The sequence below is a fragment of the Cheilinus undulatus genome, linkage group 19, assembly GCF_018320785.1.
Source record: "Cheilinus undulatus linkage group 19, ASM1832078v1, whole genome shotgun sequence".
Classification (NCBI taxonomy): domain Eukaryota; kingdom Metazoa; phylum Chordata; class Actinopteri; order Labriformes; family Labridae; genus Cheilinus; species Cheilinus undulatus.
In genome coordinates this window covers 13,581,861-13,653,949 of record NC_054883.1, presented here as the reverse complement: position 1 = coordinate 13,653,949, position 72,089 = coordinate 13,581,861, and the positions used below count along the sequence as shown (strand labels likewise).

Here is a 72,089-nt window from a genome sequence, read left to right as displayed (position 1 = left end):
TGTGAGGGGGAGCTGCAGGAGTGAGGCCCTGGGCAAAGACCAATATGGGGACCCTTCCCCTTTAGCTAAAAGTGATAATAATGAGAGGAAAAAAATAGAAAGCATAACTTTAAGTTAACAGAGTCACAGAACTACAGTAAATGTCCAAATATTAAATATAAATACCCAATCAGACACCCATGATTCATCAGCTCTTTTTTTTTTTGTTTTTTTTTTTTTGTTTTTTTTTTTTTGTTTATTCACTAGGAGGCAGTCATTGTGTTCACATAACTTGAAATCTTATAACTTAACACATAACTTGAGGTTCAGAACTGGTTATAACACCTTAAACCTAATGCTGACCAGTCAGACATGTTCACTTACAAACACACACAAACCCTATATATCCACTCACACACCTATATACACACTCACTCACATTAGATGAGTTAAAATGACTGTACAACATCATCAGAAGTTGTTGCACCGCTTAGCACTGATTATATCCTGAATGCTGTGTCAGCACTCTTTCTGTATGATTAAGTTCTGTCACACTGGTCTTATTTTATAAAACAATTCAAAATGCATTCATTGTATCTGTCAAATTTAATAGATTGTTACATTGTTAAAATGGCATTTTATTTGGTAAACAGTGCTTGTGACTTGTAAGGACTCGAAAATTTCAAGCCTATGACTTCGGACTTGACTTGTCTTGTCTTTACTTGAGACATGACTTGGACTTGCACATCTTTGCTTGAGACTTGACTCGAGACTTGGGATTAAAGACTTGAGACTTACTTGAGACTTGCAAAACAATGACTTTTTCCCACCTCTGTTCAATACACATTTTCATAAATGTATCCATCCATATGGGTGTTTCTAGCCATGATCTCCCTGACAGTCAAGCATGCTGCTTGACAAACCAAGTGAGCCTTCTCCACCAAGTTAAACTGTATATCCTTTTTGCAATAAGATGGTTAAATGTATGACGAGTGTGTTCCTGACTGAACTAAAACCAATAAAAACTAAAATAAAAGAGAGCATTTTTACAAAAATAAAAGCTAAAATAACTACAGACTAATTAAAGCTAAACTTAAATGGAAGACTAAAAAGTAAAAATGAAATAAAAAACAAGAACTAATGAAAATGAGTTAGTTTTAGCCTTGGTTTATGAGATTGTTGTGTATTTAAGTGTGTTTTTTTACTCTGCGGTTTCCTGTTTTGTTCTAAAGTTTGGCCGATTTGATTTCTCTGCTCTCAGCTTTTTTTATCCAGGACTTCTCATACACCCAAATGTCATCATGAAGGTACAGAGTGGACACAACCACATTCACATACACTCCCAGTTCATTAAATCAAGGGGTTTCTGATCCTCTCCCCTTCCTGTATTCTTTGAGCTCAAGAGCAAAGGAAATTTTCCTTTCTCTTTTCTTCCCTCTCCAAACTTTCTCTTCTCTTTTCTTCCCTCCTCTGCTGTTTCTTTTCAGCGAGGTTTGCTGCTCTCGTCCTTGCTTTGATCTCCCCCCTTTTCTCGTCCCCTATCCACCCCTCCGCCTCACTCGGGGCCTCCAGCCAGCTCGCTGGAGCGGTTTCCTGAGTCTGCCCAGATTAATGAGTGTAAGTTAGTGTGTGTGTGTGTGAGAGAGAGAGAGAAAGAAGGAGAAAGAATGCCTTAGTGCACCACAAATTGTGAGTCTGTGAGTTTGCATACTGTACAAGCCCTTGTGTGTGTGTGTGTTTGATCTGCGGTTTCCAAACCAAACTTTATTTTGCAGATTTTCTTTTTTTTCTGAGATCATCAAAGTAAGTGATTCCACAGAAGGCTGGCTTCGTATCTGGGTCATTTTGAAGAATTCCCCAATTACAACAAGACTGCTGGGATGTGATTGCAATCAAGCATTAGGCGTTTGCAAAAAAAAAAAAGGGGACAAAATGACTCAAATGATCCTGAATTTGCTTCCGTGATGCTCTACAGTTAAGTAGAGCTGCAGTAATAGCTCCATGTATCTGGACTTCTTTCCTTGTCCAAGCAGGCTAAACAAGCACCGGGGAAGACTCGATTAACTGACTGAAGTCTGTGCGACTCTGCTTCCTTAAGTGGTAATACACCCAGGCCGGCCCACAGAATTGGCTGGGCCCCCGAAAAAACCCAGTGAATGGGCCCTTCCCAGATGTGATTTATTGATGATGTCAATGTATGTGTGCTGGATCAGTAGCATTGGTAGCCTTCGTCCAGATTAGCAGTCCTGTCATTTTGGAGCCGAAAAGTATACCAAGCTATTATTGGGTCCGATGTTGAAATTGTCTCATCCTGGCACTTTTTAAAACGCCCCTTTCCCATTTTTCCGTGGATTTTTGCCATTCTTAACCATTTCCCCTTGTTGTTGGAATTTTCAACATCTTTCTGTCACTTTTAACCCATTTTCACCTCTTTTTTGTCACTTCTAACCACATTTTTCCACTTTCTGTCACCTTAAACCCTTTTTTGCCATGTTTTTGCAACTTTTAACCCCTTTTTTGCACTTTGAACCTCTTTTCATCACTTCTTACAACTTTTAACCGATTTTTCATCACTATTTTTGCCATTTTAACAAATTGTTTCTATTACTAACCCATTTCTGCCACTTTTAGCCAGTTTAACCTGTTTTTTTGCCATATTATACCACTTTCAACCTCTTTTCACCACTGTTTTTGCTGTTTTTAACAACATTTTTGCCACTTTAACTACCTTTTTGCTATACTTAACCCATCCTTACCACTTTTCTGCCACTTTGAAGTTTTTTCCACTTCCTGCCACCTTCACACAACTACCACAACTTAATTTTACGATGGACCATTTTATTTTCTCACATTCCCCTTTGGCAGGGCCCCAGAAAGCTCTCCCCTTTATACCCCTTTATGGACAGCCTTGAATATGCCTCTTTGCAGCTAGCTCCCATTGAAACTGCCCATGCCATAGGAACTAATGCAACCCCATACCATGAGAGATGCAGGCTTTTGAAGTGTGCACTGACAACAAACTGGATGGTCTCTCTCCCTATTAGTCTGCAGGACACAGTGTCGTGATTTCTGAAAGTATATAAAATTTTGATTCATCTGACCACAGAACAGTTTTCCATTTTGCCTCATCCCATTTTGAATGAGCTTTGGCTGTTCACATTTGGCTTCTTCTTTACATGATAACTTGTATTTTATGAATGACTCAGACAACTGTGTTGACAGATGATGATTTCTGGACGTGTTCCTGAGCCTATGCAGAGATTTCCAGAACATGCCTTTTTGTAATGCATTGCTGCCTAAGGGCCAGAAGATCACAAGCATCCAACATTGACCTTTGACCTTGTCCCTTGCAAACAGAGATTTTTCCAGGTTCTTTGAATATTTTGACGATATTATAGACTGTAGATGGTGGAATATTCAAAAGTTGTTCCACACTTTTTGGATACAGTTTTTCACAGATTGTCCAGCTTTACTCCTGAGAGACTCTGCCTCTCTTAAACGCTCCTTTTATACCCAGTCATGTTACTGACCTATCGCCAAATAAACTAATGAGTTGCAAAATTCTCCTCCATGTGCTCTGTCTGTACTATTTTGAGATGTGTTGCTGCCATCAAATTTAAAATGAGCTAATATTTTTTTAACATCTAATGTGTTGTTTATGTTGTATTGTGAACAAAATATTGTTTTATGAGATTTGCAGAACATTGCATTCTGTTTTTTCTTGACGCCTGAACTTTTTTGGAATTGTGTTGTATTTTAAAAGTCCAGTTTTCCTCAGATTAACTCCATAAATCATCTTCTTTCAGCAGTATGTAAATGCACCAGCTCCGTTGAGGTCAGTTTGTGGAGCTGGAGTTGCAAACTTGATTCACACATTCAGGCTGAGAGTTTAAACTGCAAAGAATCACAATACAACTGATTAGAATTCCTAAGTGCTAAAAATAATCCCCTGATTGGAGCCATGTGTTGAATTTGGGTGGTGGGTGGGGGTAAGGTGCTGTGTATGTGTACTGCGGTGGGTCGCAGAGAGAGAGGCAGCAGGCAGCGGAGGGTGGAGATGAATCAAACCGGAGAGAAAAAACAGTTTGTCTTTTCTCTGAGCTCTGATAATAACGCCACGTGAGTCCCCGCTGCTCTGCGTTTATTTACTCTCACAACTCAGAGCGTACACACTTTCCCTCTCTCACTCACACGCATGCATGCACACACACTCTGTCGTCAGCACTCCAGACACACACTCACTAACGCCTTCCAGCAGACTTACAAATATGGACATAAACATGTAATCACAACCATACACAGCCCAGCTTCTCACTCCTCTCCTCTTCTCTCTGACACAAAGACGGGGGGCGCTTATAATGGCCAGGTGGTTTCAGTTAGGACGTATTCTACCTGAAGAAAAGAAAGAAAAAAAAAAACAAGATGGACTGAATTAGTTTTCTTGGCCAGGTAAGTTTCCAAGAAATTCAACTTGGGTGGTTCTCATCTGTTACAGTACAGTGACATTACACACAAAAGTGCTGCACAGCAAAGTTTAGGAAAGAAATTCAAGCAAAGGATCTGTTCCTGTAAGTTGAAAGTTTAAGATGTTGGTGCATAAGACCAGATCTTCAGACTACTAACACTAGAAAGACCATGGCAGACAATTTGACAGTTTCCCCTTTAACTTTACATGCAGAGAACTTTGCTTGATTAAAAACGACTATGCTGCTGGACCCTGACTTTTCCTAAAAGTGTCTGAAGTGTCTAAAAGTGTCTTTGATTTCAAAGTTTTTCTTTTTCCAAATTGTACTAAAGACAAAGAAAAGCAGTCATTTTGGCCACATATTAAGCTGTGGTTAAATTGATATACTTCTGTATTGGCAGCTGCATCTCAGTTTCTTGGCAACATTCATTATACGAGTGGTTCTCAACATGGGGGTCAGGACCCCCTTGGGGGTCACAAGAAACAGAGAGAGGCTCCAGATACCTTAAAAAAAACTAAGATTTTTCTTTTTTAACACACATTTGCCACTTTGCACCAATTTTGCCAAATTTTAACCCATTTTCATCACTTTTCTCCAACAATTTTGCCAATTTCAAGACATTTTTGCCACTTGAAACCCTTTCCACCCACTTTTTCCTGCCTGTTTTCTTCACTTCTAAAAACCAATTCTTGCCACTTTCCACATATTGTTGCCTCTGGTGGCCCATCATTGCCTCTATTATGCAGTTTTTACACCCATTTTTGCCCAGTTTACTATTTGTTAAGGCCATTTCTGCCAGTTTAAACCAATTTTTCATCCCATTTCTATCCCGTTTTTGCCACTTTACCACTTGCTACTTTGATCAAATTTTTGCCACTTCTCACCCATTTCTGCTACTTTTAAAACCCCATTTCACCAACTTTTCTACTATCATCTTTTGCCATTTTTAACCTATTTAAGCCATTTTTAGCCCATTTTAAAGGAACAGTGTGTAGAATTTGACTGCATTTCGCCAAACGGAAACGGTGTATATGGGATATAATGTATATATATCTATGTGAAGTATGTTAAAATAGGTGCACAATCATCCCCTTTAAACTTTCGTTTTCTTTTTACAAGCTTAGAAAAAAGCTTTTTAAATTTACATTACTGCAGGTCACCCTCACGGAGGCTGACATAATGAACCGCCATGTTGTCTACAGCAACGTTTTGGGGACAGAAAGAGCGAAACGCGATTTTTAAATACGAACCTGCCCACCGGTCCTGAAAGCTACCTGGAAGGCAGGTAGAGAAGAAGACTGACCTATAATCTATAAAAATATTGGTTACAAAAATGAATGAATAAACCCTAACCTCGTCACTGCTGTAAATGATGTCTGGTGCACAGTCCTTTTTGGTCTTCACAGGCTCTCGTCGCTTAGTGATGTGATGTTTTGGTAACAGATCGGCTCATTCTAAAATCTGAACGCTAGATGTCGCTAAAATGCCAAATTCTACACATTGTACCTCTAATTCTATTTTTAAGAAAAGTGATTTACATTTATAAGAATGGTATTTACTACGGTACAAAAGAAGGCAACAATATATTTTATTAAATAAGAGTGGTTATTATTCAGGTTGAATATAAGATATGGATATTAAAGCTGAACTTTACAATGAACCATGATTTTGCTGACCTCCATGGTACCCCAGTTTGGCTGGGCCCCAGAAAGCTCTCCCCTTTATCCCCCCTCATGGGCAGCCTTGTCTGCACATGACTGTTCTTGATCTTGTATGGCTGTGTTCAACCACCTTCAGGTACAGTGGGTGTCCCTGGCATCTGGCACCTTTATTTTGGGGGTCATGGGCTGAAAAGGTTGAGAACCACTGCACTATACAGGTGCATCTCAAAGAGGATTGTCTAACAAAGCAGATTCAAGAACTTAGGGGAGCTTCACAAGGAGCGGACTGAGGCTGGAGTCAGATCAAGTGCCACCACACAGACATGTCTAGGAAATGGGCCACAAGTGGGGTGTTCTTAGTGTCAAGCCGATCAACGTCTTACCTGGACTAAGGAGAAAAAGAACTGGGCTGTTGATCAGTGGTTCAAAGTCCTGTTTTCAGATGAAGATAAAGTTTGCATTTCACTTGAAATCAACGTCCCAGAGTCCCAGATAGGTGCAGAATCCAAGGTGCTTAAAGTCCAGTGTTTTCACTTTCCACAGTCAGTGATGGTTTGGGGTGCCATGTGATCTGCTGCTGTTGGTCCACTGAGCTTTATCAAGTTTAGAGTCAATGCTGTCAGCGTCTACCAGGAGATTTTAGGCACATCGTGCTTCCATTTGCTGAGAAGCTTTATGGAGATACAGATTTGCTTTTCCAGCAGGACTTGGCACCTGTCCACAGTGAAGCCCAAACTACCAGAAACTGGTTGGCTGACCATGGTACTACTGGGTTTGATTGGCCAGTCAGCTGGTCTGACCTGAACCCCATAGAGACTCTCTGAGGTATTGTAAAGTGGAAGATGAGAGACAACAGACTCACCAATACAGATGAGCTAAAAGGCTGCTATCAGACCAAGCTGGGCTTCACAACAGCCCAGCAGTGCCACAGGCTGATTGGCTCCATGCCATGTCACATAGATGCAGTGCTTTGTGCAAGAGGAGCTCAAACCAAGTACTGAGTTCATAAATGAACATAATTTTCCAGAGCTCTTTCACTTTGTAAGAGATTAATCTGGAATAAATGGATGCTTAACTTCTTGAACTAAATCAGAGGGATATTACAAATGTTTTCATGATATTCTAATTATTTGAGACGCACCTGTGTCTCACTGTGTAAGCTCTTAATGGGATCAAATTCAGATGTTATAGCTGAATTAAACCAGGCTTTGGTTTTAGGTTAGTAGCCAGGATTAATGTTCTGCTCTGTGGTGCTGATCAATGACTGTTTTAAATGACAGTTTCTGCCGTGGCCACACTGAGACATCACTTCTATCCAGCTCTTATGGAGAGGAATCATAAAACTCTGTTTGTATGGCATTATTACATTTACATTGGTATGGCAACCCAGATTAATTGACAAATTAAAGCTCACTCAATAAAGAACAGTCCAGCTAAACATGCAACATTAGCACTGCTGCCCAGGTTAAACTAACAACAATGAGGCAGAATCTACCTGCTGATGAAGATCATGTAACAGGACGAAAAGCTCCAGGAGAGCTGCAAATATGTATCCCCATCAGAGGTTTTTGAAGAAATGTATGCATTTGTATCAAGAATGCCATTTTAACCTTTTTAGAAAATGTTGTACACTAATGGCACACTTAAAATTTAAAAGCACCTTATGGATTTGATTTATTCTTTCAAGTTTCTGGAGTGATGCCGCCATATTGCAGCTGCTATTGGCTCTTATCTCTGTGTCATCATTGAGATGGTTGTTATGGCAACGGAAAGAAACACTGTGTCATCTGTTACATCTGCTTCATGTTAGCAAACACTGTAACTCAAGCTCTCCTCGCTGACTCATTAAAGAAGTTGAGACATTAGGCAGAGATTATTGTCGGCGGTGTGATTTGTTCTTTTAGCTGTCAGTGAAGGCCGGAGTGGGCGGGACATCCTGTGGGAGCGTGTGGTTGGACAGTGGGCGAGGAGGCAGTGTCTGCTTATTTGATAAGAAGTCGTCCGTCAGGAAGGAAAATAAACAGCTGCAGCTACTGCAGAGCAGAGGAAGAGCTGTTACTGGAGCACAACACAATATTTACACTGCCGGACCAACAGACACAGACGCACAGACACAGACTCACACTCTTCAGATCTAAAACCTGCTCACAATCAGAGCCTCACATCCAGACATTCATATTTACAATGCACAGGTGTGAGGGGGAAAACACATACAATCATCAGAGATTACAGTAAAAGGAGACGTGCTTTATTGTGCACGTACAACTGAGTACATGTAAAGTTCTCCTATTAAAATAGAACTCTTCTTTTGACAAGATCTAAGTACAAAGGAATATTGTTTGGTTCTCATTTTGACCCTTCATTTTAGGACTTTTGAAAAGTTTAGTACAGGATGTTTTCAGGTTTCAGGCTTATTTATTTCTAATTATATCAAATCCATGCCAAGGAGGCCTCATATTTAGGTCTCTGCTGCCAAAAAATGTTGGAACCCTATGGGTTTGTTAATTCAGATTAGGAAAATGCAAACAGAGTTTAAACTCTGAATCACTGCTGAGGATCTTCTGAGTGTTTATTGCAGTCTGTTGTTATGATGTCAAGGTTTGAAGCTAAACTCATGACATCACCTCTGGACTTCACCTGTGAAAATTAACTGGAGATTGTAATTGGGTAAATTTGTTTAAAGATACAGGGATTAACACTAATCATGACTGTTTTTGTAAATAAGATTTTATGGTGATTTCAGCTGAAAAACATTCTCTTAATCATGTGCTACAGCGTGCATAATCTTTTAGTGTCATCATATAATGCAATTGTTTTAATGTAAATGTTTTTGTATATTGAAATAAACTACATGAGAAAAAAAATCTTATATCTAAATCCATAATTATTGGCCACAGAGGCAAGTCTAATTCACCAGAGTAGAACTGATTGTGAAATCAATCTTAATAAGAGGCTATGCTTTTTTTCAGACACTTGTCAGTACCGATAAAAGATTTCAGGTCTCCTTGGACCACAGATTGAATAAAAGCATGGATGTAGTCTCGGTAACGTGGCCTTTGCTTTCTAAAGAGGTGTTATGAAGCCCAAGGATAGCAGTTGTCATCCTGCAAACTCCTGCTAACTTTGATAAATAAAGCAGCAGGCAAAGAGATGAGCTGAGGCTCCCCTTAAGCCTTGTGACAAACAGCTGCAGCATGCCAACCATCATTTATATCAGCCACACCCCAAATTGTGCTACTGCTTGTCTTTGAGCAGTAAAAGTGTTGAAACTGTTGAATTATAAACATGTTTTTACCTGAAAAAAAAGTTGTAAACTTGTGAATTTCTGCTGTAAAATTTGATATTTAAAAATGAGAACTAATGGGGATGAACTCACTTTTCCAGACAGCCTCAAGTGGACAATTGAGGAACTGCAGTTTTTTTTTTCACATTTGCAATGGCTGTTTTTCCACACCAGAGGTTGTTTCTTACTTTGGAGGCATGTTTCACAATGTTTAAAAACCAAATTAGATAGTTTTGATACACTTTTTTAATAGCTACACACCATTAAGAATTAGTAAAGAATAAGTGAAAACTTGACTCATCATCTCTAAAGCATTATTTATAAAGACATTTGTGAAATGAGCTATTAGTGAAGTATTAATAAAGAAATAAAACTAGTGCTGTCAAACAAAAAATAAATCAATAATTGATCAATCAAATTTTTTTTATCTCACGTTGCAAAAGAAAAATATTCTTTTTTTAATATTAAAAATATCAGGGTGTTTTGTTTCACTTAAACTGAGATTTGAAAGGTTAAATTCCTACAATTTGATCAATACTTGATGTTCATGATCAAATTTGATGTTGTTTGACTTACGCAGACCTTTTTTTTGGAAAAATGAGGGGGGTTTTTTTGCACTTTAACTGGCATTGAAAGGGTTAAATTCCTAAAAAATACATCAATATTTGATATTTATGATCAGGTCTGGTCTTGATTTGAAAAATCAATGCAAAAGAGGATGGAAAAATACATTAATGCCTATTTTTTTCTATTGCTATTCATATATGCTATGGAATAATAAATGAAGACAGAAGCGGAAAGCACATTTCATTTTTTTGTTTGGCTTATTTATAAAGAAATCCTGGTTTTTATTTTGTAGACTAAATTCTTAGATATAATGACCATGAGCGCATCACTAAATGAGAAAATAATCATAAGTTGCAGATTTACACAAGTGTAACAAGTGTCAAAATGTTGATTCAGTCCTATAAAAGGCCATCCCATGAAGCGTTAATGCACTGCTTATTTTTGTAAGGTGTTCATGTTATTGTTTCCACCCTGCCTGTGCATGTTTCTCTCTGTATGAAAGAGCATCATGCAGGACTGTTTGTTTAGATAAGGAAGGAGGGGAGAGCCAAGGGACCATGAGAGTCCTGACCTCCTGGCTCATAGCCCCGCCCTCTGCCTGTGACTGACAGATAGCATCAGTACGGCTCCTTATCAGCTCCCTGCCCCGTCTCTGATCTGGGATCTGCCTCCCAGCGCTGCAGCCAGAGTGGAGGTGGAGGTGGGGGAGGAAGGAAAGAGGGCAGAGAATCATGCATGTTTAGGCACATATATGGACAGGTGGAGTTATATCAAAGGCGCTCTGTTCTTTTTGGACCTTTTTTCTTTTTCTGTGTTTTAAAGGCCTGTTTTTTTTGCCCCAGACATGATGAACTGCTAAATACAGAAAGAAAGGAGAATGAAGTAGTCTGTTTAAGTAAAGGCAGCTTTATTACACTGCTCCTTCTCTCTCACTTTCTTCACTTTCTCCTGCTTTCCTGTAAGAATTAGTCATAATGAGAGTGACTGCCAGTGGACGCCTTGCACAGTATATTGTGAGTCTATGTGGGTGTGTGTTATTGCTCTTGGATAGCGGGCCGGTCTGTGTTTGCGGCCTGTGTTTGGGAGTCTCTGTAAGTCATTTGGTGTGTTTTTCGGAGGGGGTGAGATCATGCTTCGCCGCTGACACTGAGCATAAAGACGCATTGAGCTGAGCGTGGACCATAGGCCAAGAGTCTGGAGGTTGGAGGGAAACAGTATGCACACAGTCTGTCTCTCAGGGCAGTGAGTGTAGAGGGCTCCCGAGGGCCAGGGGGACTATCGTTTTCCCTGTTAATTATGACCGTCTGGCAGGCTGGAAAGCAGGAAGTCAGAGGGAGAGAGAGATGGAAAGAGAGAGGGATGGTAGATAGATGATAGGAGGCAGAGAGGGTGGAGGGGTTTGAAAAAGTGAGTCAAAATAAGGGAGGAGAAGCAAAAAGTCAAGATGGATGATGGGAGGAAGGAGGGAAAAGTGGGGGGGTGATAGGGAGACAGATCCAAATAAAACCATATGCAGGGAGGGTTTGGATGATAAAACCAGGTGCTTGATAAAAGGTGGAATGTCTTTTTTTTAATGTTTTCTCATCCCTCCGCCTCTCTGTCTGCTGGCATTCACTCCCTGCTCTCTGATATACAGCTCACACTCCTCGACCTCCACCTTTAGACCCTCTCAGCAGCATCAGCTTCTGCCTATAACTTAACTTTACTATCCAACCTTTGGTGTCATCCAACTCCTGTGACGGGCCGTCCTTCATCCAACTCCCTCGAGGAAAACATGAATGTGAAAACACAAAACTCCCAATGTTTGCTGTGTAAAATGTGAAGTGCTGTGAGGACAGTGGAGCCAGGCTGAGACGAACAGAGCAGAGCCGGTCTGGGATTTAACCGGCTCCAGGTCCAATTACGACTGTCTGCTGCATCTGGACACAGTTAGAGTTAAAGTCAAAACTCACACTTTAGTCCAACTGAGGGATAAAGTCACAACTTTTAAACTTTGGACAGGCTTTTGACAACAAAGAGCATTTAATATTTACTGCTTTTCGCAAGTCAAAACATGGCTGCTCTGACAAAACCTGAAAGAGACAGGCTGCTCAGCCTGTGTCAATGAGTGGATTTATTTCTATGTTGCAACACATTAGTTATGTTAACATGTTTTTACAATGACTGGGTAAAAAAGGTCAAGAGGTCTACACTGAAAATAATCTGGATTTTGTCTTCTAGCTTCATAAGGCTGACGCCAAGAAATACAGATATGGTCAGAATCAGCTTTACTGGCCAAGTATCCCTGCACTACAAGAATGTTGACTCCGGTCAGCTTTGCTCTCAGTGTGCAGGAAGTAACATCAAATACAAAGAATACATAAAATCAGTTGGGGTTGTTTTCTGCAGTCGGGGTCTGCAGAAAACATGGTCCATTGCAAATTTAAGCAGTGAGAAGTATACTTTTCTTCATCTTAGATAATCACCATTCTGCATAAAGTATCAAAATACACATTGTATTTACTCTTACTTGAATCAAACACAGCATGTTTTAAATTGTAAACCCCTTTGACTTTTTAGGGAAACAAGTTTTTTTTGGAGGTAGCCCATGAAAGTAAAGCATTTGGCAAGTAATCTCAGACTTTATAGCTATGCCATGGCTTGCACTTAAGTCAGGATGCCAGAACAGAAAGGACAGTAACCTTCCCAGTAAGCTTTTACACTCAACAATAACTTTTTAAAATTCTTTCCTGCTTCAGTCGGAAACAAAGGTTAGCCTAGAGGCTAACCCTGACACTACTGATCAATCACGCATGTGCTGATTAATAAATCACACCAAAGGAGGGCTCATTCACTGGACTTTCAGGGGCCCAGCCATTTCTATGGGCAGACTTGTATCCTGACAGCTTCTGAGCAACAGTGCGCCAAGTGGGGAAGACATGCACCAAACAGCTAATATGATACGGCAGATGGATTTGTTTCACACATCCATCTGGGAAAGCTTCAACAGGAAACGTTTGAGAAAGGGCAGAGGATTTGAAAAAAACTCGGAGTATGATTGGATGAACGTTCTGTCTGTCACATCTCTACGGGTCAATCAGAGCAATAAAACACGTGATGTAGCCGCTATGGTGGTGCGCGTGCGCAGCTACTGAGGAATAACACGAAACATGGTGACTATAGACATGTAAGTACTCGACTTTTGTCGTTTTTTTGTTTGTTGTTCATTGTTCTTATTTTAACAAAGAAATGTCATAAAGTTCTAAAAAAAATGGCACTTTAGCAGCGTCTACGCTAGTGTCTTCTGCCATAATTGCACCGGCCTCTTGCTGCTGCTTGTTTTCATCACGACTGTAGCCGCGCCTGAAAGTACTGCCCCTCGTCGCTGATTGGTCCTGTCACTTTCGACCGGGCCCAAACGGTTCAGATGGGAGCTTTGCAAGATGGATTCGCTAGTGAAAAACAAGGAAACAGGCGTATCCATCTGCTATGCAAGGTTACCAAACAGCACCAAGAATGGAAATCGATCCTGTGACCAGTGCATGGAGGATTCTGGCCTCTGTATATGGATGCCTGCCTTACCAACTGAGCAAACCTGGCGCCCAAGGCAGCAATGTACTTTCACTGTCACCCCTTTCCTGTTCTCCTCTCTGCTGCTCTTGTCACCTTGGACATGGAAAAAGGAAAAAACAGTGTGTCTGACAGGACTGTTTCTCTGATTATGTTTCATTTTTCGCACTTAGCAGAGCCTGTTCACTTGCTTTACAAAGTAGAGATATTTATGCATTAAATTTGAGAATTTGATTTTTACAGAGGCAGCGTGGGCAGTTGTTAATTTCAACTATTTTTACTTGACTTGAAATAAGCTGATTTCTTCTTGCATCTTAGGAGCACAGAGCTTGATTGAATAAAGCACCAGATTGAAAAAAGAGGAAAGAAATGGAAGCCTCTGAGGGGGGCTCTGAGTAAGTCAAATGGAAATTGCTGGAAGAGCAGGATGATTATTGTGCCACAAACTTCTGCACAGTGGAAACAACTAATGACTGGAGCAGGATTCAAACAGGAATGGAAAGTTACAGATTTTAGCTCAGAGCAGTGAAGATGAGCAATGTTGATATCCTGGAGAGACTTCGAGTTTTTGAATATGTGAAGTAACAAGTAAACAGTAAATAAAATAAACGAAGCGAATCTCAACAAACATATGCCATGACTGCTCAGGACTGTGCTGCAGGATTTAACAGTCGCAGGAATCAAGGTGGAGATATGAGGCCCTCCGAGCAGAAAAACAACATAATCAAACCTGTCACAGCCCGAGGTCCGACCCCACCTGAGCTGGATCTCTGTCTCAACAGCACAATCACACTGGAATGAGAACCAGTAACAGCCAATTACCCTCCGTATCCCCTCGACACACACAGACAGAGAGGGAGAGAGCTTTACATCAGTAAGAGTGAAAAGAACAATAAAATCTCCGGATATGAAAAGTTCCTCGGGCGAGAATGCACAGCTCAAGAACATGATGCTCTCTCTTTGTGTGATTGTGTGTGCACTCTAAGGAAAGACATCTGATGATAACAGACACCATAAATCTCTCCCCTGTGTGATGTATTGAGAATTTTGATTGTGTGTCTGGATGTGAAGCCGTAGGCACAGTCGAGCATGTGTGCATCTGTAAAAAAAAAAAAAGGAAGCATGAAATAGGAAAGTATGTTTGTTACAGATGTGTACAAGTACTTTGTTGTATACATTTTAAAACTTTTTTTCATGATATCCTTATGATGGCTGTAGATATTGATAAGTATATTTAAGCGGTACAAAAAATATTGACTTTCTAGGTGGTGCTGAATGACAATATTTCAATGAAACAATAAGTGTGGCCTTAATCACAAAATGTTTATTAAAGACCACTGCTTACAGGAAAAAAGCTTGTCCTCCATAAAAACGCTCTATTCCAGATAACGTAGCTAAGGCTTACGCTAACAGAGCTACGTAACCTAATGTAGCTGAAAACTGTACACCTTTTACAGTTTTGCAAATCTCATAAATCCATATTCAATTCGCGTTAAATAGCTATGTAGCTGACTTAGCAAAAGTGAAAGCAAACAAGCATAGATAACAACACGATGTAGATATTTATGGCTACATAAGCTATGCTTATGTTATGTTTGCTACAGATAACTATGCTTTAAATAAACCAGTAAAGAGCCTGGGGAAGGTTTTCAATTGCAGCCTGAAAGACACAGCAGCCATCCAATCAATCGACCAAGAGCTGGAGGCTAACCCCAGTGGGCAAATCAGGCCTACCAGGCAAGTTTAAGGCCTGGATGTACCAACATGGCATCCTCCCGAGGATTCTCTGGCCCCTCTTGGTCTACGAGGTACCAATCTCTACCATCGAGGGCTTCGAGAGGAGAGTCAGCAGGTTCCTGCAGAAGTGGCTGGGCCTACCTTAGAGCCTGAGCAGCATCGCCCTATACGAACAGAACATGCTGATGGTTCCCACCAGAATCCTAGCTGAAGAGTTTAAGGTGAGCTGTGCAAGGAAGGTGCTGCAATACCAAGAGTCAAGTGACCCGAAGGTCTCTCAGGCAGGGATTGAAGTGAAGACAGGTCAGAAGTGGTCGGCAGCTGAGTCCGTGGATGTGGCTGAATCACGGCTACAGTACAGGGCGTGGTAGGGCGTGGAACCGAGGAAGAGCAGTCCTGGGTATTGCCCTGCTAAAACCAGGCCAAGGGGGAAGGTCAGGAGCACACTGGTCCAGGAGCCAGGAGGAGGTGCGAGCATCCATTGAGGAGGAACAAGCCAGCAGGATGGCTGGAATGTGGCAGCAGGGAGCCTGGACGCAATGGGAGAAGGCAGTGGAGCGCAAGGTCTCTTGGGATGAGCTGTGGAGAGCCGAGCCCCATCGAATTTGATATCTGATCCAGACTGTCTATGATGTTCTACCAAGCCCGTCCAACCTGTTCGGCTGGGGAAAGGTGGAGTCACCAGCCTGCACTCTATGACAGAGGAGAGGGACCCTGCATCCTAAGCTGCTGTCTAAAAGCCCTGGGTTAGGGGTGCTACTGCTGGCATCATGACCAAGTGCTGAGAGCCATAGCAAACACCATCTGCAGTGGAATATACCACTGCAAGCACCTCCGCCCAGTGTAGAAGACCATTGCTTGCTGCCAGAACCACCTCCTTTGGCCTGCTAGCAAAGGCTCAGGACTGGGAGCTGAGAGTTGACTTGGGGAAGCAACTGAAGTTCCTGGAAAAGGTAGCCACAACATCACTTAGGCCAGATGTGGTCCTATTCTCAGCTTTGAAATAGAACTTGTCTACTATTATTCATCATACAGATGTGGATAACTGTGGATTTGGTCTGTCAGCTTGAAGCATATTTATCTATAACCTTTTACGTTCAGCAGCAGAGATAGTTTTTTGCGTGCATTACACTCAGTGAATAATATTTTAGATGCTTTTAATTCTTGAAACTGAAAACGTGTTTACAAAAACAAAGTAAATTCTATCATTTTCTCCTTAAAGGAAAGTTTTTCAGTTTTAATTCACTTAGAGGACAATTTTGACTGCTAGCCTTGTCCTGTTAAGAGAAAGATTTGTTTGCGTTTCTGTTCTGCTGTCAGATTTGACATAAATGTGCATGAAGCTTTAGTTCAGGCCATAAAACACCATCATATACTTTTCTATGGAGACATTTTCCCATGAGCTCCCTCTGAGAGGAAGGAAAGAGAGCAGGACGTAAATGAAGTTGTCTAAAAAAAACCCTCCTGTCCCTGCCTTGAATCCGTCGCTGGACAGCTCTGACATGTCCCTGCTGCAGCTCACATGGGTTTATTTTAGGTAAATATGCAAAGAAAACACTGAGAAGAAGTCCTACCACTGTACTGTTGACTCAACCTCCCACCATGCTTCATTTAATCTTTTATTCAGATGCTGTAATGGTGTTATGTGTCCTGAATGCTGAGGCCTTATAGAATGACACTGGGCTGCTATAGAAACACCTGTTGTTTAAATGTCTCAGTTATTGTAAAGAGATGAACCATGACTGAGGGGGTTTATGCAGCCAATAGCAGCACAGCGCTCCTGTCTCTGCCTCTCAGTTCAGCATGAAGAGCCAGCTCTTTTGGCTCTCAAACAGCTCTCCATTCTTTATCACTTTGGCTTTCAATAAACCAGACAAATAAAGCATTTTTTTAGACCCAGGTTGATATAACTGCATGTATTTCTCAGAAAATTCTTTGACTAAATCCTCTTATTCTCAGAATGGTACAAATTTTACATAAAGCTTGATATAAAACTATAGTTTTTTAGACAATCAAGCACCAGTTTTATAACTTTTTAATGTGCTGATTGCTGTAAGTTTCTTTTTACAACAAAAATAAAACACAGTGTGAGTAGTCTTCCATGATTTCCATTAAAATCTAAGTAATAACACTAATAAAATACATAACACTGCTTTGTCAAAATATTTCCCAATAAGCCAAACTCTTAATGGAGCATGGGGACCAAAAATAAACCATTAAACTCAAAGAATGACTAGATATTACATAAAGTTTTGTATAAAAGCTATGTTACACAACCTGGTACCAGCCATAGACCGTAGAAAGAATTGGACAAACCCCGTGTGACGTCAGCTGTCTGCTTACAATAGGTGGACTCAAACAGTTCCTGAAGCGGCTTCCATATTGAAATCGCAGCCTCAACTGAATTTTGGATCAACCTATCGCCCCGCCCACTAAGCGCAACTTCCTGTCAGCTAGCTAGCTAGCATTCTGGTTGACAGAAACCTAGCTTCTGCCTGTCTGTCAATCATATGAGACACGCCAATCAGTCCGCAGTGAGGTTTTTTCTTAAATATAATCTAAACCATTGTGGTCCAGAAAATCCCCCCCTGTACAGTGAGAGCACAAGAAGACATTAGATAATGAGACATGTTTGGTTTTTTGAACCAGGCTGTAAACCAGTTTATTTGTAGTGTAAAAAAACGGCTGTTTAACAGGTGTCCAGACAGGACTTCTAGTGTTCCTGCAGCCAGCCTCAAGTGGACACTCGCTGTATTGCAATTTTTTGCACTTCATTTTTCAGGACCGGAGTTGCCGCTTGGTACCAGCCCTTATTTATAAGGAATTTAAGGTTTAATGTATTTTTGAATTTATCCTCCCTTTATTCTGTGCTCTTTTGTGTAGTATGGGGGTCTACAGTGTGCCGGCTCCCATCGTTCACACTAAAGAGCTGGCACATAGAGCCGACTAGTTCACGAATGACACATCATAAGGCCCTGTCTACACAGCAATGTTCTCAGGGGAAAACGAAAAACTTTTGGAGCATTTTGGCTGTCAGTTTATGCAAGAATGGCGTTTTGGTGCCTGAAAACTGAACAATTTGGAAACAGGCTCTAGTGTTTTCCGTCTCTGTGTAACCAGGGAGAATGACAGTTTTGGAAAACGCACATGCGTACTACAGCTGCAGTCAGTTGTCAAGCATGAGTGTCACAGCACTCTGAACCGAGCCATGGCAGCTCGAGCTGAGCCGTCTAATGTAGTTACCTCGGTTCAGGTTGTCACAGACAGGTGGATTTAGAAAAGAGGAAACATTGTTCTTGTTTGGAGGGCTATCAATGTTTTGCAAGATCAGTCTTGTTATAAAGTAGATATAAGCTGAGAATAATTCATTTTCCACAGACAAATTCAGCTACTATAGCCTTTAATTTCTCTGGGATTTTCTCAGAAGGCGCAGTGCTGCTCATGGGCGAAGCTGGAGCCTTTTCAGCATGATATTTCTATTTCATCTTTTTTCAAAAATACCTGTTTCTTGGAAATGATTAAGACTTCATTTTTTTTCTTAAAGTTTCAACATGGAAACTTCAGCTCATAGGCTCTTCTGTCTCCTCCTCCATCAGCTGCACATCAGTGCACAGCTGATGGAAGAGACAGGATGGAAGCTTCTGTGTTAAGGTTAAAAAGGGGAAATAGAAATATCATTCTGAAAACGCTATCCTTCTGCAGCACTGCAGGAGGTGCTTCGCTCTGAGAAAATCCACGAGAAATTAAAGGCTGTAGGAGAAACATTTGTCTGTGGAAAATGAAATAGTCTTGAAGGATATCTTAACAAGACTGGTCTAGCAAAGCATTTTTGTGTTAATATGTACCATGAACTCTCGCTGCCACGCTACGATGGTGATGAGGAGGAGGATTTACTCTTGTGCTCACGTGTATGATAAAAATGTTACATGTATCAAAAACATATGACAAACAGTGCATTACTGTCCTTGTAGAGACAGATTTGTTGTGCAGTAAATCACTTTAATTGCATATTTTTGTGTTCTGCGTTCTCATGTAGACAGAAATTGTTTTCAAGATGTGGAACTACTTGAAAATGTAAACGGAAAATGAAGTAAAATGTTGTCATGCAAACAAGGTCTAAGACATAGTTAGTTTTACCTGTTATCATTCTAGCTTATAAGCTTGTGATGACCATGATGACTTTCTTTCTGTCTTTATCATGATCCCCATTAGCACTACCACAAACACTAATGTTTATGACACATTGTTAAACATTGTACTTATCTCACAGTCATCATTATGCTCAAAATGCGATTCAGGCATCTGATCAGAATGACTTCTGGTCGCCTCCCAGTGGAGGTCTTCTGGGCATGTCCAGCAGGGAATAGACCTCAGGGTACAACCCAAATTTTTGGGAGGAATTATATATCTCACCTGGTCAGTAGATGGCCCTTAATCACCCAGGAGGAGCTGAAAGATGCTGCACAGGACAGATGTTGGGGCTGGCTTGCTTAGCTCACTGCCACCACAACCTGACCACAGACAAGCTGAAGAAAATGGACAGAAGGATTCTAATCTGCATGAGCTGAATTTCAATCCAGCTTGTTTTAGGTGCAAACTTGTTCAACACTGAATGAAAGTGTATTATTGTTGTATAATTGTGTATAATTGTTTTCCTGAAGGCTTAAGGCCTACCTCAGCTCACCTCCTTCTCTGCAAGCTAAATTGATTAGATTGATTGTTAGCTATGCCATGCAACACTACACCCACTATTACTGATGGTATTGCACTTGACTGAGCGCTGTGGGGAATTCTGTAGAGGGTTGCTTGCAGCCTGTGTTGACTTCCGGGAGGCATTTGGCTCAGTGTGCAGGGATGCCCTCTGGAGGGTTCTGGAGCTCTGTGGGATCCTATCTTTGCTTGTCCTGCTGATGTCTGGCCTATATTCTGGTACGGAGAGTGCTATGAAGTGTGGTGGTTCCAGCTCTGACTTCTTCCCAGTTGAGTGTGGGGTAAGGCAGGGGTGCGTCTTAGCTCCTATGCTCTTAAGCGCCTGTATAGGCTGCATACTGGGGTTGGAAACAGGGCCAGCAAACTGTGGAGTGTCATTTGGTGATGTCCAGATCTGGACTTTGCTGATTATGCTGTGATACTTGCTGAGACTGTGGATTTCCTTGTGGGGGCTCTTAACTTACTGAGTGAGGAGGCTGGAGCATTGGGAATGCATGTCTCCTGGGTAAAAACATTCTGGGACACCTTGGATGCTCTGGGAATCTGTGCCTGTGATTGGTGAGGTTGTGGAGCGGTTCACCTACTTTGGCGACGTAAGCCATCGATCTGCGGATGAGGCAATGGGCTCGCTGGACAAGACAGCAGGCTCAGCATGGTCTTACTATAAGCTTGTGAGGCCTGGATGTTGACTGATGGCCAGAGGTGCAGGCTGGACTCCTCTGTGACGACATCTCTTCTGTGCATTTTTGGGTATCATTGGCAAGATGATGTGTGTCTAATGCTGATGAGCTCGGGAGAACAAGGAAGGGAAGGGTCAGCTGCTTGATACAGGAGTGGCAGCTCTGCTTCTACAAGCACCTTGCACACTTTCCTGGGCCTGATCCAGCTCACTGCAGACTGGGGGCCCAGGTGGCTGGACCAAACGTTAGGTGTGGCCACTTGCATTGTGGAGGGATGGGGACCTGGACGATCAGGAGGCCAGAGCAGTACAGGACCAAGAGCGTATGAGCCGGCATGTGCTCCCATACCTGACCTGACCTGAATACAACACAGAGTACAGACAGAAGGCTCAATCTGTATTCGCTGCAAATGGATCAAAGAGCATGAACGAGCCTTAATGGGAATTTACTCACTTTTGTTGCCACCCTCAAGTGGACGCTCATGAAACTGCGGTTTTTGCACTTCTGCATTGGCTTCATTTTTCAAATCTGCTGCATGGTTTTAACAGCAGCACCATGCTAGAATAAAGACTTTTTGCAATAAAACTGGTAGCTGCATTTTTAAACAGAACTGGAACCAAATCACTTCACTGCAGATATGGACATGCAAAAGTATCTCTGGCATGATTAAACTGTAAATGATTAAACAGTGTAAGGCAGAGACGGATTTCTGTTCAGTCCTGCTTTAATGAATGTGAGGGTAAAAGTGTGCTGATTTTGTCCTCCTATACACCACAAAGCACAAGTGAGTGTGTGATTCAATCTGGTTTTGTCACACTGAGGAAGTGACACAGCTGCTAAGGTCAGCAGGATACAGAGAGGGAAGGAGAGAGTGGGTCGTTGTCATGGCTCCTAGCTAAACAATGGAGTGAGGAGGTCGGAGAGGAGACAGCGTTGCATGGGTGAAACCCCTAGAAAAAAAAACACCTCATACACTCCACACTCAGTGACGAACAATACACCCTTCAGTAATGAGACACACCAGATAAAGTCACACCTGACTCACAAACTCCCCGCGCTTTCACTCTATCTCAGTCTTTGTTGGTAAACGCACAAATCACACCACACCTCTGACACCCCCGACTCTGCTTCACACTCTCCGTTACGTTCATAACAACATTTATAATCATCTACATGACAATCTGTGTGGGGCTCCATAGTGAGGCTCGGGGGTGACAGGGGTTAGCGCTGAAGGGAAGCGATGCATGCTGGGATTGCGGCCTGCTGAGAGAGTGGCATTCTGGGAGGCGGTGTCCTGCGGGCAGGGCCTCTGGGGGATGCAGTATGGTTAATAGGCCTTTCATGGCCGGCCCACAAAGCCTTTTGTCCCGAGCTAATTCATCCAGCCCTGCGTGGAGAGATGGAGAGGGGGGAGGGGCGGTATGGAGGGGTTTTTAGGGTTCCCATTTTTCTCCCCCGTCTCTCTCTGTGTCTCTACTTTGGAGTGTAGAGCTGGGTGGCGCTAGAGTGAGGGAGCCACATACAAACAGAGCCCCCGCCCGGTAGCAACAACACCACAACATTGGCAGAGATTTGCTGGAAGCAGAATACTGGAAAACACCCACAATTAACAAGTCCTTGAGCATGAGAATGAAGCTAGAATAAGCTGCTGCTTATGACCTGCACTATTTGGCATGTGGATATTTTAGCACTAGGGTTATTACAATTTTCAGGAGGCTACCTTTAGATACCACTGGCCTTTATACAAAACATTCTTGGTTGTTTCATTTCAATTGACATCAGCATCTAAAAGACCCAAAGATACATCTGTTTCATGGACAGCTTAGTTGAGGAAGTACCTTGCAAATATGATAAGCAAATGCCTGCACGCTGTGGCAATCAATGGTTCTCAACAGGTGGGTCAGGACCAAAAGTGGGTCACAGAGCTGTCTTTGGTAGGTCTTGCAGATTTATCTGGAAAATAAACTGTGGTTTTAACTCCTAATGCAGGGAACATTAAAGCAGACATACACCTATACATTTAACTCACTATCATCGACGATAACAAGTATGTTTTAGTTATTTTCATTCAAGTCATTGTCTGGGGGGGGTGGTTTTCTCTTTTTAATGTGTCTCAAGATGTTAAAAAAATATGCCTTAGTATGGGGAACGTAGTGAAATACAGTGTATTTATTCATGATAATTTAGGGATTCTCTTTGTTCTGTTTTGTTCCATATATGCTACAAACGCCTATATCCTTTAATAAATGAATACAATTTGTTGATAATTTCCTGGATTCTTGGGTCGCGATTGCTCATTCAAAAAGTGGTGGAGGGTCTTGAGGCTAGACAAGTTGAAAACCACAGGTATAAGTTGTGCAAAAATGTTGGCAACATTTCTACAAATGTTCTGGTGCCCACTGAAAACAAGAAACAATCAAACATTGAGCACCTAAACCTTTAATCTTTGTTGACATGGTACAAAAACATAACCTTGTAAAGCAGATGGATACACCCGTTTCCTTGTTTCTCACTGGGGAATCCATCTTGCAAAGCTCCCGTCTGAACCGTTTGGGCTTGGTTAGAAAGTGACAGGACCAATCAGTGACAAGGGGCAGTACTCTCAGGCGCGGCGGAGTTGTGACTTAAGCAAGTGGCAACAAGTGGCCAGTGCAATTATGGCGGAAGACATTCATGTGGATGCTGCTAAAGCGCCAGTTTTACTCTGTAACTCCTTAACTCCTTAACACTTGTAATATTGTGTCAATTCTCTGGTAAATAGGCAGTATTTTACCCTAGACCTCATCGTATTATGAAAATTCTCTGTAATTGGGTGGTATGTCAACAATAATTTCTTAGAAATAAGATGATAAAAATAAATCATTCCTTATTATTACCATATTATAGAGTTATTACTTGTACAATGACAAATTATTACTGGACAATTACTGCTTTGTAACTATAAAATTAGCAGGTAATTAGGGCCCAGTAAAATGAAGTGTTACCCAGGTATGAACAGTGTTTTATTTGTTCTAGTATCATACTGACTTTTAAACTTCTTGTGTTTTCACCACTCTAACAATCCAAATCCAGGAAGTTTGGTCCTACAGAGCAACAGGTGTCATTAAAAGCAACCACCTGAGGCCAACACTGCCCTGGGTAATAACCCCTCAGGTACATCAAGGTGGGAGTTCCTGCATTCAGAGGCTATTTTCCCACCAGAAGACCCCCTCTATCAGCCCCTGTGATCAGGGAATAGTCCGTTATTAATGAAGTGGACAGGAGCGGCTCCCCACCTTACAAAGTGTGCTGATTGAAGTGGAGAAGAGAATTCCAGAGGGAGCACATGGGGGGGCTTGAGCTGTGATCACTGTGGTATGAGAGTGCTGCAGAGCCCTGACTGGACCCGTCCAGTTCACAACAACACAACACAGCACCACACTGCACAGCTGCACTGGAGGGCCTGCAGGCCTCAATGGACGGGGGTCAATACAAACTCAGTGGGGACCAGCGCATACCAAATCAGGGGGAACAGAGCAGGAGGAGGGGGAGGGGGCGCACTTTTCTCCTCCGGGACACCGTAGTTTCCGAGATATAAAGTTTCTATGAGTTTTTCTTAACTTTGACACTTGTTTTTAACTTCAACTTACTGGATTATGTTCTAGTTTTGCGCACATGCTCTGGAAAGTCCTCATTAGCCGAGAGTATAGACCTGTAGAGAGGGGGAAAAAGCGGTGCAGTACCCAGCTCTGGGATTTTGGGAGCCAGTCCCTATTGTTCAGATCCCTCCTCCTGCTTGGGAAGTGGGAGGACCCGAAAAGGCGTCGCAAAAGGGAGAATTGTTTGAGAGCTCAGTCATCCAAAAACGGCCTTTCAATGTGAGAACTTGGGGAGACGAAGAAAATGTCGGTGGCATCGCAGTAAATTACTAAAGCAGCGAGGCTTTAGAGGGAAAAGCGAAGTTTCAAACTTGTTGTTTTTTGGGACTTAAAACTCAACACAGAAGCGAAGCAAAGAGAAGCTCGGTCGGTTTAAACGAGGTGTGAGCACCAAATACTGCAGTTTTGGTAAGTTTTATCCCATCATGCGGTCCATGTTTTTACGGTGTTACGCTTCGTATCAATATGTATACTCACTTTTCAGACAAGCATGCTAGTTTTGGTGCCTCTTTGAAACTTGACGGAGCCACAAAACAACATTTATGCCACTTTTTAATATAGCGGTATTCATTTTGTTGTTCGTTTACCAGTTCATTCTGGTTACAACTTAGCCATGTTTGTTTCTCTTTCCGCTATTAATGCACATTAACTCTCAAACAAACTTTCTCCACGGGCAATTAGGTTTATTTGGTTGAATTTCTTCCTTTTTTCATGTATGTTTTAACCGACTTTAGGCAAGAAACGTTAACTTTGCTCTCGCGACGTAGCCTGTTGTTGATTGGTTGAGCTCTGTGTCCATATTTCCCAAAGTTTTCCTGAATTTTATGTCTTCAACACAAAGCACAGTACATTTTCTTAAGAGAAACAACTTTGTTTGTAACGTTGAAGGTATTCCTGATAGTGTTTTATGTCAAATCGTTGTTTTAAAGTGAAAACTAGTCTGCGTTTTGAAGGCCGCAGCCTATAGTCGCTGCTATAGGGTAACAGAAAACAGACATGGTGAGCTCTGCCAGATTTACCCCCGTGTTATCATTAGGGAGTGTGGCAAAACAGTGGTAGCCCAGGGGAGAGAGTTTTCAATAGAAAAATGGAAGAAATTGCTGCAAAAGTACGTTATCAAGATTAAAATAGCTACATTGTTTGGTTAATGCATAAAAATCTTTAAGTAATTTGACTTCAAGGTAGAGAGAAAACCACAACAACACAACCTGGATGCATTTCTATAGTCCCACTCCCCCCACACCAAAGTCTGGTGTCAGAATAACCTAATTAAAGCCTCCCATAAAGTGACAGCTGCTCAGTGCAGCCAGGAATGCAGCATCGGGAGGTTCTCTGCAGATATCATCCTTTCTCTTATTCATTCAGGTCTGATTTTAATGAGAAAATGTTTGTCTTAATCCCCACGTTGCTAATGAGCTGTTGGTCCGAGGGTGTCACTCACCGAGTAGGGGGACACAAGAGGAAAAGGAGGGGAAGAAGCAGGGACATGGAGTGCCTGCAAGAACAGCCGCAGGGGCTCAAGTTTCCAACCCCAGGTGTCGTTTTGTTGTTTGGATTACACTCAGCCTCCACTGCCTCGCATGGAGGAACCAGTGACAGACATGGCATCAGACAAGAGGGCCTGATTGTTCCCCCTGAATCAATGTCACTTGGATTAAAAGTCGAAACGAATGGCCTGGCCTCCTCCAATTAGGCGCACAGCTTATAAGGGAATTAATTGGTCTCAGTAAAGAAGGAGCCTCTTGTTGTTTAGTTGCAGGGTTTGTTGTTGTTGTTGATCATCTCTGGCAGGCGGTTGGATCAAAGTTGGATTAATTGATTCCAGTCTGATTATGTGCTTGTTTCTCACACTGTTCAGCCCCTTTGATTACTGATCTGGAGACTGGAAAAACACAATTATGGGCGTTCATAATCAATCTTGGGAACATTTTGCTGATACCACAAAAGAATACAGTGTCAGGCAGCTGCTCAATATATAACTCTGTTCATCTTAGTCCTACAGCCACACCGTGAAGAATACAGCAGAATAGACGTAGGTTATTACTGGATTTTAGTCTGGAAACTGGATAAAAGTATGCCTAAAGTCCTTTTGAGAGTGGAATTCTACTGTTTTAATATAGGATGGGCTTTTCACAACACCAGAATTTAAATATCGATGTCTTACTGATAGAAAAAAAATGATTCCAGATGCAAAATCAAAGCCTTAGGCTCTGGATATGCAGGGTAGTTTCTTGTTTTTAGTTCCATGCAGACAAGCGTTTGCACACTGTCTAAACTGCTCAAATACTTCAGCAAATCAGATATTGCTCCTCTGTCTTCCACAGCTTAAGATTAGAATACAACTGAAGATCTGCACTTTTTAAAAATGTTGGCACTTTCTGATAATTATTATAGGAATTACAGAGACTGTATTTTTTTTTTTAAATGTGTAACAGTAACTATTACAGCACCAAAAATGTTGACAATAAAAGGCTAGGGTGTAATACTGAATGATTTCAGAACCACAATATTTTGCTTTTGCCTAGACGTGCAGTGGTTTCCCTCAAAAAGCAGATAATAATACAGAACTGCTTAACTAAGCTGTCCAGATGTGAAGATTTGCTGCTAGATGTGTCTTTTCATTCATCAAAACTGAAATTTTAAGTTTTTTTGACTGTTTTTGTGTACTGGATAAGCAACTTGTTGATCTCATTCTTGGGTCTGAGCTACTAGGATAGTGTCGGGCCAATAATGTGAAAAATTGTTTATAGTTGCTGGCCAAGACTGCAGAAAAATGGCCTAAATCCATTATTGTGAATTGCAGAAAGACTTGGAGCTCCTTTACAAGTGTAATAACAACATGTTTTTTTCCTATACACAACAAAGTGTTGAATGAAATTCCTTTAGGCTGCAGCATTGGGGTAAAATAACTTGAAAAATCAAAAAAGTCAGCTATTGTAGTGTTTATGTCATCAGTGCAGTATGTGCATACAGGAAACTTAAAGCTCCTGTGAGGAGTATTTAAGTAGCTATAGAAAAGACTGAAATGAACATTGATGCGTCTTTATGAACTTAATAAAGCAAACAAGGCAACCAGTGAGTCAGCTAAATATTTCTGTATTTAATATTTGTAATACCTGTAATCACGTCACAGGGTAGGTGTCAGAGAAACTCTTTCATGGCAGAGATTAACGGCGAAGGAGATTTCATTTATAGATAGATTTTAGGAGGATTTATGAAGGGATTGCCATTCTTTTGCTCTCAATCAAGTCTAACTCCTCAGATGTGGAACAGTTTATTAAATAAGGCTGACTCTGATGGAGAGCCTGTGATAGCTAATGACAGCTCGCAGACTGGGAAGCATCAACCAACTGGATACTTTTTTGGATTGTGTCTCTTCTGAGGTCATGTTTAGTTGGGCATTTCCAGAGATCTCACGGCTGTGGAATCGCCACTGTGAAATCATTATTGCAGATGACAGGTGTATGGTTTTGTGGCTTGTCTGAATCATCCGTCTGTGTGTTCAGAGGGTTATGAAATTAAATGTTGGTTGAAACTGTCCTTATGTCAGTGGTCTCCATGTTTTTAAAATCAGTTATGGTTTAAAAATGGTCTTGTCCGCAAAGAAGTATCGCTTTATCTACAGGGGGCGCCAAATCAAGATGACACAATGTTTTTTGCAGGAGCTTTAATTTATCCTTACAGGGTCTGATATGTGTCAGAGTGTTTGGTCTGTGTCTTTGTCCAGCTGGATGCTGAACAGTGTAGCTGGAACTTGAAATCACATTTGATTGATCTTGGTTACCTGCCAAACAGACGTGTAGCGGGGACAAAAGCTGCCAGTTTTCCACTATTTGTCCGCAAGCAGGAGGATAGTTTTTCATCCAGTGTGTAGAAGCTGAGTTTTCATATGTGTTAATGGCTTTTAAAGAAAAGTTACTGTGTGGATTTAGGTTTGAAGCCAATGGAAGTAAGCCTTCTTTCTCGTATTAAACCGTGATGTAAGATATGAATGGGGGGATGTGAGTCTGCAGTGTTTTCACATCTGGATGTAAAGAGTCTTAAGTTGAAGATTGATTTCTAGATCCAGTTTTGAGATTACACACAGTTCCACAAAGACTGCTGTAGCTGCTACTATCTTGGGTTTTTGTGTCCCTTAATTTTTGACTGTGGTTCTCAGAAAGCAGCGTTGTTGTGTTAAGGGTGTAGCATTGGTGTTAATCGACAAAAGAGGAAAAAAACCTCCTTCCTGAGGGCAGGCTTTCATCTCTATGACAGCGGGTATACTCGTGCAGTCATAACAGCCTGCAGGCAAAATCTGAGGGCCTTTGGAGCACATATGTGTGCGTTTGAGTGATAGTTCCTGTCCAATCTGGATTATCTCTTTGCACTGGAATGTGCTGCTTGTCACCTTTTCATTTGAAAATTACAGAGTTAGATAATAGAGTTGTCACGCATAATACCAGACTTTATAACTTGGATGTGATACTAGTAAAAATCAAACTTTATCAATGACCTGCTCTGAATCATTGAATCAAAATTAGACCTCTTTGGCTTCTAATATTGGGTAATTTCTCATTTTTAATTCACAATAATCATAGATTTTTAGCATGAATGTTCTTCAGTACTTGGGATTTGACTGAAATAACACATTGTGTTGATTTACAAACTGTAGTATCCTGCAGTGTAAAAACTGCAGACAATTCAGATATAATATTTGAAGAACAGAGTGTAAAAAGAATAGACTTAAAGCTCTTCAAAACTTTTTGTTAGAGTTGGTTTTGGTGCCCTCTATAGTCAAAGACTGCTTCTTTTGTTTCTTGTCTGATTACGTCCTTCTTGGTTTAGTTGCAGTTTTTAACCAGAAATCTATTCCTGCTCTACATTTACACTCACAAGCATCATTTATCTCAAAATGCTGACACCAACCCTGCAGCAGAAGTTTGAGGCTCTAAAAATAACCATTTAGAAATAGTCAATCCTTCTCCTGATGGCCTTGTTTTCTTAAATATGTCATAAAGAGGCATCACTATTAATCTCAGTGTGTTTCATAACCAGCTAAAAACTCCTCACTGGAGCTTTAATTTAATAACTTCAGCTACAGCTTTTCCATAACGTTGCAAAATCGCCAAATCAGCGTGCTTCATTTCCCTGGACATTATTGGCTTGCTGACATACAGTGCATTAGTCCTAAAGCGCTGAAAGATTGGAGGGTCGGGCCTCGTGCCCCCGGGAGGGTTTCTGTGTCCGGCCAGACATCGGATAAGCAGAGAGGGACACCTGGAGCGGCAGGTGGCTGGGGTCCAAGGCCCCTCCCCTGGGGGCTGCATACCTCTGTCCTCCTGATCCTCCCCTGTCGGCCAGGACCACAGAGAGCGGGGATGAGAGAGGAAAAGGAATGTGAGGGGGGAAAAGTCAAGGAGAAAGTTCTGACAGAGGGTTGATTAAACGGGCCGCCATCAAACAGAGTCAGATTTGTAAGACATGGATGAAAATGAAGGCCTTTTCTCTTCATCCAGAACTACTTTTTGATGGCTTTCCAGATTGTATCTGTATCACGAACATAATCATTCATTCATTTGTTGTCTTAGCAGGCTAATAGAGATAATCCAAAGCCTTTAAACCAGCTGAGCAGACTGTTCCACCACTTAAACCACTAAAAGTTAAGTAGCCCTTGATTGGATAATGAAATTACCAAGGCCACACTCTCGCTTTCTCTCTTTCTGTCTTTCATACAAACAGAGACATTGTGAGGCCGGTGTGAGTGCTGTTAAGATCATTGATCAACTCCAGACTCGGGTTAAAAAGCAGCGAGTGAGTGTAGACAAACAGCCCTGTGTGTGCAAAGCAGATATTTGGACAAAGATTAGGGGGTGTTATTATGAGCCAAAAGCAACCCAGACACACTAATAGATCATTCACTCACAGGCAGGGGATTGTAACCTGACAGGAGCTGAATTGGCGTCACTTTTCTAAAAATCTGCGTCATTTATGGGAAGATTTTTAAGACTTTTTAAGGTCTACTCCTCTTACATGCTGAGTGAATAACCACAGGTGTATTCCTGTCTTGAGCGTGTGCGAACGAAACAATAAAAGTGCCAGAAAGACAAAAAAAATGTAAAGGAATCTGGCTCGTGTTCCAGGGCTTTAACCAATAATCAGATTTAAAGTGTTGCCCCAGAGAGGAGAAAGTCATCATTGAAGAATGTCAAACTGGCAGGAGAAGACATGATACAACAGAATAAATCACCAGGCTCTAGATTAGCTCATTATTGGTCCCCTGAGGTTATCACAACTGGAATTTTCCATTGACAGCTCTCTTAAGTACTCCGTCCAAATCGCATGTAAGTGCGTGTGTATGTGAGGTAGGGTTGTCATGTTATTCGAATTTGAAATTTAGAGATTGTCAGGATCACAGCAATAAATAGAAGACTTGGAAACCTAGTATTGACTGGTTAATTCAATGTAATGGCCTAAAATTGCAGGCAAGTTCATGTGCTGAAACAGTTTATACTTACTGCAATATAGACAGTGCCCTCTTTCTTCCTTACTGCTTTTAGTTTTAAATAAGAGTGAATACTTTTTCTGACACAACCAGTCATTAAAAAGGCACAGATTGTATCATTTTGATATACAAGGTGACTAATATGTTCTGATATATCAAACATTTTGACAACCTTAGTGTGTGTCTTGTTTTGAATTTCAGTCCCCCTTCCCCCGAGGATAACACACATGAGAGGCAGTGAGTGACAGGACAAATGGCATCTCGTCCCACAAATCCAGCTTCTAACACTCTTTGAAACGAGCGTCCTCCAGCTGTTCCTGCTCTTAAGAACCTCTTTCACAGCAGCAGCTTTCGCTTAAAAACCATTGCGTTAGCAGTCAAAAGTCGGTTGCACCATCCTGCACGCCCCGCTAGCCCTCATTCTCTGTTTCATTTCCTGCCTCTTCTCTTTCTAATTCCTCCTCATATCTGTTTTTCCCATGACTTTCTCCTCTCCATTCCCTCATCTCTCTTTTCGCCCTCCTCTCTGCCTTATCTCAGTTTCCTAATGCGCCCTGGTATCTGTTTTTCATATAATATTTCACTCTCTCTGCTTTTCTTTCCCTTCGTCTCCCACTGAGACTTCTAGGGCCAGTCCCTCTCTCTCTCTCTTTCTCTCTCTCTCTCTCTCTCTCTCCCTCTCTCTTTTTCCCTCTCCTGGTTCCTGCTGAATAATGGGGAGAAATTGCTCTTGATTTATAATTGGTTCCATTCACTCTGATGCACGAGCTGCCAAAGGAGTTTTGGGGCCCCTTTTTCCCCCCGCTCTCCTCCCTCCCTCCTCCCTAGGATGCAGGAACACACAAGGAGACCAGGCTGCATGTACGTACAGCTATGAAAGTCTATATTATCATGCACGGATGCTGCGGCGTGGATGCAGTTTATCTCCCGGGCTGCAGATAAGTGGTAGTCTGTTATTTTTCTACGCATTGGAAAAACTTCCTGAGGTCTGCATATTTATGTGCCTCTGTGAGTATACTTTTACCATGTAATCGGAGTTTGCGTGATTGCTTGCTTATGTGTCATCGAGTATGTGTGTTTGTGAGTGCAGGGAGAAGTTACAGGCAGGGAAAGAATGGTTGTGGTTGAATGAAATATGTAAGTGTGTTTCTGATGAGTACTGTGAAATCCTGCAGATTAGTTCGCTTTCATAGCACTGGACTAGAGGTCTGTTTGTGAGCCTGCTGTCAAAGCTAAGCTTCTTCTTTGTTTTTAACCTTTCTTTCTTTCTTTCTTTTTTTCTTTCTTTCTTTCTGGCCCTGTCTTTAACCATTTGTCTTCTTTGCCTTCACTTTTATCATCCTTCCCTCTCTCTTTTTGTCTTTCCAACCATTCACCAGGGGTGGAAAGGAACTAATTGTATTTACTGTAATAAATGGAGGAACCATATCTGAGCACACACTCGTTTATGGGTGTTAAATGTCTATATTCAGACATATGGCCAGCTCATCTTACAAGCCATACTAAGGGAATTTTTGACAATAAATGATTTATTTGAATGCAGAATAACGGTACTCTGTTGTGTGGTTGGGTGTTGCCACAAGTTTGTAAATGTTAAAGCGAAATCCTGTTGTAAGTGCGACTTACTAAGAGAAATTTTCAGGTATAATTATCAAAATGGGAGTGATTTTTGGTCAGTTTCATAAACTTTTACAGTTTTACCATACTTGTGGTGTTTTATAAGAGTGCAACAGGTGGTACCACCATTACTTTTACAGTGTTCTGAAGTCAGTTGTCTTTTTAATTCACTCTGTTATAATAAAAGATGCAATGTGGAATCAATCTCTAACTATGTATTGACCACCATGTGTAGTCAAAGTAAAACTACAGGCCACTTTTAAAGCTAGAATCTTATTGTTTTGACTTTTAGTTGTGATTGTATTACTCACTACTTGGTGCTTTTTTTAAAATGTAGGCAAGTACAATACTTCCCCCAAAATATACCTAAATAAAAGTGAATTTACTGGTTTAAAAATGTATTCAAAAAAGCACAAGTGTACAAAAAACTACTCGGTTACAGTATTTGAGTAAATATATTTAGTTACTCTCCATCTCTGCTTGTTACATTTTAAAGATCATCAGTTACGGAGTCAGAAAAAGAAATTTCAAAGGCAGTACTAGCTTTGTGTACATGATGTGAAAGTAGGCTGCTGTTTGGCTTTGACTACACATGACAGTCAATTGCACAGAGATAATGAATGACCTGTTAAATCTAACTTTCAAATTATTATGATGTGACTTTGGTAGGGGTGGAAAGAAGCTTATTACATTTACTTGGATTACTAGGGCTAGTTTGATTGGTTAATTAATTAAAAAGTTCTCTATTTTGGTTCCACTGCAAAGTGTACCTTCCCCTCTAGCTTTATTTTCACTCTCCACAATTTTGCCAGATGTCCCGTATACATCACAATCTGATTGGCTCGATGTCACATGAGTACCAGCCAATCAACACTTAATCCTGGGTGCCACTGACACAGTAGGCGTATGGCATCACTTCCTGTTTTTCTGTTTCTACTGTGTAGTTCTTTGCTGTTCTCATGCTGATACAGTTTGGGCTAAATAATTCATATTCCTTCATTTTTTTAGTCATACAATTTTAATTTTGCCACATTAAGAGAACTATACGTCATGATAAATGCAGATTGGTTCCCGCTATCAGTTATCAGTCCCATGAGCCACTGATAATAGGTGTTGTATTGGCTCTGCAAATTATCATATTTGGGCAAGTTTTTGTATACTTGTTCTTCTTTAAGTATAATTTGATATCAGTGATTTTACTTGTATCTAAGTATGTTTTAGGTGAAGTGTTTTACTTCTTTAGGTTTTTAAAAGTGTCAATGCGTAGAAAAAAATTGAAAGTCAAAAGAAGAGAGTAAATGAGATGGTTCTCTGTCAACAACATGCAACTGGCCAGTGGTTTGGCTGTGACAACACGTGGCATGAAACTAACTCCACATCATATCCAAAAAAAGCTGTCACATGTCACTTTATTATAAAGGTGTGGCTTTAAGATCAGATTTTACCCAGCAATTAATCAACAGTACGTTAAATTAGGAGTGGGCGATATATCGAGTATACTCGATGTATCGCGGCTTTTGCCGCGCACGATGTGTAATGACAATATCGCGAACATCCAAGTAGAAATTATGTGGAAGTTTTGAGCCGTCAGAGTGCATTTCTCGCTGGAGTTTTGCTTCTCCCATTGTCCCTGAACGCATCTCTCACTGCAAAGTGAGTAAACGTAACACCTGCAGTGGTTCAGCTTTAAAAAGGAAGTGGTCAAACTCATGCGGTAATCTTTAAAAAACGCCGTAAGATAACTCCGAGATAACATAGCATTAACATTACCATAGAGGTAACACAGCACGCAGCTAAAGACATGAGCCCAGTCTAACAGTCTAACAGTCTATCTCAGTCTCACAGCTCAAAACACAGACAATGAGGAGTTAAAAAGTTCCTGCCTCCAAACGAGCTTTTTTCCCTCCCACGATTACACAGGAGGGTTTCTTAAATAAGCTCTAAAGATGCTCCCATGTTATGAACTTGTCAGAAACTGGTCCAGAGTTCATCAGCTTAGATAATGGACTATATAATCACAGCTGTGAGCCTGAATGGTGGACTAGACAGCAGGGTTTTGGCCATCGACTGCATGCAGGATTGGTGAGTTTTTTGTAGGTTTGCTTCACCCTTAATGAGGAAAATAATCATTTTATAATCAGCAATAGTAAACATAACACAGAAAACATTTCAGGACCGACCATACACTATAAAAGACCGAGTATTTCATGATCTATGTATTTTTGATTTATTAGTATAAGATTGAAGTCCTTTCCAAAATAAAACAGTGTGTTAAATTTGACTTTATATTGATTTTTGCCCCTTCTGCATACAATTTTGTTAAATATCCAATAGAGCTGTCTATTTTAATCACCTAACTAGTGTCCTTTGGAGCTGAATTAAACATTATTCAGCCACTTAGAGGACATTTCAAAGTAGTGCGATATGTATCGCGTATCGGTATATAGCAAAAATATATCCGGATATCGATTTTAGGCCATATCGCCCAGCTCTATGTTAAGTAAAACTTTAAATGAAATACTTGAGCAGATTTATTGGCCAGCACTTATAACTCTACTGCAGTAAATTCAAACCAAAATAACAGTGCTTTTACTTGAGTACAATAGTACTGTTCTTCTCCACCTCTACCATCCACCTTTCATTCTTTCCATCTTTTCTTCCATCCCAACATTAACCTTCTCCAAGTGCTTCTTTCTCTCTACCAGTTTGCCTTTTCTTTTCTCTATTCTTCCTTTTATCTCTCTTTTCTCATTCATCCCAACCGTTTTTATTCCTCTTACTGAAAACCATGCATTTTTTTTTTACTTATTTGTATTACTACAGCCCCTCTATCATTTCATTCTACCCATCCCTTCATCCCATGAGCTGTCCTTTTCCTCTTACCAAGTATCTCTCTGTCCTTTCATTTTTAGATCTTTCCACTTTTCTCTGTACCCATCCCACCACCTTTTCTTTGGATACTTTTTTTTTTTCCCCCTTAGAGGCCCACCTCTTTCTCTCTGTATCCATCCTCTCTCCCTCTTATCTGATTGGCTGGTGGTACCTTCATCACTGTCAGGTCTGTCTTAACACAGTCTTGATGATCCGGTCCTGTTCCCATGGCCCTGGTTCATGCTGGCATCTCTCACCAGGCAGAGGAATGAGTGAGTGTGTAATCGCCATGGCGCAGTAATTAGTTCTCCGTGGTTAATTCAGCTTCGTTATCTAAATTATGCAAATGCTTCGGTGCCTAATTGATTAGAACGCCCCCCTCCTCTGCACCGCCAGCCTGTCCACATCGTTCTCGTTAATCCTCGAGACGCTCTGTAGCTCGTTAGTGTCGGATTGGAAGGGGGTGGGGGGCATATAGCTTGTTAATACCTTGTGAAGCATATGTGTGTGCGTCTCAGCCTCGTTAGGGATGCTTAGATGCTTTTGATGTGTAATTTTATGGCATGAGAACGAGTGATGTCTCGAGTAGAGGATTGGAGGATTTGGATCGGCCCCTTCTCCACCTGTTGGGTTTTGAGTTTTCATGCCAAGATAAGACTCCAGAAGGTTCTCTTGTGTCCGATTAGAGGGGGAAAGAAAAGCTTGTCTCAGAGCAGCGTGGAGATGGATGGGAAAAGGTTGAAGATTTTTTCCCTGCCAAGGTTTTGCTTGCTTGAAGTACATCAGAGAACTACAGTGATTCCTTTATTCAGTATGTATTATCACGTTTGAAACAGAGACAGGCACATCATTTAATATAACCTAATTTTATTACAGTTTTTATGATTTTCCACAAAATGTACAGGGAAGAGTCATATTTTTTTTCACACTTGTAATGGATTATGAATCACAGGGAAGGTTGACCAAGCACATGACCAGGCGCTCCCCTCCGCAATGGCAGTGTAATGTTTTTGTCCATTTTAAAGCTCCTGTGAGGAGATTTTCATGTATTAATAGGCATGCCTCTGTATGCACCCTTAATACAAAACAAACTGTAAGAGAGAAGATCCACAGTTTTTTGAATGTTTTCTTGATGCTTGTTGCTGCTGGAAGGGGATATGGGTCAAACAATACAATCAGCAGGATGCTGAGTATGAGTTTCATGGAAAATATTTATGTTAAATTATGCATTCAGCTGTTTAAAGACAAAATAATTTTTTTCGAAAGTGATACTTGTACATGCACAGGATGAGATCAGAAAATAAAGACGAAGTACTAAGATGTCCACAGGGGGTGCCAAAATTGGGAGTTTCTCGTAAGGCATTAAATGTTGAAATGCTTAGGCAATTCCTGTCCTATTTGGTTATTCAAAAATGTCTTTAAAAGTAATTAATCAAGCACACATATTTGATGTGTTTAGTTTCTGTGATGACGCTTTTTCTCTGTGTAGTCTTTTTACACTGACTTGTAGCAAAAACAGCCTGGTTATTGATGTATTTAAATAAACTTTCAGGCTAAAATGCCAACCTTGAAATAATTTATCAAATAACATCGGTTTGTGTGGCTGGTAGGACAAAACAGCCTTTTTTAGTTACGAGCATGTTATGTCAACTAAATATCAACATGAAGTATTAGCTTGGATCCCTCAACTCACAAAAGCTGTGAAACTTGTTTTTACAGTGTAGTTACAATTTTATTTTAGCCAATAATGATACTAGTATCTGTGTAAAAATATGGTTCAGACTAGGGCTGGGCAATTAATCAAGCTTCAATTTCAATCACAATTTTGGCTTCCAAAGATAACAAACTAAGACCATTGTAATAAAATGATGGCGGTGCTGCATGCTGTTTTAGGGTTGATTAGCCCATAGGTTTTGTCACATGGTAAAGGCTTTGCTGTTTGTTCTTGTATTTTGGCCATAAAAAGTGTTTTTTTTTTTCTTCATTGTTAGGGATGCATAGTACTGGAACTTTGTCAACATTCAATATGTCAATATTAACATTAATATTAGCCATTACCAATATTTAGCTAAATATGCTTTTCGGACAAGAAATTTTAGCCCTTTTGGACACACTTAATGGTTTGAGGATGACCAAGGAAACAAACTTTGGTCCCTAAAAACACTTTAAAGAATGAGGATAAATAAAGAAAAGGACTCAACTGACATAGGCCTGTTGGTTCAGCCTAAAACTCCACTAATTCATTAGTATATATGGACTAAATTTACAGGCAATGTATGCTGAAATACACAGGAAAAATATAGGATGTAAATATTAGCAGAAATTTTGATATCTGCCGATACGGATGTCAGACTGATAATATTTTGCATCATGCCCTATTCATTGTTATTATATAGTATTTATATATATATAATGTTTTTTTCCACTCATCTGTTTTCCTTTATTGCTTGTTTTTCAAGGTGTCGGGGGTATCTCGGTTCACTAAATGCATGTGATGCAGAAAATTAATGAGAAATTTTGTGTTATAATCATGATCTCAATACCAATCAAATTTATGATTTAATCGAGCAGCCCTGGTTCAGACCTGAAATTTCGGCCCTTCAAATGGACTTAAAGATTTAAAGAAATGAGGATAAACAAAGAGAAAATCTTAAGCGGATGTATCTGTTTTTCCAGGCTGAACAAATATATTTGTACATCGGGCTGATTTTTACTGACAATATATCCGTTGTAAACATCAGCAAAAATGTCCATATCTTCAGATAACAGTTATAAACTTTATAAGCTAATATCTGCTGATACCACATCACGCCAATAAGACTGTGAGGGATGCACGATATTGAAATGCCATAGGTATCGGCAGATATGAACGTATTTTAGCTATTAGAATCTGCGTTTATCAGCTCTAAATTTTGGCTACGCAAACAAAGAATTTAATGGAGCTTTTGCCTGGACCCACAGACCTGTTTCAGCTTAAGTGTTTTCCTTTATCCATCGTTGTCCTTTGACTTTAAAGTGTATTTTAAAGACAGAACATTATGTATGGACTACTTTCAAATATCTGTATTGATATCAAAGTTAATTTAGAAATATCAGTATATTGGATATCGGCAAAAAATCCTGTATCATACAACCTTATCTGCCAATACTGATACACCAATAATACTGGGCATTCCTAATGTAGACCTTAAAAAAAATGTAATCTTTCTGGTTTTTATTGTAAACTATGGCTGCAAAGTATCTCTGTGACCCCTCACCATCAGTCTTTTGGGTCAAAAAACCAGTCTTCCTTTGGCACTGTTTGAATTATTGGGAGGCCAGTATTGAATATTTTCTGACTCCAGGAAGTCATCATTTTGCTCTCATAGGTTGAAAAGTTTAAACTCGTCTGTGGTCACAGCCCTCGCCCTTTAGACTAACAGTTTTCTTCCCTCGTTTCCTCCGTTCTGCGCTCTGCCTGTGTGATGCTCTGTTGGTAAACCAGGGATGTTGTTGGTCATCCTCCTGCACGGCGCTCAATCCCCGGCCAAACCCAGCAACAGGCGAACAGATTGAGCGAGTGCGGGGAAAATATGTTGGAACATTTAGCGGCGCTCTCACACACGCTCGCTCAAACACACCCTCTCATTGACGAGGCCCTGCTCTCTCTACTCTTGCTCGCCCGCCAGTTCACATCCTCTCTATTAATTTGAGTAGCCGTTCTGCTTTCTCAGTCAACCTCTCCAGCCCCCCTCCTCTACCTCCTAAACCCCCTTAACCCATCTCACATCAATCCATGACGGCACTAACCCCCCCTTCTCTTCCTCTCTTACTCCCCAAACTCTCAAACCTCTTGGTCATGGAGCCCCCCCCCCCCCCCTTCCCTTTAGTCATTGAGCGGGGCCCATCAGCTCTTCCCCGGGCCCTTCAGAGTAGCGTCTCCCCTTTCTCCAGGGGTCTGCGGGGTCTTTGTCCGTGCGCCGGCTCACTGCTTTACAATGACTCTCCACTCTATTAAGGTGCGTTCTGCCTGTTAGCGTCGCCAGGGGCAACCGGCCTCCCGCATGGCAGCTATGCAGCATGGCATTGTGGTCCGCGGGCCCGAGCGGGGGCAGTTGAACCCCCGGCACTCCTCACACTTGACACCGCATGTGTTTATCTAAAGGGGGGGCTTTGTGGTGTTTGGAGAACTTCGAGAGAAGGAGGCGGAGGAGGAGGGGTGTAAAAAGACGTAAAACTGAGGGAGGGGGGTTCTGTGGAGGTGATAAATATTCAACAGCTCAGCTCCTCAGAAGGAGTTACTACCCCGTCCACCCCTCCACCCCCCTCCCCTCCCGTGTGTCCTCTTCATGCCAGAAAGCAGATGGAATGTGAGCGCTCGGGGAGGAGGCTCCAGTCTGGTTTTATCCAATTAGCAGGGTTGTCAAAATGAATTTATCCACGGAGGCAGCAGGACAATGGGACTGGCAGTGGCTCCGGGAGAACAGGGGCCTCGGTGTCTTTACTTAGCACGCTCACAATGAACTTCTGTCAAGTGACTCTCACACAGCGACATATAAGGCACTCGCATACCTACACTCATGATGCATGCCTGCACACCACCACCACCACCACCACTGCAAGCTGGAACGCTTTACTGGTTCTGCTTCAACCCCAGTCCTCTGCATGGTAAACACACCAAACATGGGCAGATACACCTGTAGTCCAGGATGGTTTTAAGTACTTGAGTCAGTTCCATTTCAAGTCACAGGTTATTCAAAAAGTCAAGTCTTAAGTCCTTGAAAGCACATCCAAGTCTTGTCAGGAGTCTGGTGTTCAGAAAACAAACTTCACCAAACTCGGCAGCAATGATGACTTAGTGTAACTGGCTGGAGCCAGACCAATCCCATCTGTTAATGGGTCAGCGACAGGGATGTTTGGGGCCAAATGCCTTTTAATTTCTGAGTATTTTTCCATGTACAATAGTTCCTCAGCCAAGTTTGACTATTTTCTATTGAAATGCACCAATTGTGAAAATCAGGGCTAAGAATGAATTTAAAGAAACAATTTAGCAGATGACCAATTTAAGAGTTGACTGATATTAGTTTTTCAAGGCTGATATTGATATGGATTGGTAGTATTCCATGTGACCAAAACAGATATTTGGAACCATATTCATTTTTTATGGCAAACAAAATTTACTTAATGTGGCAAAAGTAAAACTGTATGTTAAAAAATAAGGAGAAAAAAGAGTTGAGTTGCCTGGGCCCCTGAAAAACCACGCGTTTTGGCCCTCCCCAGTTGTGATTTATTGATGATACCAATGCATGTGTGTTGGATCAGTAGTATTGGTGCGAGTGTCCTGGCTAAGGGTTTGTTCATCTCAGAGCCAAAAAGGATGTTTTTTCATGCCACTTTTAGACCCCTGTCTAAATCCCACTGTTTCCATCCATTTTTGCCACTTATACCCCATTTGCAACTTTTGTATGTTGCTTTTTTAACCCATTGTTGCCACCTTTAAACAATTTTTTGGCACTTTTTAACAACTTTTCCCCATTTGTTCTTTGCATGTTTTCCCTTTTTTTCCCTTGCTTAGCGCATGTCATCTGAATTTGTCTCTTTTTTGCCACTTTTTGCCTATCTGTGCCACTCTTCACCATTTTTCACAATTTTTTCCCACCCCGTTTGTATTTCTTAGCCCATGTTTGCCACTCTGTGACCACTTTTTATCTCTTATTACCAGCCACCTCTAACCCAATTTTGCACGTTTTCTGCTTTTTTTTTTTTGCCTTTTTATACAATTTATGAATTGATTTTCCCTGAAAACTATTTCAGTTCCTTCTGTTTTCTTCACTGGCATTCTGATATTTGTGGACATCGTGCTTAGCTGAAATCTTACATTACCTTCCCAATGGTTAAGTTCAAAATGAATTGATTTTTTCTGATTATAAATAAAATAAGATTCCGCTAATTGGCTAAATGCCAAATATCAGCATCAGTAATCAGCCAGGCTGATAATTGGTCTACAACCAAACCAATTCCAACACTGTTTTATACATTAGCTTACTTTTTCACAATTCTTTGTGTCTTTTGTGGTTCTTCATAAAGGATGTCAAGATAGATTTTGCTCAGTAGTCCTTTCCCTTGAAACGTAACTGAACCATGCTTTACATGCTTTCTCAGAGACGGTATAAGACTCACACTGCCAACAATTTTATTTATGTTTCCTATAATCATGATACTTTCATGACCATGAAAACAGTCACGTGACTTTTCTGCCCTATAAAAAGCCTCCTCTCTGAACCCTTACTTTTGTATACAAACTTGCCAACATTAAATCAATGCCACACAACATTCACTCACTGGCTTCTGAAATCTGTTTGCCATGTTATTTGCTGCTACCTGATGCATCATCTCCAGTTTTTAATACCTCAATTCGAAGATGGTAAGCTCCTTAATATAAATATTAAGGAGCCACATACAGATAAAGCCAAAGCTGTCAAAAAAATTGAACCCACAGATGAAAATTTTAAGACCAGGGACTGTGATATAAACATGCTGATACCTATAGCCTTGTTCTTGAAGTATGCATATCCTTTATATCATAGTCTTTAAGCTAGTAAAACATGTTCAAGTCAAGTTTATTTATATAGCACATTTTAAAACAGCCATTGTTGACTAAAGAGTTTTTAAGAGTCCTTTGGTACAAAAAGTTGGAAATTTACTATTTGGAAAGCACTGATGCATCATAATAGGCCAGTATCTGTGCTGTTAAGAAGCATTAGCCATCAGCAGATAGTGTGGCATGAACACATACCAGTAACTGGTATATATCTGTTGTTTCCAGTATATTTAATGCTGACATCTGGTATATAACAGATTTTACTGTAGAGAAGACACCTGTTGCACAAACTTTGCTCGATTTTCATGGTCAAACATGAGAAGAAATGTTGGCATAGTTTGGGCATCACACTAAAAGAAGTGATCATAATAAAATATCTGTATAAATATCGTCCCAATTTTGCAATCAAAGCATCTCTACTCACAGCATAGGAATAAAAGTAAAAATGTAGGGATACACTTGCATAAAAAGAGAAATGTAGTGTTTTTGAAGAGTAAATGAATGAAAAATCCAAGATAAAGTGACAACTAGCCAGCCTGCAATTACATTAATGCAGCTAAAATGCAAATCTTTAATGTAAAAATAAAAACCATAGGTTTATTAAACCATTTTAAGCCTTTTCATAGCTTTCCTTGTTCAATTGATACTCTTTTTGGAGTCTAAAGAAACTCGTGTTTCATCAGATTCCATCTCCAGGATCTGAACATAACAGGAACAGCTCTGCCGTTGTGTCATGTTGTATCGTATTCATCTCATTGTACTCTCAGTAATTCATTGAGCAGTTCACACATTTCCCCTCACTGCACTGTCACTGAAATATGTTTTAATACCACAAAGCTGTTCCCTCAACGTGCTGCACCATGCAGCATTTTTCCTCACTGAAACAAAACAGTCACAGGCTCACAATAATACTCTCACATTCTCCTAGTTCTTGATTTAGGGGAGCTGTCTGTGTGCTCTGCTCTGGTTTTTATCAGTCTCGCTGATGCGTAGGAGGCTCTTCTCCTTGCTCTGTCTGTGTCTTCTCTGGGACGGATGGATGGAAAAAGTTGGACATAGATGTCAGGCCAACTTTTCATCTTGAGGCAGGGTATCCGCTAAGAAAACACAGGGCCCAGCTGACTAATGAATCAGGCGGACAGACAGGCTGGGAGGGGGGAGGCTGTTTTTTAGGGAGTGATGTACGAGGGGTCTTCTGGTACCACTAATAAAACAAAGCTCTATCTCAATGTCTGTCTCTTCTCCTGTCTCACATACAGGCATGTCACATGTAAGAGGTGTTCATAGATGTTCAGTGTGTCCCGCTGTGGCATGAGACTGGTGTGGTTTAATGGTCAGAGTCCTCAAAGCTGGGACAGGTGATCCATACAGAAGTGAGTCTTTAATGGGCAGCTGTCCCGGGTTGTGTCCATACAACGATCAACCTCAGAAGCCACAGACCTTCAGCTTTACTTGCTCCTGGTTCAGCAGTGGCTCAATGTTTGTTTACTGAGTAAGCTCAATACTGATGGCCATCAGAGTAGTGAATGGGCTCCAACTTTGGGCTATTTGCTCTTAAAAAAAACACTAAAATGTGAATATATGTTGGCAAAACTCAAAAATATTTAATTTTGAATAACAACCATTAGTGAGGAAAGGGAAGGCAAGTTTACTGAGTACTGAATGTACTGAGTTTATATACTTCAGCTTTTATTTCAAGGTATTTACATCTGGATCTGATACACAACTTTGAAGATAGCACCTTTTGTTTGAACCCACCCATTTTTCATGTGAGCAAAAGTGTAGGAACATGTGACTGACAGGTGTGTTTTGTTGTCCAGGTGTATCCTATTACATTGATTATTTGAACGATAAATAGTGCTAAATGTCAACACTCAGTTTCAGATTTGGGTTTTTCCTGTGCCGACTGCATTTATAGTTAGAGGTATAACCAACATGAAAACCAGAGAGCTGTCTATGGGTGAAAAACAAGCAATTGTGAAGCTGAGAGAAGTTTGGAAATCAATCAGAGCCATTTTACAAATACTGGCCATAACCAGTACAACCATTAGGAATGTCCTAGAGAAGAAACCACTGATGTTCTAAGGAACAGACGTCAAACAGGTAGACCAAGGAAAACAGCAGCAGTCGACAACAGAAACATTTGTGAGAACTGTAAAGAAAGACCCTAAAACAACTGTTATTTACATCAGCAACAACCTCCAGAGGGCAGGAGTGAAGGCATCATGATCTACAGTTCACAGAAGACTTTACGAACAAAAGTACAGAGACGAGCCTCAAACATTCTGGGACAAAGTTTCATGGACTGATGAGACAAAGATGAACCTTTACCAAAGTGATGGAAAGTTCTTTCTACAAACTAAAGTTTGTAGAAAGAAAGGATCTGCTCATGATCCCAAACGTACAAGCTCATCTGTGAAACAGAGTGGAGGTACTGTCATGGCTTGGGCTTGCATGGCTTCTTCTGGGACGGGCTCATTCATCTACAAACAGCAGCAAAACGAACTCAGAAGTCTACAGAAATATTTTTTCTGCCAGTTTAAGGAAAGATGGAACCACACTGATTAGGTGATTCATCATCATGCAGCAAGATAATGACCCAAAACACACTGCCAAAACAACAAAGGAGTTCATCAGGGGCAAGAAGTGGAAGGTTTTAGACTGGCCAAGTCAATCTCCAGACCTAAACCCTATAGAGCATGCATTTTAGCTGCTAAAGAGGAGACTGAAGCCCCCCCCCCCCCAAAAAGAAAAAAAAAGAAACAAACAACAACTGAAAGAGGCTGTGGTCAAAGCCTGGAAAAGCATCACAGAAGAAGAATGTAAAAGTTTGGTGATGTCAGTGGATCACAGCTTGATGTAGTTATTGCAAGAAAAGATTTCCAATTAAATGTGAAGTCTTATTCAATTTAATCTATTTTAAGTCTCTCTTTACCAATACTTTTGCTCACCTAAAAATGTGGTGTTCCGTTACAAATAAAGCCATCTCCTAAGTTTTACATCAGATCTAGACATAAATACCTGTAAATAAAAGCTGAAATGTTGATGTCTTGTCTCATATTCATCTTTTTGTGTCAAACCCAAATGTTTTCAGTCTACAACAGAAATAAAGGAATTGGGCCCACTGTTCCAATAATTTTGGAGGGGACTGTAGCATATACAGTGCTTAAATTTATTAGACCACCCTAACCCTAACCAAAGTAAGGTTTATGCCACAGCTGCCCTAAATTAACAGCATTGGTAATTACCAAAATCATTTTTATGTCTCTGCAATGGTTAATACATCAATATGTAGAAGCTCTTTAACCCAGATGATATTTTTAATGCTAAAATTCAATTATTATTGTTATCCATGAATTTTCAAATTTACTGATCTACAAAAAAACTGAAAAAACAGTAAAGCACATTATTATTTCTTGATTAATATGTTAAATTATAGTTATTTATTTGCATTCCTGAAGAGAAAAATTAGATTGAGTGGTTGAATGTTACACTTGATTAATTTCTGACTTCTCAGAGAAGCCCAGTGAGCCGGCTCAAATTTGGGTGAATTCAGTTTGAAATTCCTCATTCCTGTTCAAAATGGTAAAACGTGGAGAGCTCACCGAAAATGAAGGAGTCTGCATTAAAGCACTTCATGATGCTGGATGGTCTTTGAGACAAATATGACAGGTGGTCTAATAAATTTGTTAAGCACTGTATATCGTTAGCACCATTCCATTGCCTTTTGTGACAATATCCTATTCAGTAATTCAGGTGATAACTGATTCAGTACAGGAAAATCTTACATCATGATATATTGTAAACTTAACGAAATGCCCCATTTATTAACTGCAATTTGTTGTCTGTTTAGAGCTCTAATCATTTTGATTCTTTGGTGATTTTTAACTTTTGTTTAGTGTTGTTGACTTTGGTCTTAATGATGTCATGCAGGAAGAGCTATGGCCATGGGGTCAACTATGGTCTGCAGTCCGTGTTTGATTGGCATGTAGCAAATTTTAAAATCATAGTTTCATGTAGCCCGTGGTATAACATATACATTGTGTTTTTGGGACTAATTTGAGTAGGGTTGTTCCAATTCTGATCTCAGTATCCGAAATACATCTGATACTGCTTAAAATGCAGGCATTTGTATCGACAAGTGCACAAGTTTATGCACCGGTCGGATACGTTTGGCTTAGCCTTATATTTTGCTTTGTTTAGCCCTGCTAACTGTTAGCGCTATAAACCGGAAATCAGCACTGCATGCTGGGGCTACCGTTTTAGAGCAACTTCCTCTGTACTGCACACAGCATCACTGTTTTGGTGACCAGGGGTTGAGCCCCCTCTATATTTGTCATCCTTATTTATACTGAAATATCACCACCCTGCAGACATGGCTTCAACCTTAACTACACACCTACATAATGAGAGACTAACAACATGCTCAGATGTGATACAGAGTATCTGCAATGCTGTATCAGTACAAGTGCGAGACTTTGGGATTGGTATTGACACCAATTGGTATCTGTGCATCCCTCTAAGTTAGTGAGGTAGTGAGCAAGCACAAGAATTTAGCAGTTGGGTAATTACACATTTCCATCCTGATTGTGAGTGGCCAAAAGATGACAAGCCAAACCTCTTTGTTTCGTCCTTAGTGGTGAAGTGAGCCAGTAAAAGGCTCATTTATTCTGCCTATACATAGAAAAAAGATGCAAGATTATGTCTTTATCTGTAAGTTTGGAGAGCACGTACAGAAATTTGGCAGAAAGGCCACAGAGTATGGACAGAAGGCTCAGCCAGCATGTGTATGCATTTCAGACTAAAAGCATTAATGAACCTTAGTACAGCTTTGATTCATTATTTTACAACCACCGTTTATTTTTGAAAGCTTTTGATCAACTATAATAGGTTGTTCCTGTCGTGAAAGCGGACAATCTAAAATTGTTCACAGACATTCAGAATGCGCAATTAAAATGAAGCAGAGTGATGTGTGGCCCTGTGTGACAGTTGGCATAGTTGACGGTGGGTTTTTCCACAAGGCTGCTGCTTTACTCATTTTCAGTAAACGTGCCAGGCAGCTAAACATTTTCACTGCTGCCATTAGATGATGAAGGTGCACAGCAAGAGTTTCCATTCTCTTTCTGTCCTGCTCTGGCCTCTTATGGGTGTGTATGCGAGCAGTCTCTGGTCTCAGAGCTTCATTAATCATCCCGTTGCCAAAATAAGATCAAGACAAACATGCATGAGAAAGTTGCTAGTTATGCTTTATCAGTGCAGGACGCTCATGAGTTTGTGTTCATGTTTTGAGATATGCATGTGTAAGTGGGAGAAATTGAGATTCAGTTTTTTGCAGGACCACCCTCCTCATCCTGACGGGAAGTTGTTAGTTTAACCTGACAGGAAAGAATTTGGGAAACTTGGCAGCAGGCGACAAGGGAGAGAGAAAAGCTCCCCTCTCTGCATTAACTGTTAATAGACTGACCATTACCATCCCCTTCTCCATTTTCCTCCCAATCCATCCGTTCTCCAACTCATGCACACCCCTCTCTGCTCTGATATATATTTCCCCTCCATCCCCCTCCGGCCTCTCATTAGCCATTCTTTGTCCTGACTCCTGAATGCACCCTGTGTTGTTCACCCCCCCTGGACCCTCTACCTGTATCAGTTACACCTGAGCGGGAAGGTGGAGGGGTCAGGTTACGTCCCACAGAATGAGGGCGCCCCTTTGATGAACACACTCTTGATGGCTGCGGGTGCAGGCGGAGGAGATGGGGTCAGTGCTGAGATGGGGGCTGACAGAAAAGAAAGGCTTTATTTGTGTCTGGAGTTTCTGCTGCTGAGGGTGCTGCAGAGTGCACTGCCTCGTCTGGGTTGTGTTTCACTAATGCCTGCCTGTTTGTGTATATGTGCGCATGTTAGATAAGTTTTTGTATGGATCAAGATTGGTTGTTTAGATGGATGATGTAGTTGTGTTTTGGTGGCTTTGTTTTCTGTGCACTTCTGTGGGCGTGTGTTTGTTTCAGTCAGAAGAAAGTGGTTTATTCTGTTTGTTTAGAGTGAACAAAGTCTCTGACCTTCTTCTCCTTGTGTGTGTTTCAGGAGCCAGTGTATGGAAGATGTCTGGAAAGAGAGACTGGACTCCGTGGATGAAAAAGAGAAGGGCTCCAGTGTTGTGCGCGCTGGGTGCAGTACTACTGTGCTGCCTACAGAGTGGTGCCTCGGTCACCGGTGAGTAAAACATGAGGTTCTGAAAACTGTCTCTCTAAAAGTATATAATCTGTAAAATATAATCACAAATTTCCATTAATCTCTCCTGGAAATGTACATTGCTGGCTTCTATACTGACTTTATGAATGACTGCAGTGTTTTCAAACACCTGGTGCAGGATAAGTCTTGCCAGGGACTAAATATTCTGGCTCACTCACAGATGGGAGGTGTTTTTACGTGTCTGGCAGCAGAAACAGCAGTTTATTTGAAATGAAAAACTGGTTTTTTGCATGAGTTGTCCTAGCCAAATGAAAAATTCAAAAATAAAAGAACTATTGTATGCAAAGCTGCAACAAAGAGCTCATGAATTGATAAATCTATTGAAAAAGGCAACTTGGCAAACATATTTTAAGTCTTTAAATCATTTTCTACCAAGAAAAATCTTGGGCTGAGTGTGATAAGTTTTGGGATTTGGACTGGCCAGACTGTACAAGACATTTAGAAGTTTCTGTAAACACTTAAAATATTAAGAGAAAGAAAATATGAATCTGATAAGTTGCAGCCCTTATCCCTAAAGTCTGGTACACACCAGAATATTTTTAACATCTTAACAGATTTAACAATGCAGAAGGCCCAACACATGGGGACAAATAATGATTCAGCAGTTTTGTTCTTATCGTATGTGAAGGCCAACACAGAACACCACTCACTAACAGATTCATTCACCAGTAACCAGAGTCCCCATCTCTTGCACTGTCAAACACAACTTTATAGATTAAACAAGCTAATTGTGGCTAGCTGGAAGTGACTTCCTGATATCTTTTACAGTACAAACAGGCTAGGAAGGGGGAGGTATAAACATTAATGTTGTTGCCACAAATCAACAAGTTGGTCCTCCTTTTCTGACATCAACTTTATGCTTCATGGTTACTGTTGTTGCTTTGCTGTGTTTGTTGTGCTTCTGCCTTCAATCAGCGTACTTCATGAATGGCTATCACTCTGTTCCACTAAACAATCCTGCCCATGCCTGCTCAGCTGCCCTTGGTGTTTCCCCTCACACAACAGAATTTCTGATCAGAAATATTGAAAATGTTAATATTTTTTATCTCAAGTCAGAGCAACTCTGATCGTCTTCAAGGGGAATTCAACAGGGACATATCATTTTAAACTAGGGGTGTAACGGTATTTGTATTTGTCCCAGTTCATTAATATTGAGGGGTCACGGTCAGGTGCATGTAGTCCCACAACGATGCATATGAATTCTTTCTTTTGTCTATAGTCTGAATGGAGAAGAACACAATCACAGATGGAAGTATTACCTGCCAGGGGAGGTGGCAGTAATGGAGAAGGTTGAGGAGTTTTGCTAGTACATTTTAAAGGCCATAGTATAGTGTTAATTTCATTAACAAAAACTATGACGAAAAATGTTCCTTAACCTTTTCAAGGAGGAAGACGGGACAAGGACGGGCTGAAAATACATTACTGATGATAAAACACACACAGGGAACGCCTGTCAATTCTTCCATTTATGCAGCAAAGGTATTTGTGTCTGACTAATTTGTTTCAACTTTTCTTCAGACGAGGTGCCTGTGTTCACTGAGGAGCCGATGTCCGTGGTGCAGAAGCTGGGAGGCAGTGTCAATCTTCGCTGCAGCGCTCGACCTGCCTCTGCCAACATCAGCTGGCGCCTCAATGGCCAGGAGTTCTCGGACGGAGATTTGGGTGTAGTGCTCAGGCCCAACAGCTTGCTCATCCCCTTGCTGTCCAACCTGACTCTGGGAAGGTACCAGTGTGTGGCCAGCACTGGTGCAGGAGCCCTCGCTAGTGTGCCGGCTAACGTCACTGCTGCTAGTAAGTAGACACACAAACCACAAAAACCGTTCAGGCTCTATTTGGTTCTTCATTTACATAATTTCCTCTAGTAAGAGATGGTCCAATACTGTTTTTTCTTTTCCTTGTATGGATTCCAGTAACTATACCTAAGTATTGGCTAATAATGAGTAACCCTTCAACATGAGTGAAGTTAAATAATTTATTGATATTAGTCAGAAACAACTCCCTAAATACTACCAGCTTTTCTGCAACCACCCAGTATCATCGTTTGTTATTGTCCAGTAATGATATGTGTGAAACCAGTGGAATTTTTTTGGTTTGATTCGTTGTTGTGTTATTGGCTGTTGCATTGACTGTTGAATTTCTGTTACCATATTTCACACTGTAGGCAGTAGGGGTGTGAATCTCTCCTCCTTAAGACAGTTCGGTTCAAATCGGTTCAACTGTTTTCGCTCTTGAATTAATTTACTGGAGATCAGCTGATCTCTAGCTCAGTGAAGTCCTTCCTGTTGGATATCAACCAGTGGGCTCAGACGTATTGATTATGTCACCAAATCAATGACTCTGGTTAACACTTTACAGTTATAAACCCTGTAAATAATACAGGCTGTTTTACGGTGATAACTGAAGACTCCCCTGAGTTTTGACTCAGGAAAGTGTTAATTTTTGGGTCTGTTTGTGTTACGTTTGTTCTAAGTATCCGGTGTTAATTTTGGCTGCTATTTTTAATTTTAGTCTTAGTTTTAGTCTTTAAATGAAATGCATTTTAGTTTAGTCATATTTTAGTCATTTCTGTCCTTTTTGGTTGTATTCTAGTTTTAGTTGATGAAAACTCAAAACATTTTTGTCTGTAATTTTTTTCCAAGCATTTCTTTTCTTGCCTTAATCTGGTACCAAATCATGGTAGTGTGTTCTATGCACTCTGCCAAACCTGGGGCCCCCTGCTTTCTACAGCTGAGAGGCAAAGGAGATACAAATACACTGTTTTTTGACAGATATACCCACAGTGGAGAATAGGAATGGGTGATATCTTATCGTTTGCGATATACCGCAAAAAAAACTTTCCACGATGAGAAAACACCATTCACCGATAATAGCGATAAACTATGGGTGATGACGTATGTGTCTGCGACTGTCGCGCAGTCAACTGTGATTCAGGCAATCAGTGGCAATACCCAGCACTAATTTATATGTAGCTGGTGTAGTTAGCCAGCCCATTTGATACATTTTACCTAGCCAAGGAGGTTGTGTCAATGGTGATATTTTTTATCGTGATTTACACTATATTGCCAAAAGTATTCGCTCATCTGCCTTGACTTGCATATGAACTTAAGTGACATCTCATTCTTAATCCACAGGGTTTAATATGACGTCAGTCCACCCTTTGCAGCTAGAACTTCTTAAACTCTTCTGGGAAGGCTTTCCACAAAGTTTAGGAGGCATATAGTGATACTGTGATCGATATCGTAGTAGCAGGCTACAGACTGGTATTGATCTCAGTGTGAGTCTCCGTCTGGTTTCAACTTAGAGACTTGAAAGTGCAAATTTGTTGGCTTCAAATCTTAACCAATGCAAAAGTGGCTATTTTTTACTCTCCCACAGCTTTGAGAATTATTAACAGGGTTGGATTTATTATTTAGACAATGTTGAGAAACTCTGAGTCAGGCAGCTGCTTTTTGTAGTGTCATATTGATCTAATGAAGCTAAAGTGAATTATTCTCAGTGCTGGCATTTTTAGTGGTCTGAGTGTGTGGGGTTGTATTTGATATGCATCATGGGACTGAGAGGGGGGCCTGAAGCTGTGTAACCTGAGCTGGAGGAATGGAGGGGACTTGGGGCCGGGCAGAACTGTTGAGAGGGGACCAAGGCTGAGACAGGCTGGGGGCCTCCTGCCTCCATCGGCCCCTCCGCTCCCCACAACACCGCATTCCTCTCCACAGGGCCCGACAGCAGGGCTCACCAGAAATTATTGCCCCATAATTGGTTAGAGGGCCTGGGGGGGGGGGGGGGGGGGGTGAGGGTGCCATGTGGACAGAGGATACTCCGTTAGGTAAAAAGGTGCTGTTAAGTGTATTGTTTTACACGCATAGATGTGATGGATGAGGCTGCCATAGCTGGAGAAACTGGAGGTGTTTTTAGGCACGTCAAGACAAGATCCTCGCACAAGATGAGACGTGATGTCACATTCTCCGTCTCCCCCTTATAACCTCACACACACTTGCACACATTTCTCTCCCCTTGTATGTTTCACTCCTCACCCTATCACTTTCTCTCCCCTTACCTCCTTTCATTATCTCTCTTCCTACTCTTTTGTCAGAAAGACTAAGACTGCCAAAAAAAAGTTTGATGTTTGATGACAAAAACCCGCAAATATGACGTTAACTTTTCATCAAAAAGACTATAATGTTAATACTGGACTCTTAGACGTTCAAAATCTGCAATATGTTTCCATTGTGCATACAACAGGTAAAACCAAGTGATGTTCCTGGATGTATATTTTTCCATCCAATTATATGCAAAATGTAATTGCATTTAGCTGACTGGTCCACAGTTAGATAAGCTTATCGTGTTAACCAGCTCCACACTGCAACGGTAAAACATCCCACCCTGACAATGTAAAGTAGATTTATAGACTGTGGCCAAAGTTAGCAGTGCTAGAACCACAGACCATCGATCCTTTTTGCAGATTGACATCCACATTCCTGTGCTGAACTTTGTCATGCAAAGCGTCTGTTATGTGCAGGTAGAACCTGACGCAGCCTACGTTCAACTAGATTAAAACACTGCGAAACCAAGCTGTTCACATGAGATGCTATTGATGCTAATGCACTAAGTGGTCATTTACAACTGAGTCAAGAGCGTTGTGGATGTAAGGCAGTAGTCATTAAGGACAAATACAGTGGTTACTATTGAAGGGCGGTTGCATTTAAGTTTAGACAGAGCGTTTCACCAGGATTGTAAGCCTGAATTGATAAAAATGTCAATAATTAGCTGGTAATTCTAGTGCTGACTATAAAAATGATTTAACAGTTTTTGCTGGCTATTCAGTATCCGTTGTAAAAACACAAGTAGAGATTGTGTAGAGAGCATTCAAGGTATGTCAGTATTTTCTTCAGTATATTTTTAAGTAAGAAAAGTATTTATAGAGTATTAAAACTGATGTTTTGCATTTTTATCAATGCCTAAAACTAGACTAAAATGTTTTATCGTCCTCAACTACATCTGAACTTTCAAGAACGAAAATGACTAAAACTGAGAGTCTGTTTAATCTTAAGACCAAATTTAAAATAGCTGCCAAAATGAACACTGCTTCACCTTTTAGTTTTGTGTTTCTTTTTTCCTTACAACAGCAGTAAAGAGTTATTGATAGTTCCAGCGCTGGATGTTGAGATAACCTCATGTGGAGGCAGGCTTTTTCACCCTGCCTCCCCCTAACAAACTTTATAATTTAATAACGGTCTCTCCTCCTTGGCCACCCCCAGACCGCCTAAGGAATTGTTCCACGGGGAGTGAGTACATGCCTGCTCCTCCATGTGCGCCCCCTTAGTTGTACACACATGTTTTTAGGGATGAGGATAGGTTGATTCCAGACCCTCCACGCTATCCGACTCCGGAGGATCTGCTCTTTTTTTGGCAGAAGTTAAAAGCTTCTTGCTTGGATTCTTGTGCAGACAATCACCCTCCCCTCTGCGCAGAAATGTATCTGCACAACGTGAATGCACAACACGTTGCACAAACATGTTATAATTCAGACGCACACACACGCAGGCCTCCTGCTGCTCCACATAAAGATGATGAATGCACTGTCTCTCTTGAAATATTCAAACTCTGCTTTGCCAAGCAGCGCTGTCGTAGGAGGTCTGCTTGACTTTATGAATGCCATCAATCCTGCATCCCTGCTGAACGCACGCACAATACACATGCACACCCACGTGCACGCACGCACACCTGAGTTGCATCCATGCAGGGTTCTCTTGGTGAAGAATGTGGGGGGTAGAGGGTTTTTTTTTTTTTTACCAGGGGGGTTAAAAGGTGTAACTGGAGGAATTTGGGAGAAGCAGGCAGCAGGAGGAAGGTGGAATGGGTGGATGTGAAGGGGAGTCATGGGGGGAGAGAGAGAGAGAGAGGAGGTGGCTGTAAAAACAGCACCTGATTGATTTAGCAAATGGAGCGCCACTCGGTCTTTCTTCAAGGCCTTTCCCCCATCACACACAGAAACTTCCACACTCACACCACTTAGCCTGACATGTTCTGGCTGGGATTCTCATCTTTCAGAATAAGAGCTGAGGTCTGTGCGTGCCTGATTTCTCCCATTAAAGTCCACAGAGATCTGGCATGCATGCTGAATAAATCAGTAAAGGTGTTTGTTCAGTCCTGATTCAGTCATGATCTAATCATTCTGATGCCTTTATCAGTTGATACAGGCCTTAACTAAACATTACTTATTGAATTAGAGCTGTATACAAAGTCTCATCAGCTGACTGTGTGTACCAGCAGCCTCTTGCCAGAGAGAGAGAGTGAGAGAGAGAGAGAAGCCAGTCCAAGAAAAACACTCCAGTTATAGCACCTCTGGAAAGAATGAAGAGACGCCATGTTTGTTAAGAATAAATCAACAAAGGCTGGTAGATGTTAAATTACCTTCCTGGAGAAGTTTTATCTATCTTTATTTCACTCCTGGACTCATTTATGACAAATATCTTATGTTGTTGTTTCTCCTGTGCTGTTTTTACTCGTTTTAGCCCCTTTCACACACACTAGCCTGCTCATGTGTTGCTTTGTATGCATATCTCTCACAGCGGAAAGGTTCTCCTGATGGCCCGGGTCCTTAAGAGGCAAGACATGGTGTAGAAAGGACATTATGGAAGCCACAGCCTGTATCCCAAATCAGTACCAGGGTTACAACAGACCTTGTTTGGATGGCTTAGGCTGATTAGAAATGAGGCCGAATATTTCCTGTTGCATGACCAGCTGTTTCTTCTCATAAATTTTAATTACCAGCAACTAGCCAACAACACTGATGTCACACAAACTTACCTTTTATTTTAAAGATCAATTTAAGTGTTATACTTTTTACAAACCAATTACTTGAATCGAACGTGTAGTGCTAGGCTGCTTCAGGGTCCACTTGCTTATTGACACAGAATGAATCACAGGGCGTGTAAGGCCATGAAGAATAGCTTTTCCAGTGGAGAACTCCAGATGAGGGGCAAGAGGCAATTTCTGCATCCATAATGCTACTAAAATACTATGAGTCGTGCTGTTAAGCGTTCAAAGTGTGAAGCACTAATCACAAAGCTACTTTTGTGTTCTGAAAGTAGTGAACTATTCAGATAAATATAGAAAAGATTCAAGAGCTCACTGAGAAACAGCAGAAGCAATGGATTAAAAAAGGCCTAAATCCAAAGCCTGGACGAGCGGGGTCGCACAGTGCCCGTGCATCATCTGATTCCACAAAGCGGCCTGGTTTTGTTCAGAACTGTTTTGCCATAGTTTACGTGTTAAACTCTGATCTTGTCGGTGTTTCCTCAGATGATTTTCACCCAGCCTCACTTGTTCAGGCAGGGAAATCTATCTTTGGCTCAGCTCAGTGGAGCTGGTTGTTTGGCTCCCAAACGGCTCTTCATTTGGCCGTATTTTAGCTTTTTATGTGTGGATTAGATAATGACAAAAATGTAGGGAAGAAAATTGGTACTGAAACAGCAGTTAGCCACATTAAAGAGGCGTTTTTGTTCAACAGGCTTGTTCGTGAACAGCACATCATTACTCAGTTGCTCACCTCACAAGGTTGATTCACTTGATAGTAAATCAACGTTTCAATTAAATCTAATTTGTGACAAATTTAGTAAATTAGTTGTATGTTATAGGGTCTCAGCTAGCTTTTTAGCTGAGCACAAGACTCCTCAAGACACCTGTCTCCCTTCATCTGATTAGCTGATATACACTAGGTTATCTGCCAGAGTAATTTGTAATATTAATTACCCTCATGTCAGGTAAAATGGTTCAGTTGTGGTTTATAGTGATTATATTCAGTGTGTATAAAAAATTTTTGGTGAAAATTGCAGCGTTCAGGTCAGTTTAGAGCTTTGCAGTTACAACTTTCCTATGTCTGCATTTGCATGTTATCAGGATCATGTGACTGCCAACAACACTGGATGAATCCTGCAATAGGTGCTGTGATGTGATCAGTCCTCCTATCCACCCTTCAGTGTTGCAGCTCCTGAATTGGGACACAGCTAATTCATAATGTTTGCAAGAAACTCAAGATAGGAAGCAAGTAAACAGAGTTTGATATGATGACACTTTTTGTCGTTAAAGCCACATGTTATTGGTTTTAAATGATGCACCAGTTCTGCTCTGGTTGTAAGATATGAACATCTTCTCCCTGCTGTCACACTTGCAGGGAATTTTTCTAAATATTACCTGCTGCTTTTACACATCAGCTCACCCAAATATTCACAAGGAAATTTAAGTATGAGATGTGCAATAAAAAAAGTGAAATTCTGCTGTTGAGTTCAAACCGTAGCCAACAACAGAATTTCAGGAGTAAGTTGCATGTGTGAAAGGGGCTTTGGTCTCCCTTTGGTTTCCCTTTGCTTCAAATCTATAAAACGGCAACATCGCCCCCGCTAAGTTTTTTGTGTGTTTTTCTTTTTCTCTCCCTCTTAAGAGCACAGTTATGCTGTTTCCTCCCTAACCCAAACTGCATATCTTTCTTTGAAACTCTATAGGACGGACACCTCTCACCTCTGACCCCTTGTCCAGGCCTCCAGGACGCTAGAGGGGAAGGGAGTGGTGGGGGGGGTTTAGGGGGTCAGAGGTCTCATGAGTGTCTGTGCTGTGCAGACTGTGTGTCTGCGGGACACAGTCGCAGCACATGGCCCCAGTAATCCCACTCCCCTGTTTCCCACAGAATCTGAACTGGCTCCGGTCGTAGTATAATGTTTGACAGGACTAATGACACCTACTCGAATGTTACAGACGCTACTTTTAGGTTTATCCAGAGTGACGTAAAATGTGTCAAAGAGAATATAAACTCCTGTGACTTTACTCAGATCATGTTAGAAAAAAAACAGAAAAGTGGGAGAAGAGGTTTATCTTTCAAAGAGAAAGAGCATTGTGGTGGTGCAGTTTTTCATACAATGGAGACAAGTTGATGTGAGAGAAATCCAATATGGAAACAACAGTTTATTATTGCTCACAATCTGCGGTTTTCTCCCTCTAAAGCTGAGGACTGACTGTATACATGTGCCGTTAGATGTGATTTACACAGGGCATTAACATGATGAAAGAAAGCCTAACTGTGTTGCAGCAGACTGACTTTTCCCTTGCCTGTGTTTTGCAGAGCTGCGCGATTTTGAGCCTGATGACCAGCAAGAGATCGAAGTAGATGAAGGCAACACGGCTGTTATTGAATGTCACCTCCCAGAAAGCCAGCCCAAGGCTCAGGTCCGCTACAGCGTCAAACAGGAGTGGCTGGAAACATCCAAAGGTACCAAGCTGCTACAGTTCATTAGCATTTCCCATAATCTCTGCTGGCTTATCTCTTCATTCCAATACTATCTTTATAATTTACTGGAATGCTATAATCCTGCTATCTGGCTCATCATAAAGCTGCTGATAAGGGTTTTATCTGGAGAATGTTGAAACATGGGAAAGCTTTTGTTTATTTTTGTAACTATTTACTTCTAAGTTGCCTGGAAGAGAAGAAGAAAAGCTCCAGTGGTTTGTGGCTGGTATGCTGATGATGCCTGGGAGCTGTAGGTACTGATATCTGCAGCTTATCTCCGTGGAAATGAATGCCACATTGATGATCACTTACTGACTTTCTCTTTTAAACTCTTTGGCACCACCTTGTGGTCTCTGTTGACAATACAGACAGACATCTCCCTGTTTATTTTATTGCACTCAAGTGTGACCAAGGTTATTTATTCTTTAACAATCAGGGTGTGGGGTTTATGAATAGTAACAGTAGTAAGCTATGTGTTTGACTATTTTACAACACTATATTATCGCATTTTAAATGCAAGAACAAATTTTATGCTACAAATTGGTATCATGTATTGTTCTGCTCTTAAAATGAAATTCTCTCTCTTGCACACTAGCCTAAAGAGTATCCTAGATTTTAAAATCAGCTACTACTTCTCCAATAGTTATTTTTGTCCATTTTGGGAATACTTGGGGAAAAGAGTGCACCATCTCTGACATCTGATCTGCTTCTGCCTTGTAGGGAACTACCTCATCATGCCATCAGGGAACCTGCAGATCGCCAACGCCACACAGGAGGATGAGGGGCCGTACAAGTGTGCTGCCTACAACCCCATCACTCAAGAGGTCAAAACATCGACGTCAGCTGATCGCCTGCGAATACGCCGTGAGTCATCCACCACTCCTGTGTTCTCTCACAACAGCAAAGTCGATACACCCATTAGATCATGCAAATTCGGGATTATGGCAGAGATGAATGTGTGCAGACTTCAGTTGATAACCGTTGATATTTATGATGTAATCAAAGCCACAACAAGTTACGTAATGTTATGGACTCACTTAATGAGCATGAATTCCCTGACTGTCCTCATCTCTTTAGGCTCCACGTCTGAAGCAGCCCGCATCATCTACCCCCCAGCCTCTCGCTCCATCATGGTGACCAAAGGTCAGCGGCTAGTGTTGGAGTGTGTCGCCAGCGGCATCCCCACTCCACAGGTCAGATGGGTGAAAGATGGACAGGACCTGCGTTCCCTTAACAACACGCGCTTCCTGCTCAGCAACTTGCTGATCGACGCAGTGGGAGAGAGAGACTCGGGCACGTACGTTTGCAGAGCGGACAACGGCATTGGCTCAGCCAGCTCTGCTACGGTGCTTTATGACGTCCAGGTGTTCGGTGAGTAAAGTAAAGAGAGTTTTTAAAGAGAATGATTACCAGGGTGGATTATTGGGCTGATATTAGGCCTTTGGCCAGTTATCTGTATCATGTTTTATTTTACTAATCATCAATGAAATGAATAGATTACAAAGGGTGCAACTTTGGCTCCACTGCAAAGTGTGCCATTCCCCCTGGCTCTGTTTTAACTCCCCATAGTCTCATCTAATGTCCTGCCCACAACATTATCTGACTGGCTGGACATCACATAAGTACTAGCAGTCAACCCTGATGCCTGGGTGCCACTGACACAGTGAGCGTATGGCATCACTTCCTCTTTTTCTGCTACTGTGTTGCTCATGTGCTGTATTTCATGTCTGCAGAGCTATTTTGCTTTATTTCTGATTATCCAATTTTACTTTGTTCACATTAAGTATATTTTTAGTCATAAGTTCTTATCAGTTCCAAATATCTCTTGTTGTTCTTATGAACTATTAACAATCAGTGTAGATATGAGTGCTGAATAAACAGTATCAGCTGCCCTCTATTTTTAAGGCTTCTCATTAGAAATCTACAGTATGTTAAGCCGACCGAGGCATCAGACTTGCAGAAAATAGATATTTTGAATCTGTTTAGTTATAAAAAATTTACTTTATCCAAATATTTGTTCCCGTTTTCTTTCGTAGTGGAAGATAACAGGTAATCCTTTTCAGATAATTAAAAGAAGGGCTTTGAATAGCAAGGAAAGTCATGATAGCGTATGCAGTACTTTGCCCATGGTACCAGTACCATACAACAACTCTACAAAAAGATGTATTTTAAAGACATGCCACTGTAAGGAGTCATAATGTGCCGATGTGCTGAGTCAATTTGGCAGGGAAATGTAATAGGAGCACCATAATTTGCTTATTAGTATAGACAGCAATAATTCAACAATTGTCTAGAACAGTGGTTCTCAACTGGTTCAGCCAAAGGGCCCACCACCCCTTCTATTATGTGAACTGCTACCCAAATTTCTCAAATTTTTGAATCAATATGATGAAAAATGTTGCCATTTGGACCTTGAATGAGATGAAACATTTGACTGAACATAGACAGGCCAAAACTTTAGAAGGACATTCATGTAAACATTTCATTTCAGTCTGTTTTGCTTTTGTAATGTAAATTATGTGGGATTTTTCTAAAGGTCTGAAGAAATTAAGAACTTAATAGAAGAAAAACAACTTTTTTAAAGTGTAGTATGGACACGTCAGTCTCAGATCTCTTGATTTTTTTCCATAATTTTTTTTCCAGAAACCAGTTTGCGACCCACTGAAAACTGCCCCACGACCCACTTTTGGGTCCCGACCCACCAGTTGAGAACCACTGGTCTAGCATATGCAGTAATGATATTTTGTCCAACCTTAACTTAAGTGACTTTAAATATTTTGTGATGATGTAGGTGATTCCTCTGGAGCCAGGATTTTGTAAACATTTCACTGTCAACCCCTGAAATCTTCAAGTGTATCCCTTTAAGCAAAGTTTTTTCTAGAAATGTGAAATTGTTGCCTTTTTTTCCCTGTGTCATAGATTTAATAATTATACTGACTCTGTGAGTGGAAGAAAAGCCCGTAAGCCTGGGTGGTGTTTTCTTTTCTAAGAAAGACTTTGTGGAGACAGAGCTCTCATTTCTGTAGCGAGACTTGATTGAATGTGTCTCGGTTATGGATGACTGTTTTTACAGTGATTTTCTGTGAGTGTGTATTGAGGGCTTGTCTCTCTGCAGCTGGCTCTAATTAAAGCCAGAGAGCTGCTGTGGCTGTAATGAGCTCTGTCTTTCTCTGATTCACAAGCAGCCAACCATCAACTAGCTGGCCTGGCTCTGCCTGCCTCGCTGTCATACAGCCTTCAGACACACGCACACACAACTGTAATATTACTCCCTCGCAGACTCATCTTAAACTATTTTGATCGTGGATCAAACATTAAACTCATTTATTAAATGAAAGATGCCAAACATTCATTGATGTCAGCAACTTTTCTGGGTTTTCATTAATTGTAGAGAGACATTTCTGTTTCTTACTGCTGGGAAAACAACTACGTTGAAGAAAAAAATGCTAAATGCCAAAAAGGGTTTAAAATTTGAGTTTTGGAGTTTTGGGGAAAAATTGGCAAATATAATGTGTTTACAATAATCAGAGAGGCAGAAAATCCTCTAAATGTAGTTGAAACTGGAAAATGTTAATTAAAGCTTATTTGAGGAGTTTTTAGCTAACAATCAAACAGCAAAAAAAGCAAACCAGAATATTTGTGATAAGATTGTCTCTATATAGTTATTTATATGCTTATCACACCTACTGAGGTGGGGTAGGTGTCAGACAAGGCTGCTTACAGCATAATTTTACTTTAAAATGAAATCATTCTAAGTTGAATTTTAGACATTTGAAATAAAGATGGATGAGATTGTCAGAAAAGACTACTTTCACATTTCACTGGCATCAGGCTGAAACCTCATACCTCCAAAATCATCACTTTTCCTGGATGAAAAAAACAAAGTATTTTTCAATTAATCTGACAATGAATGGTCATTTTCAGCATCTTTTGACACTTTTTTGCTTTAAAAGTTGTCAAACCCCACTGACATAGCACTGATTTATAAAAAAAAAATCCAAATCATGAAAAAGGGAGATATTTTTATTTTTAATTTAATCAGGACAGTGCACATTTATTAACCTATCTGCAATACACAATAGTGTAAATAAGACAGAATTAGCACAATAGCTAGATTGCATCTGCTGTCATATTAAAGGACACCTCACAGCACAGTCCTAAAGACAAAACACGGACAGACTCACAGTTTTGCGTAAAAGCTTTTGCTGACTTTGTAGGGAGAAACGAAGGACATTTTTCAGACTAAGTTTTGTGGCATCTTTTTTTATAACATAGTCCTAAAAGATAGATTTAAGTCAAATTTACACCAAGATACTTATATTGGTCTACCACATCAAGTCTCTCTTCAGTGATGGGGACACATGGTTGTTGTTGGCCCTCTGCTGTCTGGCGGGAGAAAAACATGCACACAGTGTTTTTATGTTTTGTGTTGAGATGTAAATAAGAGTTACAGAGCCAGTGACACACTGGCACTCTAGCTGCAGATTCTTGCTTTGTTTTGGCTTGAATATATCAGACAGTGTCATCAGCATATAATTGTACTGTTGCACTCAAAATTTTGGTAGATCATTAATATAAAGACTGAATAAAAGTGGCCCTAAAGTGGAGCCCTGTGGAACTCCAACTGAGTAACGGAGGTATAATGAATTGATTTTCAAATATGTACTGCTCTACTGTTCCACCCAGGAGCTTTAAATATCAGAATAGTTGGATACAAGCTGAGATCCTCTGCCCTAACAGAAACATTCACCTTCCTGTGCAGCAGTCGTTAAACTTTAATTTTCTCTCTGCAGAGCCTCCTCAGGTGACGGTGGAGCTGCAGCAGCAGCAGGAGGTTGTTTATGGAGAGACGGTTCGCTTCATCTGTCAGGTCCGTGGCAAACCCACTCCCTCTGTGATGTGGCTCCACAATGCCCGTCCTCTCACCCTGTCTCCTCGCCACCGCCTCACTGCCAAAGGGCTGCGTGTCACCAACGTTGGCCCCCAGGATGACGGGCTGTACCAATGCATGGCTGAGAATGGGGTGGGCAGTGCTCAGGCCTCTGCTCGCCTCATCACCGTGTCAACTGGTAAGTCAGACAGTAGACAATTCAACTCAAGTTTTAGTCTTTTATTTTGCAACTTTTACTCTTCATGATTTTTCATTTCTGTGTAGGGATCTCATCCAGAGGGAGGCTGCCCTCCATCTATCGGCCGCTCAGCCCAGATAAGGTGCTGAGGGAGCAGCCGCCTGTGAGGCCTGGAGCAGCAGGAGCCATGCTGCCTCTGGACTGCTCTGAACTGCCTGGACAGATCCTTCCTGCAGAGGCCCCCATCATCCTTAGCCTGCCACGCACAGGCAAGGCCGACCACTATGAACTCACCTGGAGACCGCGGCATGAGCGAGGAACGCCTGTGCTGGAGTACATGGTCAAATACAGAAAGGTACTGCAATCAGCTCACTACTTTTATGGTAAAAATGCATCAATAATTGAATCACAGACATTGACACTTTAAAAGAAACTCAGTCTTCTGTTTCTCTCTCTCAGTTTGGAGACCCTCTAGCAGAGTGGACCTCCAGCAGTATCTCTGGAGCTCTTCACAAACTGACCCTGGCCAAGCTGCAGCCAGACAGTCTCTACGAGGTGGAGATGGCTGCCAAAAACTGTGCAGGTTTGGGACAACCTGCCATGATGACCTTCAGAACTGGTAAAGGTGTGATGTCTTTACAAATGCACAAAGCTTTGCTTTTTCACTAAGCTAGAAAGCCATGGAAGCATGCTCTGATCATCCACTTTTAACAGATCTTTATCATCTAAGGCAGTTGTTCTCAACTGGTCCAACGTCAGGACCCACCACAGCCTCCTTATCAATTTCTCACATTTTTCAGTCACAACCAGGTGTTTCTTAGAGTGGCATATTAGGGCCACGCTGATGAAATACAGAGGATCAAGAACCATAACTTGAGGTCAAAAATAGCCAATTACGTGGAAGACAATCAGACCAGATGAAGACGTTTTTCTGCAGTTGAGAACCTAATCAAATTATTTGTTTTACTGGGACTTATCGATAGAAAAATCCTAGTGATCTCAGCCCAGAATTATCACATGAAGGAGATGTTTCTGTAAATTGGGCCTTTCCAACCACTGTTTTCTGTTTGGTTTCTGATAAATTCATGACTTCATAATGTCGTAAATACGTAACTTTTATAACCTTGAGATTCTTTAGTTCACAGAGTCAAAATCTACAACTTTTTCATCTCAAATATTTAGTTTTTTTTTTTTTTTTCAGAATGGTTCCAATATCCTGTTGTAGTTCAAATAAATACATGATTAGCTTGGTCCTGAGGTGGAACAAAAGACGTTGGGAAACAAGGAGATGGGGGCGTTTCCTTCAAAATAAAAGTGCATCAGAGACTTTATGCAAAATGCTTTTTCCCCTGGCACACATCAATGACCCACTGAAAATGGCTTTGTGGGTCCTGACCCACCAGCTGAGAATCAAAGATTTAAGAAATATTTGGCTGTGGGACAAGCTGAAATCTTTTATAAGCTAAAGAGCAAACCAGCATAAAGTTTAATTAAGTCTTTATATTTATCTTTAATGCCTAAAACTACCATAGAATAGGAACAAAGTGATGAACAAGAAAATTACAGTTTACATGATCAAAAACAAGATTTACACTTAAACAGGACAAAATCGGCAACAAAATAAGCTGACTGCTTTTTTCCCAAGTCTGGGCTAAAATCTAATATCTCAGCCACTTTCAAGTCTTGTTAAGTTTCTCTAATGCATTTAACCCCTCCTCAAGATGAAATGATCACATTGGCAGCCTCATTCATTTTGCTTGAACTGGCAGGAAAAGTGAAAAATGTACATTTAAAGTGCTAAAGGGCCAAAAATACATGTTAAACATTGGCGTGTTAGAACAAAATAGAAAAACTATTGTCATCGCACATTGCACTACAAAATTTGCAGTGACTCATAGCATCACAGTTAGCTGGAGCATTGCCACTGGGCAAACTTGCAGACTTTTTCTCACTCTAAAACTTTATCGAAGAAAATTTAATTTACAAACTTGTGTAGCAGACATAAGCTTAAAAGTCCATTGAGCAGGAATTAACTTCTTTGAATGCTGTTTCCTGATTAGAATAAGCTTTGATATTGTTTATATATGGCTCAAACACAGCTGAATTTAATGTTAACTGTTGATCCTTTTGTTTACAGGTCGCAGAGTGCAAAACGACCCTCCTAAAACTCCTGCTGTCCCCTCACCCAGCCTGTCTCGTAAGTATCCAGATATTTATACTTTGCTTCTCCTCTTTTACATATTACTTCTATTAACTAAACTAACAAAAATAATCATAAATATTGAACTTCTAACCATTCTCCTCTTGACTAACTCAGACCTTTTTTAATCTCTTCCTCCTTTCTGTCTGAAGGATGAGCTCTCAGTAAGTGCTGCATGTTGCATGTTTTGCCATTGCTGTCATAGTTAGAGTTGTCTTGGAGCTCATATCTGTTTTTGTCCTCTATCTGACACCGTCTGTCCTTCTGCGCAGCTCCAGAAGCCCCTGACAAACCCACAGTCTCCACAGCTACGGAAACATCAGCATACGTGACTTGGATTCCTCGCGGTAACCGTGGATTCCCCATCCAGTCATTTCGGGTGGAGTACAAGAAGGTGAAGAAGGCAGGAGAGGACTGGGTGACAGCAGTGGAAAACATCCCGCCATCGCGGCTCTCTGTGGAGATCACAGGCCTGGAGAAAGGTCAGAAATCTCTCACATGCACTTTAAACATTGTTGTTATTATTCAGCTGCTTTATTCTGACTTTACAGAGTTGTGGGGGAGGAGGGTGTCATACCGTACAATTACCACAGTGATGTCCTTCATAATTAAATTCCCACGGCCTGTAAATTCATCAGTGTAATGAGTGTTGTTACAGTCATTTCAGTAATTGCTGCCATCAGTCAAACCATAACTAAGTCCCATTTGCTTTGAAAGAAAAACATCAAGTGAAGAGAAAACAAATATCATTAGTCAACACAATATGGAGCTTTATTCCAGGCTGTTTCAGCCCAGAGACAGATAAGTAAAGGCAATACTTCTCCCTGCAGGTACGTCCTACAAGTTTCGTGTTGTAGCTGTGAATGTTATCGGTTCCAGTCCTCCCAGTGCCCCTTCAAAGGCTTACACAGTGGTGGGTGGGAGAACCCATGAGCGCCCCGTTGATGGACCCTACATCACCTACAATGAAGCCATTAATGAGACGACCATCATTCTCAAATGGACGGTGAGGGACTCCAAGAAAAATGTTTTTCTTGTTGCTGTGAGTCAAGAATGATGAAACTTTTTACAGCGTGGTACATTTTTGACTGATGATTTATCTGCGTTTCAACAGTACACTCCAGTAAACAACACTCCCATCTATGGCTTCTACATCTACTACCGGCCGACAGACAGTGATAATGACAGCGACTATAAGAAGGACGTGGTGGAGGGAGACCGATACTGGCATTCAATCACGGACCTGCAGCCTGAGACCGCCTATGACATCAAGATGCAGAGCTTCAACGAGAAGGGAGAGAGTGAATTTGGCAATGTGGTGATCCTTGAAACTAAAGGTGAGTTCATGAAAAACAAGAATTAAGCTTGCTATCATTCAGTCAGGCTTATGGATGTAAAATAGGGGTTCCAGGATAAAGTGCTGAGACACACGCTGCCGCTTCCACTTTCTGGAACAAGACTCCTTAACACGATTGAAAATTCACCCCATTATAGTGTATAGCAAACAGCTGTGCTGGAACACATACACCAGACCACACTGGTGGAGTTTGATGCCCCTTTTTAACTGCTTTTCACCCATGTTTGGTCAAAACTGTGCATTTTATAGAAATCATTAAAACAGCCTTCATGCACTGAGAAAATAGCTCTATAGGCGAGACACGCTTGTTTTTTTTTTTTTTTTTAAGCTCAGCAAGATGCTGACTGTCAACAAAAAAGACAAAGGGCTGTCCCATTCCTGTTTCTATCACTTCAAGCCCTTGCAGCCTCATGCACTCAATCACTTTCCAGATGCAGTCAGTTGAGTCAATAAGGGCTCAGGGTTTAGGGAGGAGTTTGAAAGTCAGCTGCAGTTTTACAAGCCTGGAAGAAGTTTTTTCACTTCTGTCACATAGGCTTTCTTATATGCTCAACCCCTTGAGCCCTCAGTAGCTGTCTGATCTAGAACAAATCATTTCTCTTTTATTAGCCAAGCATCAGTAACTGATGTTAGCCCGTTTGCCATCCAGTGGCTGGTGGAGCTTTGGTTAATGTTTTTTTGTTTTGGTTTGTTTTGGTTTGGGTTTTTTTATGATGGAGAGGGTTAATGTGCTAGTGTGGAGCCCCCATGTGGCTATGATGTGTACTACAGACATAAATGTTACTGAATACTTTATCAAATATGTTGTAACCCTGTAACCATACAATTTTATGTGTTACAATACAACAAAGTCTGGTAGTGTGTAGTTTATTGTGGAAAATATGGTGAGAAATTACTGAGCCAAAACACCATACATTAAAACAAGACACAATACAAACTATAATATTAGGATATAATATGATACGATAACTAGTATGTGACCAATGGTAATGATATCACTATACAGTGTTTTTGAGAAAATGTGAAGTATATAATGCACGACAAGCAATATAATTATACATTATATCTAAATAGCTGAAGAATATAAAATGCCCCTAAAACATGAAGCAACAAACTCATTGTTTTTTTCTATATTTTTCCCACAGCTCGTCCTAATCAGCAGCGACCCACTCCATCAGAGACCCCAGACCACGCACTAGGACACGGACATGGACTCATATCTCGGCCTGGTGACATCCCCTACCTCATCGTTGGTCTCGTCCTGGGAACCTTCGTCTTCATCATCGTCGCTTTCATCCCTTTCTGCTTATGGAGAGCCTGGGCCAAACAGAGTGAGTGTTCTTCACTAGTCCTCACATCTTTGCAGAGGTTTTAGTTTTTACCTTTTATTCATGTAATTCTTTTTTGTGATTATTTCAGAACAAACATCAGATTTGTGTTTCCCCGCCGTGGCTGCTCCCGTGTCGTCATGTCAGTACACCATGGTTCCTCTTCAGGGGCTCGCTCTGGTTGGCCACTGCCCCCTGGATGGTCACATGACGGCTCCACATGGTGTTTATCCTGCTAATGGAGAATACACTCCCAATGGCAAACCTCACCATCCAACACACTGCCTGCCAGGGCTGCAGCAGGTAAGGACTCAGTTCTATAAAGGTTGTCATCTAAGTTTGAAAACTATGAACTCGAGAAAAATGAATGGATTATCATGTATTTTATTTCTTCATGGGCTGCAGGAGGAGGTGGACTGTGATATGGAGTGTGACACATTGTTACCACAGACTGTGTCAAATGGACATGTGCCTGTTTATCACTACTCCAGCAGGTAAAGTTGGTTTACAATTTAGAATTGTGTTTTTGGTTGGTGTCCAAATGTATAAGAGGGTTCAAGTAATGCCTTAATGCTTTAAAAAGTCTTGTGAGTGTTTTTTAGCTGGCTATAAAACTGACTGAAATGAATTCTGATGGATTTGTGACATACAAAAGCAAATAAGACCATCAGCCCCATCAGACTGTTTTATACTGCTGAAGGTTCAGCATCAGAGCTGGCTTAGAGAAAGTCACACAAACAGACTTTTTAAAAAAGTTTCCACACAAGGACTTACTTCTTACTTTTTTCTCAGAATTGGAAAAAATGCATCTCAAAATTTACCTTCTGTACATATATGATATACAATGATGAGAATTTTATCAGAAAAGATGAAAGACTGCTGATTCTGCCCTGTGCATGGATGAAGCGCCAAAGTCAACACAAACACAACCCAAAATTCCAGCAACAAACTTCACAGGTGTGCTTTGGGGACCTCCAAGACCACTATAAACTTGTTTTAAAAGGGTAAAATATGTGGCCTTTAAAGGGGCATCACAGACCAAAATCGCTTATGGCAAATATTTCTATTGCAAAGCAGCTTATACAACCCAGCTTAAAAAATACAGAAATATGCCTTTAAGAATTGAGTAACTGTGAGGCAAAGAGAAAATGCTCTGGGTAGATAAATGCGTGGTCGTCCAGATTGCTATTGACACATCTTTTCATTCTTTTTGTTTAATATTATATATCAATTATTATTCATTCATTTAAATATGTAGTCTATTTAATTAGGATTTTGTTCGCAGTCACTGAAGAATGTTATGCGGCAAAATCAAGCAGTTGATTCTTAGAATGGCAAAAACATTTGTTACGGAAAATGAATCAGAAAACTTCTTGAAAAATAAGTTTAAAAATTACATGTGTACATGTTTTTCTCTGACATGTGCATATTAATCTTCATATTTTACTGTCAGGAATTGAATACATATCACTTATTAGTTGAACATGGAATCTCAGATCTTTACTACAAATGTGAGAGAGCCAAAGCAACATGTCAACAGTTTCCTGTGTCCACACAGGAATACAGTATGTTCAGGCTCAGTGTTGTTTGCCCATCAGCTCTCAGGGAAGTCTGACTCATAATAAAGATAGGTATTGCTTTAAAACATAAAGCATACATTATAAATGTAGCTGGTTAAAAAACACAGGTTACAGCAAAGTTTTCGTTAAGTTTGAACCAGTTGTTATTGCTGAATTATTGTTAGTTTTGGGTTTTGTTCTTTTATAATTCGGGATACTCATCATCAGAAACTTCCTAAAAAGTGTCATGTGATTAAAAACTAAAAATAGACAAAAAAATATGTATATATTCCAAAACGAAACATCATCAACCATGACCACCCACAAAAGACGAAACCATAAAGGATATCTTCTGTTACTTTAAGTTTTATAAACATACAAAACAATTTCAAATGGTCATCTTTTTTCTGCAAAGCCTCAATTTTTTGTTTTCCCATTTGTAGAACTGTTGTAGTTTTTGTTTTATCTTTAGTTTTCATTAACTATAATCTTAATTGTAGCCCAGATATGAACCATTTTTTTCATCTTCCTCAGTGGTTCAGATCATCATGAGCAGAGCTGCTGTCCTCCTGATGACTCGACTTTGCAGCTCCTTGAATCTTCCCATCAGCACCTCCCTGCACACGAGCCTGGAGGCAATGGCAGCTTCTGTGGCAGAGAAAAAGCAGAGGATAGCATCACGCAAAGTAAATTTCTTTCCAAACTATGAATGGCTACAATGCCAGTCATTTGTATAGTGTTTTTTTTATATGTGGCTATCCTGCAATGTAGACATTCAGATATTCAAGTTATTTAAATTAGCATGAACATGATGGTGGATGGATCTTGCTGGATCCCTAGGGACAACACTATGCTTCATGCCATCATAAAAGACAAAAAGAGAAAAAGTTTTGCTGTCTGAGCAGAGGATTTTAGTCTTTCAGATCATTTTTATACTTTCTCATCAGACTCCTTTCTCTCTGTCCTCCTCCAGAAACATCATCCTTTCCTCTTCTCTCTCTAGAGGACGAAGGGATTTTCACCACATCATCCTCAGCAGCCTCAACGCCACAATCCCAAGACACAACAATACAGGAAGTGAACATCCTCCCGAATGAAGCGTCCCCTGTGAACACAGGGACAGCCAACACAACAGATGCATAAGAGACTGTTACACAAGCAGAAGAAAACCAGAGAAAATATTTATTTTTGTATCACAGATATTTATATATTTATGCTTTTGTACATACGTGTCTGATTGTACTGTATATAAGGTATTTTTATAGTGAAAAAAGACTCTTTATTCACGTGTCGTTGTGGAGAAAGGGAGCACCGTGTTGTGATGCTGTTTTCTTTCTAGGGAGGGAAAGAAGTTTTATTCCTCATGTTGAAGAAGATGAGTCAGGGGGCCTTAAATCTGCAGGGGATTCCTCTCACTTTAGCACTTCATGTCCACACCCTCCTTGTGACATTCCTCACAGAAATCCTCCATCCTTCATGTTTGGACCTTAGGTACTTAGCTTTATGTACAACCGAGACAAAGGGACCATTCAAACCAGTCTGATGCTGTAATTATGAGGTGCTTCATTGTGTTTAGAGCCGTTGCTATGTCACATCTTCAAACAGTTCTGTCATTTTGTATAGCAGTAACAAATGTATTATGCATTGTTCATCATTAACATACTATTAACTTGTGTATGCAACATAAATCATTCTGTCCAGTAGTGTACAAGAGATTATATATTGTATAGTTATTTATTTTTGTGATTTTATGTTATTTTTAAATCACTGAATGGGAGAGATTCTGGAAAATATTTTAAACTCAGTCATAGATAAGCTGAACTTTAATCCTCCAACCACTTTGTTGTTTACTCATTTGCTGGTTACCAAAATGACTGCCAGGTGAGGGCGCTGTGACAGCTGTGTCAGTATTATCCCTCCCTCACAGGTTGGTGCATAAGTATTAAGTCTTTTCAGAGACACGTGATCAAAATGAAGGAGATCCTGAATCTACACTCTCACTTAAAGGTGGAGCCGTCCTGCGGCTGCACACGCTGGAGCACTATTGCATGTAAATAAAAGCTTATGAAATTTAAGTGTTGGTATGTCTTATTTTAGCCTTATATAGATGGGTGCCCTAATTGAACATGTATTCATACTTAATAAAAGATTTTTTGAGGGCTCCTGCCTTCTTTAGACATGAGAGCTGAAGATGCAAGGACTGGTGGAAGACATGCTCTAAAGCGCACCAGGACTGGGACTCAAAGCTACAACTAGTCTGTTAGTCTGTTAAGAACTGTTGCCTCTTTCTGCAGATGCTTAATCTGAGCAAAATGCAGCCATTAATTCTTATATTTCAACTCTGTGTTAATGAGTATGTTTAAATTTTCCCAAGATCTTGACATTATTTATGTTACCTTGGTTAAATAATGCTGTTTTTATTGTGGTAAGAATATCTGAAGTTTTGAGAAAAACAACTAATAATATTAACTTGCTAGCATGAGAAAACCAACATTGTTATCTGTAAAATAATGAGATAAAAAGTCAATATTTTGAAAAAACATCAGAAATTTACTCCATATGAAAACAAAGAGGAGGATTAGGGCCAGAGGTGAATGAAAAAATACTGCTGTGCACAGAGAATGAAGTTGAAATGACAAGAAAAAAGTAAAAATGAGTGAAGTTGAAATACAATCTAGAAAACTTGTGAACTCTAACAAACAGCAGATTGAAAACAATCACTGTGTTAATAAGCTGTCAAAAAATCTGTTAGATCCACATTTTTTTTACTTTATTCTCCATGTGTCAACTTTATTCTTAATACTTTGACTTTTTTTTTTTAATATTTCAACTTTATTCCTGATACCAAAACTTTTGTCATTTCCAACTTTATTTTCTACATTTTTTTTTCTCAACATTTCGACTTTACTCTCTAAGTACATGATATTAATTTTCTTCTTCACCCCTGGCTGTAATTCTCCTCCATAGTGTAAGGTCAAATGTATGTGTTTACATTATCTCAAGCCTTCTGTAGTACAGGAAAATCCATCCATCCATCCTTCTCCAATACCGCTTGTCCCATTGGGGGTGGCTGGGGGCTGGAGCCTATCACAGCTGTCACTGCGTGAGAGGCAGGGTACACCCTGGACTGGTTACCAGTCAATCACAGGGCTAACATATAGAGACAAACAACCAAACACCCTCACATTCACACCTACAGCCAATTTAGAGTCACCAATTAACCTA

At 40.8% G+C, this 72,089-nt stretch overlaps 1 protein-coding gene across 3 annotated transcripts; it reads left to right on the top strand.

Annotated features, from left to right (window-relative positions):
* The first annotated feature begins 24,445 nt into the window (after positions 1 to 24,445).
* Positions 24,446 to 70,939, top strand: boc (BOC cell adhesion associated, oncogene regulated). Of its 3 annotated transcripts, none has more exons than XM_041814242.1 (18): positions 24,446 to 24,678; positions 47,904 to 48,032; positions 49,590 to 49,862; positions 57,187 to 57,333; positions 58,072 to 58,215; positions 58,429 to 58,722; positions 62,145 to 62,420; positions 62,507 to 62,775; positions 62,880 to 63,039; positions 64,558 to 64,617; positions 64,893 to 65,102; positions 65,451 to 65,626; positions 65,735 to 65,957; positions 67,123 to 67,308; positions 67,397 to 67,608; positions 67,711 to 67,799; positions 69,399 to 69,550; positions 69,838 to 70,939. In XM_041814242.1, exons 2-18 carry the CDS (start codon positions 47,921 to 47,923, stop codon positions 70,005 to 70,007), a joined length of 3,153 nt encoding a protein of 1,050 aa, XP_041670176.1. In that variant the 5' UTR covers positions 24,446 to 24,678; positions 47,904 to 47,920; the 3' UTR covers positions 70,008 to 70,939. The 3 variants fall into 3 exon arrangements, with proteins under 3 accessions (XP_041670176.1, XP_041670177.1, XP_041670175.1); XM_041814243.1 differs by having other exon boundaries at positions 62,880 to 63,045; positions 69,868 to 70,939; XM_041814241.1 differs by having other exon boundaries at positions 62,880 to 63,045.
* The last annotated feature ends 1,150 nt before the right edge of the window (positions 70,940 to 72,089 follow it).

Excerpts from the sequence above, each read along its gene's own strand:
- boc (XM_041814241.1), top strand. The coding sequence starts at position 47,921 with ATGTCTGGAAAGAGAGACTGGACTCCGTGGATGAAAAAGAGAAGGGCT. Across the intron at positions 62,421-62,506 it reads CCTCATCACCGTGTCAACTG|GGATCTCATCCAGAGGGAGG; the intron begins GTAAGTCAGACA and ends ATTTCTGTGTAG. Across the intron at positions 67,800-69,398 it reads GTTTATCACTACTCCAGCAG|TGGTTCAGATCATCATGAGC; the intron begins GTAAAGTTGGTT and ends CATCTTCCTCAG.